Source organism: Cajanus cajan, chromosome 11, assembly GCF_000230855.2.
Source record: "Cajanus cajan strain Asha chromosome 11, NIPB_CcT2T_4, whole genome shotgun sequence".
Taxonomy (NCBI): Eukaryota; Viridiplantae; Streptophyta; class Magnoliopsida; order Fabales; family Fabaceae; genus Cajanus; species Cajanus cajan.
The window spans coordinates 7,989,894-8,060,068 of record NC_138527.1 but is presented as its reverse complement, the minus strand read 5'-3'; the positions used below and the strand labels follow the sequence as shown (position 1 = coordinate 8,060,068).

Below are 70,175 nucleotides of genomic sequence, written 5' to 3'. Positions count from 1 at the left end.
TCTGTGCCAACGCTTCACACGTCCAACACTGTGTCACGCACATGATTGTGCCAAGACATCACACAACATTACTAGAAATATGTCATTTACCTAAATATTTTCATGCGAAAAAATATTCATAGGAAATTATTGCAAAAATTCTTACAAATATTAATCTCTAAGAAGTTATTACAAATATTTTTGTAATTTTAAATTTGTATAAAATTCTTGCAAATTTTACTACAAAATATTAATTATATGAATTTTTTGTTGCAAATAAAAATTTCTAAAAAAATTTGTAGGAGTTTTTTTATTTTCCTTCAAATTTTGTTTCAAATATAAATTTGCAAGTAATTTTTTTTATAAGTGGTGTTTCCTGCAAATTTTCCTATTTATATTTTTTTTATTAATTTATAAATTAAAAGTATTTTTGAATCCTCCACACCGTAAAGCAATAAAAATATTCATTACCACACTATCCTTTCCTTGCCACCATCACGACACTACTGTTTCAACATCACTGCAACACTATATTGCATTCCGTTCATTACCATTATTTTTCCACAACATCACTGCACACTTTTTCTCAAGTAAGCTACCACAACACTTTTGTCAACCTTTATTCTATTTTTCCTCATCACCTCCACAACATCACTGCACAACATCTATTAGGGTTTTAGACAACTTTTCCTTTTTCTCTCCTTTTCCTAATTTTTTGCATTACGCAACACTTCATATTTTGTGTGTTTTTGAGTGTGGATTTGAAGTACCAACACATTGAGATAGAAGAGAATGCTTGTAATTTAAAAAATGTAGAAGCATATTGAATGTTTCTCATTGATATTGTGTAGAGAGAAGATATGTTGACCGATACTTTTCATCTTTCTGCTACGCCCCGTTCACTCACCATAACGCAATGTTGACCTAACTGCATTTTTTTTATTTTTCATTGTTATTGTTATTTTTTATTTAATTTGTGGGGATGTGTTCCAAGACAATAGTTGTGCTTTCATTCTAGGTTTTTCTCTCATGATTTTTGATAAGATATTGTTATGTGATCGCATCAGTTTTTCTTTATTTTACTCTTTTTTTTTCCTGTTTTTAAAAGATTGTATTTTGCCCAACCTCTCATGTCTTTGATATGCTCTCTCATATGGACTGAAGCGTGGACAACAAGCACATGGCACCAATACATTGTATTGATTTAAGTTTAATTTAGTTAAAATATGAACAAGGGGAACAAGGGTTAAACTCTTGCTTGGTTGTAGGGCCCTAGACCAACTATTTCAAAAGATTAGGTGTTAGCTGCAAACCAAGAATTAATTAGTATGCATATTTTTGAATTGTGCCTTTGGAGACCTTTACACAGAGTATTATATGTCTCAAGGATGTTCACAATTATTAGGTAATTGTAACCATGTGGATGGATCCTACTAAGTAGATAATTGTAGCTACTTTCACCACCAATTTTATGCTTATGAATATCTATAGTCAACTGGTTGTCCAAACACAAACATAGAGACATACTAATAGTTTGATCATTCCTTTAAGCTTTAGTAGGGTACAATTGTTCCCACTTGCCCAAATCCCATTGTAAAGAAAGCCCTTGCCTGCAATAATAGATAGATAAAAAATGATCTTGTCCAAATAACAGGTCATAGATTGCACAGTGCAACATATACATCCCCACTAAGATCTCCAATGGGTGGATCCTGATAATTGAAGTAAAAGGTTAAATTCTACTTTGAATGAATTAATATGGAATAACAGTGTAAAATGTTATCACATTATGATTAAATCTAAAATGTTATGAAATAATATATAAAATATTGTAATTGTGTTCCTATTCCTCTTGTTTTTTTTTTTTGGTTTCATGTAGGCTTAAGTTTATTTAAAATCTGATGGTGAGTAGTGAAAAAGGCACATTAATAACAATGCTAGAGTATTTTATATCATAACCATTTCCATTATCATTAATTTGTACTTATGGAATCTATTGGATTTCTTTTTCGTGTAGATAATAGGATTAGGCTTGGTGGTTCTTGTTTTGAAGAATTTTATAAGAAAAAGGCTTTAAATAAGTGATTAAGGTGTGTAATATCACTTTCTAGATTTTTATTTTTTTTGTAGGAAGTTGGAAATTGATAGTTTTCTACTTATTTTGTAATTTTATAAACAAAGAAGTATCTGCATGAAGTGAAGTGATAAGTCTAAGCCACATGTCTTACTTGTATGTGCAGAACAATAACTTCTCAATCACATGCATTTATAAAAGAACAATAAATCATTTAAATTTATAACAAATGTTTATGAATGTGATAATTGAATGAGGAAGAGTACTACTAAAAATGATAGTCATAAATCCTATTGAATTTTTTACTTTGTGATTTGACATTATATTACACCAAGATTTTTTTTATGTGTTTTGTTTTATTAGCAAAATAGCCCAGGGTGTTACTAAATAATGAAATAAAATAAATTATCTAAGGGTGGTAAACATGACTTATTTTGTAGGAGAAACAACACAAGTGGCTCAACTAAAATAAAATATAACTTCTTGGCTTCATACTTTGACAATTTTGCAGCGAAAGCATTGAAGTTCGTTGAGTAGCTATATACCATGGATTCTTTTGCTTCATGGTACCTAAGTAAGCACAAATCAAAATCCAAATGGCTTAGTCCAAAAGAATAAAAGAAAAATAAAGCAAAAAAAAATTGTTTCTCACATGGTTCAAGATGATGGTTTTAAGGATAAGAAAGGCTAATACAACTAGCTAGTTTGCTTCTAAATACAATTTTTTAAGGTTTAATTTGGTTGGGGAAGCTTGTAAGAAAGATTAGGAATTTCTAAGTTCTTCTTTGGATGAAATCAATGTCACATATGGAGCATGGGATTGCTTCCTCAAGTGAAACTTGTATTACCATTCTCATTTTTCTTTATGGTTTGTTGTTTATCCTTTGTATGGTAGAGATATTGCTTAAAAACAAAGAGCCCTACAAATTGTAACTGCGAAAAGTGGAAACAATTGTAAAAGCAACTCAATTCACATGCCCCATATAAGAGTAGTTGGTGTTGGATATTCGAAAATTTTATTTAGATGAATGGAGATTATCAAGAAAGAACTTATACATAAGAAGAAGACTGTTCGAGTTTAAGTAGAACTAGGGTCATCCCTTTGATTATCACATTTGATTTGGGGACTTTGAAATGCAGTGGAGTGCTTCTACCTGCTGGAAACATTTAGAGTATTTCGAAGCCTATGAGTGATATTATGTGTGGTTGTGTTTGTGTTTTTTACTTTGACTTTGAAAAGAAAAATTGGGTTGTGTGGCTGATGATTTTACTACCTGATTCATTTTATAAATGTTTCAGGCCAAGTATTTGTAGCCACTACAATATATATTTCTTGAAAATATTGAATTGTAAAATATATTAGTATAATAGCCATGTATTGGTCCATTCCAGGCTAATTAATAATGGGAAACGGAAACAGATCATCAAATTATTAGTGGAAGATGTTAGAATTTTCTAGTTTAGGGAAATTACATTTGATTTTAAAAAAATTTGTACACTCCTCAAAATGTTACATGTTCAAAACAAATTGAATTATAGTTAAACAAGTAGTTCAAAGTATCAATGACTTCCACCTTGAACCATTATTAGACCTGACTGTAGTTATTATTTGTCAAGTGTTTAATATGTTTATTACCTATAAACATTATCTTACTATAAATAGATAGTTAGTAATTGATGAAATTTCTAGGCTAGACTTTTGGAAAAATTTCCTATGCTCGTAAAGGATTTGATTTTTGTAATTAAACGTACATTTTAATGTTTTTAACTTGAATTTAGAGAAAAATGCCAAATGTAGATACAGATCTATACAAATACTTAAACTCTTTATAAAACACTATCACATACCTTTTATAAAAAACTAATGTGATGTGACATGAAAGTAGGTTGGTCAGGTGAAAGGAAAAGGGATAATATTTTCTATTTTTTATGTCATTAATCTTTTTACTAGGCCACTTTTATTTTGTTTATGTAGTACTCAAAGATAATGTTCTAATTCTTTGAGTTTATAATGCAGTACCAGGAAGTGCCTTGTGATAGTTCGGATGTTTAGATGCTTTTAATTATCTGTTAAAGGTATGTTTCCCTCCTTAACTTCCAAATTATAGTCTTGCTTCTAATTTATTTACTCTTGTTTTATTTTATTTTCTTTTAATTATTATCATTATTAGATATAAATATTCAACAATATATTTTAATTTTTCTAGTTTAATTTTATTTTTTTTTATTATTATGAGTTAACCTTTTGTGATTGAGAATTTATTGTTTGATTCTTGTCTCCTAGTCATTTTGGAGCCAATTTGAACATAGAAATGTCTACACATCAAGCATGGATGTATGATAGTCTTCTTCCTAGTCAAGAGAAAGTTTCAAAAAATAAACAGTTATGTTTATTGATTAAAATAATAATTACATGCACATGTATAATTAAATATGATTTTATTAAAATTTCAACCTTAAATTTTTAATTAATGCTAAGTATTTGTTTTAAAGAGGTAAATTTTAGATTTGATGCGTGGTTAATCATGTCTCAACTAAGATTATTTCTTACAAAAGAAAAATACATGTAAGTGTTAGATATCAGTAGCTTAGTTGCACAGTAGAATGTTTTTGTCGTTTAAGCTTTAACACTGTCAAGCCTAGCTAATAACAAAAAAAGAACAAAATGAGACTACTAAAAATGAGAAGTATAGCTGAAGTACATCATACATTATTTTATTATTTTTTATCTATTTGTTAAAAAACTGTTTATATGTAGGACAAGTTTCTACAAAGAAAAATTGAAATATCATCTCAAAATTCAAGAGATGATGGAATAGACAGTCAATCATCAATAGATCATGTGCCATCTGATTTAGACATTTGGGTAGATGTGGTTGGGGAAGAAAAGAGAAGGATCCCTGGCCTTGGGTCCATAGGAAGAAAATTGATTACAACATCAAGTTTTTCTAGTAATTTTGAGGATGGTGGTGCTTTAAGAAGTCAAATTCAAGCATTAAATGAATCACTACAAAGACAAATAAAAAAAATTAGAAATGAGGCAAAAGTTTTATAAACAACAAGAAGATAAAATAGAAATGAGACGAGAATTGACCGAGACTAGGAAATAATTAGCAGCTCTAATGCAACACTTAGGATTTGTCGGTTCTTGTTCACATTCACCATTGTCAACTCAACATAACAATGAAAGTGATGACAAAGATGATGAAGACAATGACATGAATATAGTGGTCATATTGAAGGTGATATTTGTTACCTTTACATTCTTTGAAAGAGGATTTTGCTTTAATATCTTCATTTTTTTAATGAAAGAGGATTTACTTTTATGCAGGGCATGGTTGATTATAGGTGCAAGTTATGATGGATTGTAGATACAAGTTGACTCTAGTTCATGGTATACCATGCATGTGCTATATCATTTATTTTTTAGTAAATGGATTTTGCCTTGACATCTTCATTTTTTCATTTATTTTTATGCAAGGCATGGTTAATTGTAGGTACAAGTTTTGGTTGATTGTAGATACAAGTTGATTTTACTACATGGTATTTAGAAGTTTATCAATGGCTCAAACTCTACCAAAGTTTCCTCACCTAGGCACAGTAACAATTTATACTCTGTTATTGTAGTTTATCATTTATTGTTAATGTAGACCTCATTCTTAGAAGAATTCATATTTAGCTTGCTATGAACTTGGGAAATGACTGCTATATTTGGGTTCAATAGGAATTGAAGGAGTGTTGGAAAAATATAATCATATATAATGTTGAACTGTGGGGCAGTGGTTGTGGCTCTGGTCTTATACATGCTCTTAATGTCTGACTTGCTTTTTTAGGAGCCTGGTCGCACAAGTAATGTTTTTGAATTACCTTTTTTCTATTACTTTTCAGTTGTTACTATGGTGGTATTGATTTCACGTTCCAGTTGTTATTTGTAAACCCTCTCCGTAAGTTCATGTATTTAGTTAAGGCACATAAGTGACCATAAATTGTTGTTGAGTCAATACACATTAGTTATTGAATGCAAGAATGCTTTTAATATAATTCAAAATATTTTGTTATTAAATTCAAGTATTAAATGTTAAAAAAAATCCTTAAATAATAAGGGTGAGATTCATAAATTTTAAGTTGTAGAAGTAATATTAAATGTTTATATATTGATATGAATTATAACTTCATATCACTTTATATGTTTATATCAAATTTTGTTAAAATCGAAAAAGAAGAGAGAAGAAACAAATTAGTTTTCATTGAATGATTTTGTGAGTGAATAGTAATTAAAATCAATTACAAAGATTGCCTTTTATACAAACTAAAATAAAAATAACTATAATGGTTAGTTAACTAAAGTAACTAACCAATGTTAATCAACTAAGATCCCCCCTCAAGTTAGGAATGGATATCATACATTCCAAGCTTGAAATACAAAAATTTGAAAACAGCTAGAGAAAGTGCTTTGGTGTAGATATCTGCTAATTGGTTTTTTGAGGTAGCAGGAAGAAGTTTCACCAAATCATTGTGAATCTTTTCTCTAATAATATGATAATCGATTTTAATGTATTTGGTACGTTCATGGAATACGAGGTTTGCTGCAATGTGTAAGGTTGATATGTTATCACAATATAAAACAACCAATTGAATGAATGAAATGCCAATGTCTTTTAAGAGGAAAGTGAGCCACTACAACTCACAAAAAACACTAGCCATTGCATGATATTCAACCTCTGAGGAACTTCGAGACATTGTAGCTTGTTTCTTGGATTTCCATGAAATCAAAGAAGAGCCAAGGTAAATAGAGAAACTGGCAATTAACTTTTGGGTATCTAAACATCTAGCTCGATTAGAATCATTGAATGCCTTAAGTTGTAAAATATTGGATGTTGAAAAGAAAATCCTAGCTCCAAGTGAGCCTTTAATGTACCATAGTATTATATTAGCAGCTTGTTGATGTGCTATGGTAGGATGTGAAACATACTGACTTAGATGTTGCACAGCATAGGAAATGTCAGGTTAAGTATTGGTAAGATAAGTGAGTATTCCAATTAACCTTCTAAAAGAGGAAGCATCAACATTAGAGAGTGGTGAACCAATTGTTTGGTGAAGTTTTGTAGTGTAATCTGTTGGTGTGGAGAAAAGTTTAGAGCCAAGCATTCCTGAATTAGTTAGTATGTCAAAGGCATATTTTCTTTGACAAAGATTGATGCTAGATGATGATCTTGCAACCTCAAACCCCAAGAAAAATCTCAAATCTCCCAGATCTTTAATTTTGAAAGCAAAATCAAGTAATTGATTAATGTTTGTAATTTCAACCAAGTCATTTCCTGTCAATACTATATCATCCACATATACTAGTAATGTAGTAAAAGAATTGAGATTACGCTTCAAAAATAGTGAATAATCAGTAGAACATTGTTTTTAACCATGAGAAGTAAGGAAAGTTGATAGCCTAGCATACCACTACCTACTAGCTTGTTTTAAGCCATAAAAAGGTTTATGCAATTGACAAACCTTATTTGATTGATTTTGATACATTCCAAGAGGAAGTGTCATGTAGACTTCTTCATGGAGGTCACCATGAAGAAAAAAATTGTTCACATCAAGTTGTTTCAAGTGTCATTTATGAGTGGCAGCCAAAGTAAGAAGTATTATTGTAGTGAGCTTAGCCACTAAGGAAAAAGTGTCTAGATAATCTTGACCTTCAATCTTTGTATATCCCTTAGCAACCAATCTAGCTTTATATCTTTCTATAGTTCCATCAGCTTTGTGTTTAATCTTATAAATCCATATGCATCCAATAGTTTTTTTAGTAGGTTGTAATTCAATGAGTCAAAGTATGGTTAGATTCAAGAGCTTGTATCTCATAATTCATGGTCTCAATCCAATGTTGATGTTTAGAGGCTTCATTATAAGATTTGGGTTCCTAAACTGCAAAGACAAATAAAATTGACTTTCTATAAGAGTGTGAAAGTTTTGTATAAGAAAGAACGACATTAATAGGATATTGTTTCCCCAAGAATTGTGAAGAACTTGAAGATAATAATTTCGTATGATAATCAACAAATTTGTTGGGATGTCATGACTATCTTGAGGACCTCCTTAATACCATGGGATTTTCATTGTTGACATGAGGATCAACAGGCCTTAAGTGGATCATTAGGAGATGGTTGAGGAGTGATAACATCATCAGGAACAAAAAAGAAAGCAATTTCTTGTGGTAAAGGTAAAACATAAATAGGGTCAGGTTTGCTATCAACAATATAAGGGAAACAATCTTCATAGAATACAACATCTCGAGAAACCTGGAATTAAGATTAAAAGTGATATACCCTTTTGTGTTTGGTTTAAAACCAAGAAATATAGAGTATACAACTCTAGGATCTAGCTTTTTTCTATTAGTTGTTATTGTACCTGTGTAATAGAGGCAACCAAAAACTTTCAGCATCGAGATATCATAAGGTTTCTGATATTGCTTCTCATAAGGATATGTGTTGCTAAGTAAAGGATCTGGCATGCAATTTATCAAAAAAGAAGCTTGAAGCAAGGTATACGACCAAAAAATTGAAGGTAAATGTGCTAGAAATAACAAAGATTTGGTTACATTTAAGAGATGTTGATGTTTTCGTTCCACAATACCATTTTGTTGTGGCATTTCTATACAAGTTTGGTGAACAATATCTGTTTCCTCATAAAAGCTCTACATTATGAATTCAGATCCATTGTCTAACTTGACCATTTTTACTTTAGTATTAAATTGTCTCTCTACATGTAGAATAAAGTTCATTAGAGTGGATTATGTCTCAGCTTTCAAACACATCAAAAAGACCCAAACAAAACGTGTGAAATCGTCCACTATGGTTAAGAAGTACTTATGACCTTGCATAGAGGAGATGTTGCAAGGACCCAAAATATCAACATAAACAAGATTAAAAGGGAAACTTGAATGTGAGTCAGTGTTGGGAAATGAAAGTTTTTTTTGCTTAGCTCTATGGCAGATCTCACAAACAAAGTTTTTATCAAAATAAATAGTAGGATATGTTTGTTTCAATACTAGCAATCTCTCAAAGAGAGATGCCCAAATCTAAAATGCCAAATGTCTATTAGCAACTTATTACATGTAAGAATGGATCTATTACAAATAGAATCAACTATATTTTGTAAATCAGAAACAAAGTGAAGAGTTGGAGAATTAAGGGGGAGCATATCCAACTTGTATAATCCTTCAATGACTTCAACTGTACCAATCATCTTCTGGTGTTGTAAATCCTGTATCAAACACTTGTTGGGTGTAAAAATCACTTGGCAAGGCAGAGAGGACATTAGCTTAGATGTGGAGATCAAATTGAATTTAAAACATGGCAGGTATAAAACATCTTCAAGGTACAAATTATCATAAAAACATATGCTTCCAACATGTGTTGCCTGTACTTGATGTCCATTAGGAAGTTTAACTAAAATTGGAGTGATTTTTTTTTATTTTTTGGATATAAATGTGGTGAGGAAACCACATGATCTGTCGCTCTTGAGTCCAAAATCCATGAGTTATTATTTTGTTTATTTACATTATAGGTAATCGTAAGTACATTGTTATTTGCTTGAGAAATTGAAAGACCAGAGGTGGTGCCAACTTGATTAACATGGGAAGCATTGGAAGCTAGATTTCCTCCTTGTTGTTGTAGTAAAGCCATTAAAGCTTGGTACTGTTGGTTGGTCAGCTTAATTTCCCTTATCTGTTTTTCTTGTTTTTGATCATTAGAACTTATTATTGCTGAATCATTTTTCATTATATTGTTAATAAAGGAGCTAGATTGCTTGTGAAATTTATGGCTTAGGGGATAACCGTGCTTCTTGTAACCATCATCTATAGTATGTCCAATATTACCACAATGGGTGCATAGTCTTCCTCTACTCAAACCACTTCTACCACCTCCTTTAGAGGGTCCAGATTCTTGAGAATAGCCATGTTTCTTATATCATTTATCCTCTATATGATAATCCTTTCCATAATAAGTACAACACATTGGATTTGTTAGAGGTTGCAACATTTATATAACTTGAATGTATATCACTACCAATAATCTTTCTCTCTTGTTAAACATCATAAGAAAACACCTTACTAATGGCATGCATAGGGTCCATCATCAGTATGTTGGACTTCACATTGCTAAAAGGTTCATTCAAGCCTCCAAGAAACTGCATCACTTGATCTTGTTCATTCCTTCCCATAACAACTTTTAGAGCATCACAGGCACATTTTTGCTTACAAGTAAACTTAGCATCGAGCCTATAACTCTCAAGTTCATCCCATATCACTCTCAATTTTGTGAAATACTCGGAGACAGATATATCACCTTGTCTCATGGAAGCCATTTTTTGTTGCAACTTAAAAATTCGCAACAAATCAACTTGTGAATATCTAGATTTCAAGTCTTTCCAAATAGCTCTCACATCATCCATCCAAAGAACACTCAGACAATTGATGGAGACACAGAATGCACTAGCCAAGAAACGACCATGTTATTACATCGTTTCCATGTTGTATGTAATGGGTTATCAACCACATATCATTGAATAGAACCATCCATGAATTCTTCCTTGTTCTTCGTGCTTAACACCGTAATCATTGATCTACTCCAAGAATTGTAATTGCTCGAATCCAACACTAGTGAGACCAATGAAATAGCAAGGTTCTCTCTTGGATGCTAGTATGGGCTATGCACATTCAAAGATTGATCTATTGGAGTTTGTCAATCTTCCTTTGCACTCATGGTGTAAAATAGAAGGTATACGAACCAAGAAAAGAATGAGATCGAAAAGAAGAAAGAACATGAATCAAGAAAGGAATGAATTAAAACAATGAACGATTGAAGAACAACGAATCAAGAAAGAAACAAATCAGAATGAATCAGGAAAGGATAAGAGTAGCGCAACAGAGCTCTTCAATTGAAGAGCTTTGATACCATATCAAATATGGTGACAGCCATTGAAACAAGGGGATTGTGTTTGAGAAAGAAAACTTGGAGAAGAGAGAAGAAACAATATGATTTTCATTGAATGATTTTGTGAGTGAATAATAATTAAAATCAATTATAGAAATTGTCTTTTATACATACTAAAATAAAACTAATTATAATGGTTACTTAACCATAATAACTAACAGAAGTTAATCAACTAAGAGGAAGTGATTCTTTTTGGGGATGTCTATATGCGTGTTTGGTTATATTTCTTAATCAATTCCAACATTATAATAAAGGTTGCCGAAAGTGATGATGTTTGGGATCTCCTTAAATGCATGTTTGCAAAAATTATTAACTACATACAGTATTATCCTTATAATTATTTTTTATGTATAATTAATTTCATCTGAATTCTTTGTGTATCACACCTTGTTTTTCATAAATAAAATAATATAATTATTTCATATATAATTTTTTATTTACTTAATTAATTTGATTAATTGAAATTTTAAAATAAATAAAAATTATTTTTACAATAATAAATGGGTTGTGGAGTTAATATGTGCTGCTGGGTTAAATTGGGTTTTGGAATCTAAAAATCCAAACTAATTGTTAACTATAGTAAGTGAGAGATTAGAGAGTTAAGCATCAGTTACACTTTTGACGCTTGAGAGAGTTATTAAGAGTTTGCAGAAGAGGTTCAACCGGATAACTTTTGAGAAGATCATTCAACAATCCAAAAAAAATCAACAGAAATAAAACTATAGGATGAAATCCTAGAAACAAGCTATAGGCACTAAAAACCAAACTTAGAATAGGGACGAAACCCATTATTGAGGAAAATTACGAGGACAAAAAAATATAATAGAATCAAATACAAATATGACTATAAGACAGTCCAAATTCCCTAATTTCTGAAATGGTTAATAGTAATAATACATTACCCTTTAACTCTCAAATGATAATCAGGAAAATATCTTCACTGGCAATGTTAGTCGTATCATTTTGTGAATGGTTCCAAGTCTACCAAATCAAACAAAATTGTTTCCCATGAGGGATAGACAAAATGTTAATCAGGAAACAACTCTTCCTCTTGAAATAGAGTGACCATTGACAGACGTAAATGAACTGCACCCAATGTTGAGAATTTTATCTCGTCTAAGTGAAAATGGATCTATCCCTGCCTTGTGAGCTGCAATAACTCCAATGGCCTCCCAATAATTTGACACATGCAGCTGCCGAATAGGTAATTTTATCAACCAAAATGCTCTCATGTTGCAATAGAAGTAAAATAAACTGTTTAGATGTACCCACACTTTAATTTAATTTTTGTCTTTTAAGCATCAGCATTAAAAAACTCGCTCTTGAATGGCCTGAAACGGACATATAACTATTTTACTTGTTTGTCTGTCTATGTATCTATTTTAACTTTAGTCTAAATCCATTATTCCATTATAATCCTTACTGAGCAAGTTCTAAATGAAATAACTAGAATTTTTTCCAATTCATTTCTCCAGAAATTTTATTCAAATAGATAAAGATCCTATCTTTTCTTCTTGTCTTCTAAGATGACAAATTTACAAAATGAAAAATCACGTACCACTTCAAGACCAAGTTTATCTGCAGTATCATCAAGAACAGTTTCATTTTCTTCCACAGTAATTATAAGTGGCTGCAAGAAAATCTTATACTGTCATTATACAATGAAACAACGTGTCATAAAAATATCTGGTTGGAAAGTTGGATTTGCTGACCCGATCAAAAGCTTAAAATACCATATGGAAATAATTGTTCTTATTGATCAAACCAGAAAACCAAAATAAGGAAAAAAAAATATGTTTGTATTTATACCTTTTTATTTTTATTTCTAGCAAAAGCAAGAGATGCATCCCCTCCACAAGCATCTTTGGGAAGAATTACAGAATCCACATCAGTTGCCAATATGCAACCTTTTTCTAAGGATTTGGAGTCCATGACCAAGTATTGTGGAGCATTACTTAGGCCAGCAAGCACACATGGTAGGAAGGTGTACCCAATCTATTTGACAAGAATAAGTTATCCACAAGTACTATTCCCCATTAAAATACAGAGAATGAGAAATATCCAATTTATAATGAGAATAAAATCTTGTTAATGAATTTAAAACAAGAAACATTAAAAAGCACATTGTACACTAGAAGTGTTGATTTTCATTCATTTAATGGACATGTCAATATTTGAAATGAATAACATGGAAAAAAAAAGTCCAGTATAAAGGGGCAGGAGAAGAATGGGGAACAGTTTAATCTGAACAGTTCAAACTTCAAAGCAACCTTGTTCTAAATGGCTGTATCTAACTAAAAATTGGTTTTTGATCATGTCTAATCCATTTAGACAAGCTTGCACAGTACTGATAATTAGAGACAGATTAGTCAATGATTATGTCAATATTTGAAAATAGGCAAGGGGATTTTCTTTTTTGTTATAATTTATAACAGTATACTTTCCTTTACTTAGAATCAGAATTTCTAATTCTTTTACGTTCAGAAAGTGTAATAAACCAAACCTATATTCATCTTTACTGAAATTTTATAAAATGCTACTTTGCGACAGCTAGATCTGAAACAAATTTGCTAAGGCAGGTAAGTAGTAAAAGGTGATTTCTTCTGACACCTCGAAGTCAACCAGCATATGAAAAACTCTGAACTAGGTAAACTACCCGCTATTTCTTATTAGTTTTACACGGCCTCAAGTTTTTGTTGGTATTCACAGTTTTAAGTAACAGTTTTCAGTAATATGTGTACATATAGGCACTCATACAAGACGTGCTATTGCATACTTTCACCAATATGTATCTGTCAAGGTATGCACGAATCATTGAAACAGGTGGAAAATATATTCATCATAAAATGCTAGAAACATTTATCAGAATGTACAAACTAAGTATGTGTTAGTACACAGAGGATCAGTGAGGTGAGTTCAATATAACAGACTTCTAATCTTAGTTGTCGTCTCATCAGCACAGTGCAGGCACACGTGACAGACAAAGTTGTTGACATTTCAATACGCGAGTGTGAAAGACTTGTATTGACAATCTAGTCAGACTAATGCTGGAAAAGGTTAATGCTCAACTAAGAACCTAATTCACTTGAAGGTTTAAATAGCTATTTGATTTGGCATAAATTATCAACTCCATAATTACCAAATCTACACCACATCAAATCTTGAGTTAAAATTATATACAAAACTATATGATTTCTCATTCTCTTGATTGATGAAAAAATGGATAAAAACACCAGGTTCAGAAACTTTAATTTTGGTATATCAATAGAAAATTTAACAAGCGGGGGATTCTTGCTAAGTCACCAAAAAAAATCAAAATCACACTCATTTTAAAAGTTGCAAGTGGATATGTACTAGGAGGCACCCCTTCGGTTAGGTAATAGGCCGAAAGGGGTGCCCGAGCCGACGAAAACACACCAATCGGCACCCCTTCGGTCAGGCAATAGGCCGAAAAGGGTGCCCAAGCCGACGAAAACACACCACCCCTTCGGCTGGAGGACGGGCCGAACACACCCTCTCGGCCAAAGGGGGTACCCCATGACTCCCTTACCACTAGAAGAGAACACCCATCAAAACCTCTCGGTATTAAGCTGGGCCGAACACCTCCTCGGCCTTGACCTGAGCCGAACACCTCCTCGGCCTTGACCTGAGCCGAACACCTCTTCGGCCTTGGAGGAGGCCGAACACCCTTTCGGCCTCATGCCTAGCCGAAGACTTCAACAAAGAGTAGATCACAAGCAACACTGCCATCAAGGACGAGTCAAACACCTCCTCGGCCTTGACCTGGGCCGAACACCTCCTCGGCATTGACCTAGGCCGAACACCTTTTCGGCCTCGGGGGAGGCCGAACACCCTTTCGGCCTTACGCCTAGCCGAGGACTTCAACAAAGAGCAGATCACAAGCAACACTGCCATCAAGGACGAGTCAAACACCTCCTCGGCCTTGACCTGGGCCGAACACCTCCTCGGCATTGACCTAGGCCGAACACCTTTTCAGCCTCGGGGGAGGCCGAACACCCTTTCGGCCTTACGCCTAGCCGAGGACTTCAACAAAGAGCAGATCACAAACAACACGTGGCAAGTTAGATACTTATTATGCGCTAATTACCATGCCAGATTAAGAGGAGATTAAGGCTAACTCAAGTGTTACCCATCTCCCAAGACTGAAGGCCCACCAGGCCCAATTGTGTCACTATAAATACACAGGTGATGTGACATAAAAAGGTACGTTATTGTCCAATATAAAAGTACTTATTGCTCTATACCGAATACTCACTTGATCGTTGGAGTGCCTTTGCAGGTACCCTCCCCACCCCGTGGAGATAGTATTCGGTCGGCACCGAAGACTTAGAAGATCAAGAAGGAAGAACGACAAGAGGAGTGTTTCTACGCAGGAACATTTTGGCACCCACCGTGGGACCGAAACCAAAACGGTTCTCGACCCTGAAGCAAGATGGTAGCAACAAGGAGCCAACAGGAGAACGCAGCAACTCACCCTTTCGGGATGCCCCGAGATACTACTGGACAACAGACTAATCGCAATGAGGAAGGAATGGAGGAATCCTACGTAGAGCGATCCCAACAACCCAATCCGTCATCGGCCATCGAGCAATTGAAGGCCGAAATGATGGAACTAAGGAGGCTCCGAGAAAAGGACGCTCACGAATTATCAGTTCTAAGGAAGGAAAACGCAGAACTCCGAAGTGACAATCGATCTTGGCACCCATCCCACGATATCCCAAATACTCTGTCAACTAAGGACCAAGGGGAGTCTTCGGGGTGGTACAAAGAAACAAGAGATCTTAGACCCCCACCAGGAGTGACAACTACTACTCCCGACCAGCAACGAAGACAAGGAAGGACGCCGTTCACACCAGATATTGTCGGGGCCCGTTTGCCCGACAATTGGAAAAACTTGACCCTGGAGAAGTATGACGGGACTGCCGACCCGGAGGAACACCTTGATGCATTTGTCACCCAGGTCGGTCTATACACGGACGATGATGCTATCCTCTGCAAAGTCTTTCCCACTTCGCTAAAGGGACCGGCACTCAACTGGTTCACGAGGCTCCCACCCGGATCGGTGGACTCGTTCACGTCCCTATCATCCCGGTTCGTGATACAGTTTTCCACGAGCCGTCCTCATCAGCTCACATCAATCGCGTTGGTCAATATACGCCAAGAAAAGAAAGAACCTCTGAGAACTTTTATGGAAAGGTTCGAAAAGATGACGTTATCCATCCGCAACCTGGACCCGGCCGTAGCAATGCATCACCTGACCACGGCGTTACGACCCGGACCCTTTGTCAACAGCTTATGTAAGAAGCCACCCCGAGACCTAGACGACCTGAGGCAGAGAGCCACAAAATACATGCAGATGGAGGAACTGGCCGAGTTTCGGAGTCAAAACCGACCCGACCTATTTTTCGCGAAAAAAGAAAGTGACAAGGAACCGCCCAGATCACGCCCCAGAGACGTGTCGGATCGTGACAAGGGTAATAGGGGGCCGAGATATATGCAGTACACGCCGCTCAACACCAGCAGGGCTAAGGTGTTGGAACAGGCCCTAGCCACTGAAGTCCTGGCCGTCCCCCGAAGAGCCATGACCCCACCGCGCGCCGATAAAACAAAAGCATGCCAGTTCCACCGGAATAGAGGGCACACTACTGAGGAGTGTTCCGCCCTTCGGGATCGAATTGAAGACCTTATTAAGGCCGGACATCTTCAACGCTTTGTTCGATCATCAGACAACCGCAGGAACGATAATCGTCCTGGTAGGGGGGAGTACAGAAGGGAGAATCGGGATCAGGCACCTCCGCGGAACCAATCCCGCGAGCGTAGCAGGTCCCAAGACAGGAACAATCAACGGGACCGCAATCAACCTAGACGAGTGATAAACACCATTGCCGGAGGCTTCGCAAGAGGAGGAAGCTCATCCTCAGCCCGGAAGAGACACTTGAGGGCCATCACGTCGGTCAACGCTATAGGACGGGCATCCCCCATTCGTATGCCCCCCATAACATTCACCGACCGAGACTTTCAAGGCATTGACCCAATACAAGGCGATCCCATGGTCATCAATGTAGAGATCAATAACTGTATCGTGAAGAAGACTCTGGTCAATCAGGGTAGTTCGGCGGACATCTTGTACTGGAAGACGTTTGAGCAACTGGGCATTCCGGAACAGGAATTGACACCTTTACGATGAACCTTTGGTAGGATTTTCGGGTGAACGGGTGGACACTCGGGGAACGATAGACCTGTACACCTACTTCGGGGATGACCAGCGTAGGCGGATCAAGGTGCGCTACGTGGTTGTGCATGCCAACACTTCGTACAACATTCTGTTGGGCCGACCCTCTCTGAACAGACTCCGAGCCATTGTATCCACCCCACATTTGGCTATGAAGTTTCCGTCAGAGGAAGGGGCCGTCATCACCGTGCATGCCGATCAGAAAACAGCACGCGAGTGTTACTTCGCCAGTCTAAAAGTACAGCCAACTCTAAAACCAAGACGAGACGTCAATGTTATCGGAGATGTTGGCCAACAGGAACCAGGTGAAGGCCTAGAACTTGACCCGAGAATGGAGGATGAAGATAGGGTCGAACCCATCGAAACAACGGTTCCGTTCCAACTTGGAAAGAATGAAGATCAAGTCACTTTTTTGAGTTCTCAACTATCTGAAACAGAGGCTAAGGATATTAAGCAAGTCCTACAAGAATATTCGGATTTATTCGCTTGGACTGCAGCTGATATGCCGGGCATCGATCCTAGTTTTCATTGCCACCGACTCTCAATATGTCGAGACGCCATGCCTATCGCTCAAAAGAAAAGAAAAATGGGTGGGGAAAGGGCCCAGGCAATAAAAGAGGAGACCACCAAGCTACTACAAGCGAGATTCATAAGGGAAGTCAAGTACTCCACTTGGTTGGCCAACGTGGTGATGGTGAAAAAGTCAAATGGGAAGTGGCGGATGTGCACGGATTACACGGATCTGAACAAAGCGTGCCCAAAAGACGCTTACCCCTTGCCCCACATCGATGCATTGGTCGACGGACCGGCCGGCCATCAGAGACTGAGTTTCCTGGACGCTTATTCGGGGTATAATCAAATACCTATGTATCCCCCGGACGAAGCAAAGACCGCGTTCATCACAGATTCGGCCAACTATTGTTACAGAGTAATGTCATTCGGCTTGAAGAATGCTGGGGCGACTTACCAGCGCCTCATGGACAAGATCTTCCGTCGGCAGATTGGAGCGTGCTTGGAAGTGTATGTGGACGATATGGTGATCAAGTCCAACTCCGCCACCGACCATCTGAATGACCTCCACACGATTTTTGACGAGGTAAGGCGGCACCACATGCGATTGAACCCGGCCAAGTGCACGTTCGGGGTAGCCGGTGGAAAATTTCTGGGATTCATGTTGTCAAAAGGAGGCATAGAAGCCAACCCCGACAAATGCCAGGCCATCATCAATATGAGAAGCCCTATGAATGTAAAGGAAGTGCAGCGTTTGGCCGGACGCATCGCCTCCCTAGCTTGGTTCCTGCCTTGCATGGCGGACAAATCTAGACCCATTATGTCCCTACTGAAGAAAGCCACCAAATTTAAGTGGATTGACGAATGTGAATCAGCTTTCCAAAGCTTCAAAACAATATTAGCAGCTCCACCATTGCTAGCCAAACCGGACCCCCAGTTGGACATGATAATATACCTCTCGGCTTCCGACAAAACCGTCAGCACTGTATTAGTGCAAGAAAAAACAGAGCAGATGTCGGTATACTTCATCAGCCGAGTCTTACAAGAGGCCGAGACAAGATACCAGCATCTCGAAAAGACCGTTCTTGCTCTTGTACATACAGCCAGATGCCTCCGACATTATTTCCAAAGCCACAGAATACTTGTCTGGACGGATAGCCCCATTGTCAAAGTCTTGCGGAAACCCGAATTGGCCGGAAGGATGGTCGCTTGGTCCATCGAATTGTCACAATTTGATATTCGTTTTGAGCCAAGGGGACCCATCAAGGCGCAAAGCATGGCCGACTTCATCAATGAATTCACACCGCCAATAACTCCCGAGCCACACATTTGGACGCTGCACGTGGACGGATCATCAAACCAACAGGGTAGCGGCGTCGGCATCATCTTGGAAGGACCCGGCAACATGGTAATCGTACAATCATTGCGGTTCGGATTCAAAACTTCTAATAACCAAGCAGAGTACGAGGCCCTTCTCGCAGGACTTAGATTGGCTGCCGACCTCGGCATCACGAAGATCCAGTGCTTCAGTGATTCGCAAGTGGTAACAGGGCAAGTCAACGACACTTTTCAGATCAAAGAACCAACATTGCTATTGTACTTTCATGCTTTCCAAAAGCTAAAAAGCAACTTTGAAGTTGTCCGGATCACACACACACTCAGGGAACACAATACCAGAGCCGATCAGCTAGCCAAACTAGCTAGTAGCAAGAAAACCAGCCATTTGCGTAGCATGATACAGCAAGAGCTGCTAAGCCCGAGTATCAACGAGGCTGAATGTTTGCAGATGGATCAGGGAGGCCCCTGTTGGATGGATGCCATAATAAACCACCTTCGGACCGGACAACTGCCCGAGGATCCCCTTAAAGCTAAGAAAATGAGAACCACGGCTGCACGATATACGCTGATTGCCGGAGAATTATATAAGCGGGGCATTTCTTCCCCCCTGTTGAAATGTCTCGATCCCGAACAGGCGCACTATGTTCTCCGAGAAATTCATGAAGGTGTGTGCGGAACTCACTCGGGAAGCCGAACTCTCGCAGCCAAAGTTATCCGTGCAGGGTACTATTGGCCAACCTTAGTCGCAGATTGTGCCGAGTTTGTTCAACATTGCAAACCGTGCCAACAATTCGGACCATTAACACATCAGCCTCCAGAGGAATTGCACTCCATCACAGTCCCATGGCCGTTCTCCATTTGGGGCATGGACATACTGGGACCTTTTCCACCAGCCAAAGGGCAAGTGAAGTTCCTAATCGTGGCAGTGGACCACTTCACTAAGTGGATTGAAGCAGAAGCAGTAGCCACCATCACGGCCAGCAATATTCAGAAGTTCTTCTGGAAGAACGTGATCACACGCTTCGGGATCCCATACGCATTAATCACTGACAACGGTTTACAGTTCACCGATCGGCGTTTCAATGACTTCCTTTCAGAATTGGGCATCAAGCACAAAATGACTTCAGTCGAACATACCCAATCTAATGGACAGGCCGAAGCTGCAAATAAGGTCATCCTCAAAGAATTAAAGCGACGGCTCGGCAGGCCAAGGGCTCATGGCCGGATCACCTACCAGAGATTTTGTGGGCGTATCGTTGTACTCCACAAAGTTCTACCAAGGAAACCCCATTTCGGCTAACTTACGGTACCGACGCCATGATTCCGGTGGAAGTTGGGGAACCTACACTTCGGCGACAACAATTCAATGAGGATACCAACAGGGAAGCTCTCAACATAGACCTAGACCTTGTTGATGAAACACGCGAGTCGGCTCTCATCAATATGGAAGCTTGCCGAACCAGGGCAGCTAGGAAAGTCAGAACGAAAGTAAAGCCTCGTCAATTTCGGGCAGGGGACCTAGTATGGCGAGTCACGGGTGAAGCTCGCAAGGACAAGACTCAGGGGAAGTTAGCGCCCAATTGGGATGGACCTTATCGGATAAGGCACGACCTGCAAAATGGAGCCTACAAACTAGAAGAGCTCAGCGGGAAGGTTATACCCCGCACTTGGAATGCGACGCACCTGAAGCATTACTTTAGCTAGTCCCTCTTATGTAACTTGTTTCGGAGCACTCTTTTCCTTTCTCAGGTTTTTCCCTCTTGTAAAAATGTAAGAGGTTTTACTGACGAAAGGTTTTTAATGAGGCTCCACATCAATGAAACAAACCCTTGTGATGACATCTTTTCTGCTCAAATTTATTCGAATCAAACTCAATTCCTTCCGAACACTCTAGTTCGGCAAAGAACGAGTACTTGAATCCCTCCCGAGACGTCCTCTCGGCCAAGGTTGAGCGAAATAATCCCTCCCGAGACATCCTCTCGGCCAAGGTTGAACATAATAATCCCTCCCGAGACATCCTCTCGGCCAAGGTTGAACATAATAATCCCTCCCGAGACATCCTCTCGGCCAAGGTTGAATGTAATAATCCCTCCCGAGACATCCTCTCGGCCAAGGTTGAGCGAAATAATCCCTCCCGAGACATCCTCTCGGCCAAGGTTGAACGTAATAATCCCTCCCGAGACATCCTCTCGGCCAAGGTTGAACGTAATAATCCCTCCCGAGACATCCTCTCGGCCAAGGTTGAACGTAATAATCCCTCCCGAGACATCCTCTCGGCCAAGGTCGAGCATAATAATCCCTCCCGAGATGTCCTTTCGGCCAAGGTTGAACGTAATAATCCCTCCCGAGATGTCCTCTCGACCAAGGTTGAACGAACTATTCCCTCCCGAGCACATTAGCTCGGCCAAGGACGAATAAGTCAATCCCTCTCGAGCATTCTTCACCTGCCAAAGTCGAACAAAATTACAAGACTACCTCGGCTAGGGAAGAAAACTTGGCCTTTTTCCAAGTACCTACTATTTGGTTAACGGCGAACAAAGTTTACTTCCCGAGAAACCCCCTCAACCGAAGTCAAACTACGGTATCTCACCCGAGTACCCCTTCACTCGGTCAAGGTCGAACAAAGATGCTTTTCCCACCAAAAAGGAAATTCCAGCCCTATCGGCCAAAAGGAAACAAGTCATTCTCCAACATAAGTCCGAACCAATTCGCGCGATAAACATAGATCGTCCACTTAAAGAGCAAAAACATAAGAGTCCAAATAGGAAAGAAGTAGATTCATTGAAGTCAAAACAGCACTATCGGCCGGAGGATACAAACAAGTATGGCTCATTCAGCCCAAAAGAATCAAAAAGAAAGCAAAAAATACCCTATTCCTATACATCATCAACAAAACAGATGTATCACTCAAAAAACACTTCAGTCAGCATGAGTGGTCTCCTCGGTCTCCTCGTCGTCATTCACAGTCGCACCAGGATCTTCCATGGGAGCCGACCGAGGTGGGGCCGCCTCATCCGGCTCAATGTTGTCGGGGGCATCATTAAAATCTAGATACGCCCCTTGGAAGAAGTCCTTGCTGAGTTCGAAGGAAAAGTCTGGGGGAAAAGTGCCGAAGTGGGTCGCTTGCCGAGCACAATGCCAAAACCCTTCCTCGTGCTCCTTGATAATTTTGCCCTCAACTTCGGCCCGGAAAGTAGCCATGGCAGCCTCGGCCTCGGCCTTTACTTGCTTTTCCCGAGCCGCAAGTTCCTGCACCTCTTGGACCCTCATCCGTTCGGCGTCTTCCGCCGCAAGAGCCCGACCCTCCATCTCAGCATAAGCCTCCCTTAACCGAGCCACCTCGGCCTCCAACATCAACTTCTCACCAGAGGTTGCCTCATGCGCCTCGACGGACTGTTGAAGGGCCGATTTAGTCTCGTCCAGACTCTTCTTCAAATTATGCACATCGGCCATAGGCTCTAAAGCCATCTTCCGAAATATGGTCGTGGCCCTCAAGTGCAATTCACAAGCCATAGCCCATTGAGTCGAGGGGGTAGCTGAATCAAGCATCCGATGCCCCTGAGCTGACAACAAGTCGGATGACATTACTCGTGCCGGACGAATCTCTTCCGACAAAAAATCCTTGGCGACAATGGCCGAAGGAACGGCCAAATCGGTCGAGCTACTATCAACCTGGCGTTGCTTAGGCCGAGTGGTCTCACCAGCAGCAGCATCAGCTTTCCTCTTCCCTTTGTCCTTCTTCTTCTTTGTCGAAGGATCCGGAAGAGCAACAACCACGGGCGGCGGCCGGGGGGCATCCATGGGAGTCGGTTGTTGGTCGATTGCCACGCTCCGATGGTCCTCGACAGGGGTCCCGGCAGGGGCCCGACTCCTCACTAGTTGCCGGTACGAAAGTCCCTGACCTTGTTGCGCCATCCAGCCTGCAAAAATCAAACAGTCACACATCAACCTAACAAGAACGACCAATCAGAAATATAAAAACATACCCTCTAAATCAAAACGAGGCCGAGACGACTTGGGCAGCAGCACTAGAAACCGAGAGGGGATACACCTCGGCAATCCTTTCAGGATATCTAAAGCCGACAACTCGGTTTCGGTCATCATGTCCTCCGGAAAATATCGTATTTCCGAGGCTGCCGAGTCCAATAAAAAGGGAAAAGGGGTTTCTGCTCGGCATCATAAAAGTAATTTCGGCCGGCGACAGGGTCAATGATCACCTTCACAAACCCCGACTTGAACCCCTTGAAAGACGACGTGAAGGGTGTCAGCAACGGTCGGTCGACGTTCCGAACCAAAGAAAGCCACTTGACAGTCTTATTAGAAGGACGAGTACAGAAAAAATGTAAAAATAAACCTACGGACGGCTCTATGTAGTGGTATTTACAAAGCACCCGGAACGCTTGCATATAAGCCCATGCGTTCGGGTGCAACTGCGTCGGGGCCACATTCAACACACGAAGGACCCCCATCTGAAAATCGTCGAAGGGGAGCGACATCCCGAGCTCTCGGAAGAAACACTCGTACATGTAGAAAAAATCTCCGGTTCCTTCCCGCTTCGCAAGAAAAACCAGATCAAGCTCCCCGGGGCCTTCGGCCCGGCATCGACGCAGCAAAATAGGATAAGGATCCCAACCTTCCCATCGGCCTAACGTGCAAAGACCGAGAAGACGTATCACGGCAACCCTCTCATGAAAACGAGAGAAGTACGCCGCCACCTCACCATCGACCCAATCATACCCAGGAATTTCACACTGAGGGTACTTCTGCCTATAATCCCCGGGGCTCATCTCGGCGTCAGGCAAATCCGACCCGGATGAAGAACTAGACTCCCCACTACGCTCAGGGCCCGACCTGGCATGACCCCCAATCATTTCCACCTCGGCGTTGAAGGCCAACATCTCGGCCTCGACATCTTGTGCCGACACCCTATCACTAGCCGACGACCCTGACGACAATGTTACACCTTCGGTGGCCATTATCAACAAAAAAATCTAAAAACACAAAAAACGAACCTTTAGGAGTACTCGGCTCACACGAAAGGATATTGAGGCAGTATAACTACAAAGAAGGCATGAGGAATGAAGTCCCATCCCCACACCTTATATAGACCACGCAAAGCAACCCAAGAGGCTCGTAATAAATGCGCCTGAACGCGAAGAGACATAACCCTAGGGCGCGAAACCCAAAGGCGGCCATGGCATGCAACGGTCACTATCCACACGACACACCTCCCGAAGAACACGTCTCCCCAAAATCAAAACCCTAAAATAACCCCGAACCATTTCAGCACATCAAACCCCTTCGTCTTTTATCCTGGGGCTTGGGGGGTAGTGTACTAGGAGGCACCCCTTCGGTTAGGCAATAGGCCGAAAGGGGTGCCTGAGCCGACGAAAACACACCACCCCTTCGGCTGGAGGACGGGCCGAACACACCCTCTCGGCCAAAGGGGGTACCCCATGACTCCCTTACCACTAGAAGAGAACACCCATCAAAACCTCTCGGTATTAAGCTGGGCCGAACACCTCCTCGGCCTTGACCTGAGCCGAACACCTCCTCGGCCTTGACCTGAGCCGAACACCTCTTCGGCCTTGGAGGAGGCCGAACACCCTTTCGGCCTCATGCCTAGCCGAAGACTTCAACAAAGAGCAGATCACAAGCAACACTGCCATCAAGGACGAGTCAAACACCTCCTCGGCCTTGACCTGGGCCGAACACCTCCTCGGCATTGACCTAGGCCGAACACCTTTTCGGCCTCGGGGGAGGCCGAACACCCTTTCGGCCTTACGCCTAGCCGAGGACTTCAACAAAGAGCAGATCACAAGCAACACTGCCATCAAGGACGAGTCAAACACCTCCTCGGCCTTGACCTGGGCCGAACACCTCCTCGGCATTGACCTAGGCCGAACACCTTTTCGGCCTCGGGGGAGGCCGAACACCCTTTCGGCCTTACGCCTAGCCGAGGACTTCAACAAAGAGCAGATCACAAACAACACGTGGCAAGTTAGATACTTATTATGCGCTAATTACCATGCCAGATTAAGAGGAGATTAAGGCTAACTCAAGTGTTACCCATCTGCCAAGACTAAAGGCCCACCAGGCCCAATTGTGTCACTATAAATACACAGGTGATGTGATATAAAAAGGTACGTTATTGTCCAATATAAAAGCACTTATTGCTCTATACCGAATACTCACTTGATCGTTGGAGTGCCTTTGCAGGTACCCTCCCCACCCCGTGGAGATAGTATTCGGTCGGCACCGAAGACTTAGAAGATCAAGAAGAAAGAACGACAAGAGGAGTGTTTCTACGCAGGAACAGGATAAAAGAGAAAAACAGCTAAAAGTAATAAACTAAAATATAATTGATAGATGTTATTGTGACATAATAGTTACTTTAACCTAACATTTAGTTCAAAAAATGTTGGCTACTCCATTCTAATTTAGTTAAATCAAATGTCCAAATGATTTGTTATTTAGAGTTTACCAACCTCCTCAGCTGCTGATTTTGGACTAAGAGATAGACTCATGGGAAGTGGAGACATTGCAGGAGCATGTGCACAAGGAATTTGGAACTCTTTCACCACTAGATGACTTATAACTGCCTCAACTCCTGCCAATAGGTCTATTCCCTGAATAATGTAAAAAGTGGGAAGCAAATGTCAGTAATCAAATAATACGAGACTCGCTCCTGAATTGCTGACCATGCAATGTTATTATGACAAAGGAAAGTTCAAATGAAAAATTAAAGAAAAAAGAACCAAAGTTGTTAGCCTTGTTGGAATTCAGAGGATAGTCATAAGAAGCAAACGGAATCTCTTAACATCAGGTTATATTTCAAGAACAAATATCATATATTTGATGAATATGAAAGAACCAAGAAAGAGAAAGAACAACATCCATGATTTCTTTTAATCTAATAGAACTTGCAATTAATCAAATTATATTTTTCTAGATTTATCGCCATACCATTCCCTGCCGATACTCATCTACATCGTCAGTGTCATCATCTGGGAAACGTCCAATGACAGCAATGGCATTCACTTTTGACCTGTTCACTAATGTATGCACAGCTCTAAGTAAAGAATCAGGGTGCTTAATCCTCCCAGTTGATTGGCCAGTTTCTGGATCAACCCACTTCTCTACCTGTAAAATTTGGTGCAAGTCAAACTCTGGCATCACATTGGATGGTCAGCTCACTCCAACTTGACTAGGCATTTTAAATTGCTTCAGACCATGATAATAGATGCCTGAAATTATAGACTTAGACATGCATAAAGACTTCCTATATCCAGTTTCAATAATAACCAAGTCTGAGCAGCAAGAATAAATTACATATAACTTTCAACACATTCTGAGATGTGAAATGAGTAAAACGTAGTTTCAATTTTAATTGACAAAAAGACAAATTAGAGAAATAGAAAGAAAACACATACAACAATAAGATAACCTGGCATGGTTCCATCCAGTTAAAATTCTATTTTATTCTTTCTAGTGCACAATAACAATATAGAATATCTTGTTAAGTGTTTATAAGACTATAACTAGTTAACTACAAATCCTATAAATACAATTTGCATATGGTTTATTCAACTAACAAGAACACATGTAAATTTTCAACCTTGGAAGATGCAAAATAAGCGGTCATAATACCAACATGTTTAAATTAAAATAAAATAAAAGAATCTAGCAAAATGGCAGTATTTTTTTTTTGTGGGACAGCACATGCTTTATATAACTTCAAGATGCTCCCTAAGGTGAGATCAACAGCACTCACATCTCAAATTGTAAAACTTCTGATTGGCCTTTTGCTGAAGAACCAAATTATGTCACTAGGTCCAAACTGTGAGACTTTATGAGCAAAGGTACGTCAAGTGAAAGGAAAATTGGCAGAAAATATAGGATGGTTAACATTTCATCACAAGAATAGCCTTGTCCCACCAGGTGAGGCCAGCTATATCGATGATACAATGCCATTCGGCTAAGTTAATGGACTGTTTACATTTCATTATGTTCATTAAAATAAGAACATGCTGGATACCTTCAGTGGAGTGTCTGTGACAATGTATTCCACAACAGGCAATCCAAGAGATGCCCTTGCAGCATCAGCTACTTGTAACTGGCGAACCCGGAGTTCCTCCTCTATTCCTGCATCAAGAACTAATCCCACCTGCTTTACACAATAAAACTCGATACATAATTTGAGATGGAAAGAGAAAGCATGACTAATAAACCAAAATGTAAGTTGCAACACTCACTGCATGACATAAACCAGTCAAGGATGCAGCACATTCAGAATATAAAATTTGAGTCATACCCTGTTTTGGTGAACGGGCTGTAAGGCCCATAACCCTTCTGCAAAACGATCAAGAGCATAACCTTCAACATATAATGCATTAGGCATTGGCCAGTGTAGCATTGCTGCATTAAGCACCTGCAAAATTTGAATGCAAATTTCTTCAACCATAGCAATGAAACTAAGTAGCATGTGAAAATTATTTAAAACGAGATGAAATCTAACTTATTGATTGGTGGGTGATCAAACTTCAAATGCTTTAAGGATTAAAAGGTAAAATTTATAAAATTATGAGAAAAAAAAATACTATGCTTAGAAACTAAACTGAAATATTTTTAATTATAAGGACTAAAAAGTAAATTTCATATGATTATAGAAACTCAAAAGATTATTAAATCACAATTTTTTAATAAAATAAATACTCAAATTAATTGAATTTGGAAGATACCATCAAATTAGTCCTTAGAACTAAAATATTGTAAAATATATCCCAGAAAGTACAAATTCATAATTATATTAGTCTAAAACTCAAAAAAAATGTTAGACTATAATGATAATATCGAGATATATATATATATATATATATATATATTCATTTAGTGACTAAAATAACACTAAGTAGTTAAATTTAAAATTTTACTTGACATTGTTGGAATTTATTCGATAATTTAATTTCTTAATTTCATAGAACAACATAACAGTATTTTACAAATTCAGGGGCATAATTGAGTATTCACTTCTTCTTTTTTTTTTTTTTTGAATATATTAGAGTAGAAAGAAATAAGATAAAAGTGGTACATAAGATAAAGGAATTAGGGTAGGAAAGTAATTGCATTGGGGTGAGAGATAAGGCAATCGACAAGAGAGGAGAGTGCGCGAGCCACAGGCAAAGCGTCACCAGCGTAACCTCCGATAGCCGCTCCAACCCCTGTTGGCACTATCATGACGCTCGTGTACTCTCTCTTACACTGCATTCTCAAACATCACACAACACCGATTACCTATTTGATTTTGAAGCAGAAACTAAAGACAAGAGAAATGGGGACTCACCTTCATAGAGTGGCAAGAGAAGGAGAGTGAGGGCGTTGGAAGGCTCAGAGTGAAACCCATTTTTGTTACTTTCTTTCTTCTGCCAACTTCTCTTTATGTGTAATTCGATTATTCAAACAAATAGTAGCGCCATACACTCTCTGCTTTCTCTTTTCCCAACTGTCGCTCCCTCACTCTTGTTCACATTTCAAGAGTTTATCCTCAAGTGTTCTTAGGTTGTTTTTGGAAATTCAAGTTGTAAGAAAATGGAATTTTGTAATTTGATTAAAAGTGTCATTGCATTCACGTCTCCACCTGATTTTTCACGTCTAATTTGAAATAATAAATATCAACTTTCACTTAAATCAAATATTTAAACATAAAGGAAAGAAAAAATTGTGTTAAAAAATGGATACCATAGGTATAACAAATTATATAATATCATTTTTTATTTATTTCTCTATCATTAATAATAAGTCCTAAATTCTAAATTTTATAATAATAAATCTTAAATTCTAAATTTTATAATAAATGAAGTGATGAAAAGAAATAAACACATAAATAATATTTTATAATTTTTGTTGTATATTTAGCATTATTTGATAAAATTAATTAATAAATATAAAATAATTTTTATAATGAGTGAGTAACTCACATATAGATAAAAGAGTTTTTAAATTAAAAATAATAATTTCAAGTAAATTAACCAAAATAAAATTCAAAAAATAAATTATAAACTATGAACAATTTTGATTAGTTTATAAAAACAAATTCTAAAGTTTTAAAATATACTTTCTTGAAAAACAAATAGTAAGGTAAATGACTTTATAAGTCTTTCAGTTTGTCAGATACTCTTAATTAATATCCACCTATTCACTTCATTCTTTAACATTTTTTTTTTCATTTCTCTGTTTACTAATATGTCCTCCAATTATGTATAAAAGTAACAAAAAAAAATTTATGCTAATTATAAAAGTTAATTAATATTATTTAATGACACTTTTCTATTTAAAAATAATAATTTTTAAAAATTTTCATTTTTTGAAACTTAATATTACGAATAAAAATGATCAATGAAAATATAATCTCAAATAAATAAAGTGATATTCCAAACATGATAACATTAAATAGACTAAATTTAATTAAGATTTACTTATATTTAAAATTAATAAATTTGATTTTTTATTTATACTTATATTTAAAATAGGCTTCCCTTTTGGTGTGATTTAGTGTTGTTAAGGAGTGATGTCCCTTGATAATCTATAATATAAAGGTTGAAAGTAACATATTATTGAATAGTTTGTGCATAATTATTATAGATATAGATAAAAGTTCATGCACATAAATTCAATTGCGCTTTGTGTTCTTGAACATATTTTTTTTTTACAAATTTTGTCTTAAATTTTTTCTCATGAATTATGCCTACCAAATTTTAGATTTTGAAGATTTGTGTCCTCCTATCAATTAATCATCAAAATACTGAAGGAGTGTTGACCTGATATCTATGACATAGATAAATTTAATGAGTGACATGTTTGACAAAGATTTGATTGCTCTGTGTTCCCAAACTTCTATTTTTTAGCGAATTTGCACCCAAGTCACAAACTTTCAAATTTTGGTGAAATGTGTCCTTCTGTCAATTGTCCATAAAAATACTAACGAAATGTTCGTCATTTGTGCTCTCTAATGTTATGCAAAATAATAATTTAACTTAATATAATTGAGATATTTTTTTATATATCCTGACCATACTTCCATATGCACACATTGATATGGGTGTTGTTATCATCCTTGTTAACTTTTCAATTTGGACCTTTATTATAATAGTGTGTCATTGTAAGGTCAAATAAATTTTTGCTAAGTTTTTTACTTATTCTATTAGTCATGACTTTATATTAGAATGTAGTTTGATTAATCAAACTAAAGTTTAGTTGAAGCTATTGATCCTAGTAGATCCCTATTATATGTTAGAACAAAGGACGATCTAGGATCCCTCAGAATAGTAGTTTTAATGCTAACGTACTCGAACATTTTTGTTAAGGAACATTTTTCAAATCACACAGTAAGACGACTCAAATAGACAATTGATTATGATGATGTGTAGTTTCTCAAACGAGTCACTTCATCTGTATAATGCGAATTCATTTAATATATATTATTTATGATGTCTGATCACTAAATCATTTTTGTCTATGTTATTCCTTAATAGATCAGAGGAATAAAAGTTTCTTTGGTACATGTACTTCAAAAAGGAATGGAGACATGCCTTCCATTAAAAAAAAGGACAAGAAAATCTCTCGAAATGTGCAAAGTCTCAAATAACGACATTTTCAATTGACAGACGCAATAGTTCCTTCATTTTGCTTCAAGGTGATAAGTAACCTTTTTGATCAGACAAGAAGTGATAATTAGGTGAAATGCATTTAAATGCTCCCAATTAATGCATCAATGGACACTTCTCTCTATAAGGAAGGAAGACAAAGATAGACAAAGCAACGTTGTGAGAGAATCTCAAAGGTTTGTAACAATCATCTTCATGAAACACCTATATAAAGAAGCTTGAAGATTCAAAAAGAAAGAGAGAACAATAATTGTGAAAAAAATCATTCAGTCTTTTTGTAAAAACTTTGTACTTACTTTGGTTGTATCACATCTTGAAGGCAAGAAGGAAACAACAAGTGATTTTCTAGCTTTTACTTTGTGTTATTTTTTAAAGCCTCAAAAGGCTTTATTATAAAGAATACTTAATTGTTGAAGCTTGGAGATGCTTCATTGTTTAAAAAAATACTTAGATAGTTATTTGAAAAGGAAAGTCAAACAATACTAAGGTTAAGCTAGAAGTAACTTATAAAAGAATACTTATATCTTTATGAAAGATAGTGAAACTTGATCAAGTTGATCAAGAACTGGATGTAATCTCCTTGGTTAAGATGAACCAGTATAAAAATACTTTGTGTTCTTTGTTCTCTTTCTTCGTCTACACTCTTATAGTCACATTATTACTTCATTGTTTCAAAAAGTGTTGAATTTTTTATTGACACTATTCAACTCCACATTTCTAGTGTCTTTATTTTCTCCATAGTTTGGTATTAGATAGGGTTGAGAATCTAACCAAACTAAAAGAAAAGATCCCAAGATGGGAAGTAGTGAAGGTCAATACTTGCTTGAATGAGCTTCTCTTACAAGGCCATAACCTTTAATGAAGAAGACTATCCATATTGGAAGGATAGGATGGAGATGTTCATCAAGTGATGAAGTATTTCCTTCCAAATGTCCTATTACAAGGGCAATGTTAAGGAGGATGCAAGAGAAATGAGTTCGTCATGAAGGTAGAAGCCCTAAGCTTCTTTTAAGCTATAATTTAATTACTTAATTTATTTCTTCTTTGTGTATATTTTTCCATGTAAATATTTTCTTAATTTTTATCTTATATTTTTGGGTCAATTAGAGTATGAATTTGTTTCCTTCAAATTTTTATTTTTAGGGGTGTATATAGTATTTTAGGGGGTATAACTAGAAAATGATATATGAGCTTGTTGCAGTTAAATTGGCCTATGGGAGCTGTCGAAACCATGAAAATTCTAACTAGGCCAATAGATGATTTTGACCTCCATTTGAAAATCTCATCAGCTTCAAATTGCCCGAAGATCGAACTTACCCGCCATTTGATGGTTTTGAAAATGGTTCGAAAGAGTCGCCATTGATATTTTACATAAAACATCGAAAAAAGAAAATAGATTTTTGGAAAAGTTGACTTTGTCCTTCACAGCCAGAGCAGGTTCGAGGGTCGGTTACATGTGAGGAAGGTGTTAAGCACCCCACAAAGCCCGAACTTGATACCTTATGACAATTTTAACATAACGACGACATAATTAGATTTTTACCCCTTATTTTATTAAACATACAACGATTTATCTCTACATTATTCTTAATCTAATACATACATGTTGCTTTATTAACTACATAAAGCTTATTCTATTGCATACAAGAAAAGTGATAAGTAAAGCAATAAATAAGAAAGAAGAATTTGGAACCTCCGAAGCAAGCTTTTATAAATCCTTTCGTGAATTTAAACGGGCACTTTTTTGCCAACCTCTTCACTCTACAAGAACCACACTATTGCTCAAAATTCTAGACTAGGAAAACTTTGAAACTATAATGAGCTTATTTTACTCAGAGTGACCTGAAGAAAGTCAAAGAGGGGAAAATAATGAAGTGTGTTTGTAGAAGTGAGGTCATGGCATGTATTTATAGGTGCCTGGGTAGGGGAACGGTTGTTCCCAATCCTGGAACAGTCATTTCGCGCCTAAAGATTACACTAAAAAGTGTCATCTAGAACGACCGTTCCCAATCTGGAAATTACACTAAGAAGTGCCATGGGGGATGTCGCAACCTAAAAGTTTCCGATCTCGCGACCTATGGTTTAGACATCCTTTTAAAGATCTCATCAATTAAAGAATGCCCGGACACCAGACTAATCCTTAATCAATGATTTTGAAAATAGGTTCATGGAGTCGCCACCAATATTTTACTCAAAACATTGGAAAAAGAAAAGGTTTTTTTTAGGTCCAGTAATGGCCTTGATAACCACAATTGGATTCGGGGGTCGATTACGAGTAGAGAAGGTATTAAGCACCCCTACAACGCCCTAAATCGGTACCCTATGATGAAATTAACACGATAAGAATTAATAAATTAAATATTGAATCCCCTTTATTAATGTTTATTTACATGCTTAAAATATAAATTAAGCGATTAACCCTAAAATATCTACATTATGACGTTTATTATAAAAAAAAAGAGATAAAAATGAGAAATAAAAGGAAGAGAAGAAGATTGACTGAAATACCTCTTGAACGAGCTTTATTGAATCTTCAAATATGGAGAAGGTGCTTTGTGGCGACTTTTCACACTACAGTATGTCTCACAGATCTCAAGAAATACAATAGGAGGGAGAGAGAAGATAGAGATGCGACACAAATCTCAAGAAATACAATAGAAGGGAGAGAGATAGAGAATTTTCGTGCTCGAAGGAGTCTTATTCAAAATTTCTCTGACTGCCTAGAGAACTGTGCCCGAGTCTTCTATTTATAGATATTATAAGAGGGCCAGAACGGCCCGTTCTGGATTTGGAACAGCCCGTTCTGAGCTAGTCTGTTATGGGTAAAATAAGAATCTGGAACGGCCCGTTTCAAAAGTGGAACAGCCCGTTCTGGGTTCAAATTTTACTTACAACAAGCTGTTCCGAAACGGCCCGTTCCAAACTAGGGTTTTAAGCCCATTTGATGATTTGAAACGGCACGTTCCAATATTAGAATGGCCCGTTCTGGGCAAGTCTGTTATGGGCAAAATAAGAATCTGGAACGGCCCGTTCCCAAAGTGGAACGGCCCGTTCTGGGTTCAAATCTTGCTTATAAAAAACTGTTTTGGAATGGGACGTTTTATTTTGAGAACAGCCCATTCTGGTCTTGGGAACGGCCCGTTCTGGTCTTGGAACAGCCTGTTCTAGGCTACTAAAATTAGCTTATTTAGGCTTTAGGTCTTCTGATGTCATGGCCTGTTATTTCCATGCTTCGGGAGCTCCTTTCCTTAATAATAGACGTCTATTTCATTGCTTTTGTGAGCCTGGACGAAATAAGGTGTCTACAGGGGAATGGCCGTTCTAAAGGTGGGAACGACCGTTCTTGGCCTAGGTTAGGGTTTCGACCCATTTTTGTGCAGAAGTGCCTCCCAGATGCCCTGTGTTTCGTCTTGGCTTGTTTCTGTACCTTCATTTGGCTCTCGGGTTTACTTCTCTTGTCTCATAAGTTTCCCGACCTTTATAGAAAAAAGCCTAAACAAAACCTAGTTTCCACAGGAGCATCATGGCGATGAGGTCTATAGTGTAGGACATCCACTTCTAGTGGACAAGGTGTGCTTATGACCAATTCAAGACTCCAACATAGCACATGGTTTTGTCTAATCACACTTTTGACATCTTACCATCTGGCAAGTTCGCATTAACTCTTTTAGATCTAAGATGTTGATATGAATCACACTTATTGTGCCTTGCCATGTAGCAAGCTTTTATTTGCTCTTTTAGATCTAGGATAATGGAAATTTTAGGAGGGAATTTGATATTCAAATTGTAACTAAGGTTAGTTTTTTTTAGTACAAGTTAACCAAACCAAGGTTACATGTAACCTAGGTTAACTTAACTTGCACCAAAAACTACCAAACCTTATATATAAATGTTCCTTCCATATGGCCAAACACTTTTGAGCATTTTGAGAAATAAAATTTAGATTTCTCTTTCAAAACTTCTAGTTCTCTCTTTGGAGAAAATTTCTCCTTATGAACTTTTATCAAGGAATTCCTCCTTGTGCCAAGTTCTTCACCTTTTTTCTTATCTTCACTAGAAGTGGTGCACACCATTCCTTTCCTTTCCATGATTTTTGAATCTTTTTTGAGCTATGGAGTTAGTTAAAGAGAAATATCAACCATCTCCTCACTATATCATGAGCTTTGGTTCATTCATGAAGGTTTCTTCTTAACATTTACATATTTTTTAGTACTTCTTACATGTCTTGTGTAGTGTTTATTTCTTAGATCTAAACTTTGTATGCTTTATGATAGGTCTAAAAAATGTCTTGAGAAATTTGGTTCAAACAAATTTTAGTTCTAGTTTCTATGAATCAAATCTATTGTATGGCCTTAGGGTTATTGTTCTATGAGTTTTTCTTTATTTTTTATGTATGAAAATAGTTCATGTAGTGTTATATGTCTTTTTATTTTGAAATCTATGCAAATAATTATATCTTAGAATTCTTGAGTAGTCTTTGTTTTGTCATGGCTTCTAGTAGTCCTTTTCTCTGAATCTTGCAAAATACATGATATATGTGCTTGAACTGAATTGATTCTTATCCATTTTTCTTATAATCTCAAGTTCATGCATGTTTTTAGATCATCAACATGTTTATAGTAGAGTTAGGTTTCCATATTTCTTGTAGTTTTCACTATTTCTTCTTTCCTTGAATTTTTTGTGATTCAATTTGATTTCAAGTTTCGATGAATCATTTAAATTCTTGAGGCAATAATAAAATCATATTTGAACTCTCTCTTTGAAGTTCAAAACAATTGAAAACCAAAGGCCTAAGAAAAACAAGAGTAGTAACAATATTATTCACCAATTTTTGAGTCATTTTGAGATTGTCTACTTTTAAACATTTTGCAATTTTGAGTTTCTTGTCTTGGAACTTTTTGTGACAAAAATACAAATATATATATATATATATAACATTCTATGAAAAGCATTTCAAAAATATTTGTCACATTTCATTTCTTGTTTTTGTAATCCAATTCTAGAATCAATCCTAGAACTAATCCTTTGATGTTTTAACTTCAAAATTGTACCTTAGTTTTTGCTTATCTATTTTATTGTAACTCTTTGAATTTTGTCACATCTAATCGCTCTTGAGTTTAACATATTTTTAATTGTGATTTTATTGTTTATCTTCTAAAATTTTCTCTAGTGTTAGTTCTGGTGTGTAAGTTTCTTTATAAAGGTAATCAAGACACTTGTCACTAGGTAGCATCTAGGAATGTTGATAAAGACCTAGGAGGATTTGCTCCTTGGTCGAGGATATCTTTTGGAAGATCTTGAATACCCAACACCTTAGTGAGGAGTGAAACACTAGAAGCATCTCTTACACTAATAAGTTTGTTCCTTGTGAAGGATGAGACTTGAAGACTTGTTTACCTTTGTTTTGTTCTTGGTTTTAGTCTTTTAGTTCTTGTCTTGTAGGGTATTTTTCTTGGAAGTGGTTTTGATAGGTCTTAAGTGCCTACTCAAAACCTTCAAATTGTCTACAAGTTGTTTAGTAATTTTCATTAGTGTTTGTGAAAGTGTTGGGAGACTCACAAGTGTACACCCATACTTTCACATATGAACACATTTAGTTGCATTCTTTTACTTTCTATTTTACTTCCTTTATTTGTTTTCCAAACGTTAAAGTGTTTAAAAGGTTCCAATAAAGACTCCTTCAAACATATTAGGCTTCATATTTCGTTTACTTTAGGAAAAATATTTTTCTAACAAGTGCATCATGTCTAAGAACACATCACACACTTCTCAAAGTGGTAGTAACTCTAGTTCACCTCCAAACCTTGAAAAACTACCGAGTGAACTAAAATCACTTAAGCTTTGGAGAAAGAAAGGGATTTAACTAGCTGTGTCACCCCTACAGAGCATATAATATATATATATATATGTGTGTGTGTGTGTGTGTGTGTGTGTATACTTAATATTATGTATATACACACGCATATGTATATATATGTACATATAAACATATGCATGTGTATATACATAATATTATGTATACACACACACACATATATATATACACACATACACAAATTAAAAATTATTAAACTTCACATAGTGAAAAAAATGGTTTTACATTAATTACTAATATACCTATATATAAATTAAAAATTATTAAACTTCAGATAATGGAAACAATTGTTTGCCTTAATTACTGCAACTCTTCATCTTTTATATATATAAAGAAAAGATAAAGATATACTCTCTGATAAAAGAGAATAGTAATGCTTGACATGTTACTCCATCAATTACTAGCATATGTTTTGAAACATCTTGAATTTTGATCATTCATCTTAAAATTAAAATTGACTACATTTGATGTGCTTAAAAACTTTATCCTTTCAAAAAAAAAATTTGCCACCATCAAAACGAGGGAGATTGTTAGATCAAAAGATAATCTTAGATCCCACATAATATTAGTTTTAATGCTAACAAACTCAAATGCTTTTTTTTTATCAAGGGAACATTTTTCAAATCACATTGTAGGATGAACTAAAATAAACGATTGGTTATGATGATGTGCAATCTCTTAGGCAAATCACTTTATTTTTATAAGATGAATGCATTTAATACATATTATTTATGATGTTTGATAACTAAATCATCTTTGACTATGTTATTCTTCAACGAATTGAAGGAATAAAAGCTTATTTTGGTACTTGTACTTCAAAAAGGAATGAAGACATGCCTTTCATTAGAGAAAGGACAAACAAATCCCTCAAATTATGTGAAGTCTCAAATAAAGTCATTTTCGACTGACACATAATCGTTTCTTTTGTTTTATACCTTGAAGATGATAACTAGTTTCCTTTATCAAATAAAAAGTGACAATTTTGTGAAATATATTTAATGCTCGCAATTAATGCACCAATAGACACTTCTCTTTATAAGGAAGAAAGATGAATCAGCCTTGTGAGAGAAACTCAACGATTTGCAACAGTAATCTTTATAAAACATTTATATAAAGAAGCTTGAAAATTCAAAATTAAAGAGGGAGCAATAATTGTAAAAAAAATTCATTCATTCTTTCTACAGTAACTTTATACCTAATTTGGTTGTATCTTGTCTTGAAAGTAAGATGAATAACAAGTGATTTCTTAGTTTTAACTTTGTGTTATTGCTTGAAGCCTAAAGAGGCTTTATTGTAAAAGAATAATTGGTTGTTGAAGCCTAGAGAGGCTTTATTTTTCAAAGAATACCTAGGTAGTTGCTTGAAGAGACAAGTCAAAGAATACTAAGGTTAAACCACAAGTGGCTTATGAAAAAATGTCTATACCTTTGTGAAAAAATAGTGGAACTTGATTATGTTGATCAAGAACTGCATGTAGTTTCCATGATTGAAACGAACTAGTACAAAAACACTTTGTGTTGTATATTCTTTTTCTCTTCATTTCAACTTTTACAATCACATTGCTACTTTATTGTTTTAAAAAGTGTTGAGTTATTTTATTGTTGTTATTCAACTCCCCTTTTAGTGTTTTTCTATTCTCCACATTATAAAAATAAGATATCTCTAAATATAGGATTGCATCTAAAATGGATGGATTATCCAAAAAAAACACAAGATCATATGGTTTTATTTTGTGATTGAATTGTAACAATTCAATGCTTGGACTTTTAAACAAATAGTGTAATAATTTGTTACCATTTTTTAATGTATAGATCTTGCATATCTCACATGAATCCAAGAGTAAAAGTTACATGCTTAACATATACCCAAGTACATAATCATTAGTTCCCACGTATATGAAAACAGATATTATTTAAGTTAACATGCATGTATATCTACACTTAAAAAACGTGTTGGATCATATGTATGTGACCCATAATTTAGTAGTGATTAGATTCCGTAGTTGGAACTTGCAATGAAGTCAATGTGTACATATAAGAGTATAAACAAGGTATATACAAAATTGCAAGGTATATAAAAAAGGTCACAATTATATTAAGTCAAAACACCATTTTATATAACATTAGAAGACACAAATGACAAACATTTTGTTAGTATTTTGATGGACAATTTAGGAAGGGTACATATTGCTAAAATGTAAAAGATCATGGCATAAATTGTGAGAAAAATTACTTAGGTAAAATTCGTCAAAAAGTAAAATTTTGAGCACAAAGTGCAATTAATCCTATGTTAGACGTGTCATGTCATTAAGTTATTCATGTTAGACATGTCATGTGAACGGTTGTCGAATAATTAATGAAGACAAAAATAGCTAAAATTTGAATGTTAGGGAATATAATTCATGAAAAGGAAAAAAAATTGAGAACAAAATTCATCAAAAAATTAAATTTTTGGCGACACAAAGTATTATCAAGCCAATTTTCTAGACTCAAATTTTAATCAAATTATCAAAGCTTTTGGATTAATTTTTTTTAACCAAAAACAAAATAGTTAATTGAGTATAACTATCAACAAAAGGTCAAATCCAAATGAACAACAAAAAATAGGTTTCTTCTTAGCCCAAGTCTAAATTAGGAAAGAAGTAAAAAATAAAGGCTTATGATGTATACATATACATATACATATATATATATAACCTATTTCCCTTTTTTAAAAAAGTAAAATTCTAAAATATCCTCAATTTTTTTATTTTCTAATTTTTTAACTTTTCACTTTTATAATTTAGCATTTCTTCCTTATTTTTCACACACCCCATTTTCCTGCCTTCCATTCAATTTTCACATGCACCTCCTCACCTCTTATCCCACCCTCACCCCCATCCTCACCTATTTCAATATGTATCTTTTCCACACACTTCATTCCTTTCTTCTTTTAGTTTTCACATGCACCTCCTCCGCTCCCACCCCAAACCCCACCCCCACTCCTACCTATTTTAGTAAGTAGTTTTAGTTCTTTAGGTTTTCACATTACCTTCTCCTCCTTTCAATTTTCACATGTGCATGAGCCACAAAACTGGTGTATGATGATGTTATATGCTCGTGTGGCTTCCTCAACAATGTCGAAAGTGTCGAGCTTGATGTCCATTTTTTTCTCTAAGTACCTCCTTCCCTTTTACACACACCTCCCTTTAGAATAGTGAAGTTAGTGTTTTGAAAATAACTTTCCAAAATTATGTAAAGAAACACACTTCCAAAAAATAATTTCTGAAACACTAATTTTACTATTTCAAAAAGTGTTTTTTGAAATATTGAAATTAATGTTCTAGAAAATATTTTTCAGAAGTTTATTTTTTACATATTTCCATAAAGTAATTCAGAATACTAAATTATTGTTTTAGAAAGAACTTTATGAAATTATGTAAAAAACACACTTTTAGAAAGTACTTTCAAAACACTAAAAATAAATCTTGGAAAGGTTTTTTCTGAATGTGTTAAAAAAATTCAAATTAGACATAATACTTTTGTCCTTCCTTGTCCATTGTATATCTATGAACATAATACCAAAAAATTCAATAGCTATTTATTCTTGTTGTTCATAAGCGATATTAAATAAAGCACAAAAAATATAAAATATAAAATATAATTTATCATATTAATTCATACTTTGTATTGAATGTAGGTAACAATGAAGATTGAGTGAAAAATTAGAGATTTGAAGAACTATAAGGTTGAAAATGAAAAATAAAATTTTAAAAATACAAAAATAAGGTATGAGTTTCAGGGGAAAATCCAAAACAAAAAATAAAAAATAAAATAAAATAAAAAAGAGTGGCTAGTGAGAAGAAAGAGAAGAAGAATGGAGGGAATGAATGAGAAAGATAATTTTAAAAATAAAACTTAAAATAAAAATTTAATTAAAAAACATTTTAAAAGTTTTCTTAAAAAGAATAAAAGAAAGATAGAAAGTGTATTTATAAAAGATAGGAGGTGTGTATATCATGAACCATAACAACATACAGTGTGGGCTAAGCTTAGCATAAAGGAAATTCAAAAAAACAAAATATTGTAATAATGGACCGGGTTAAGTCGAATAAATGATTAATAATGAAATAAAAAAAAAAAAAACTTATGGGCTTCTGAGCCCACTTTTAAATAACAACCAGCAAAACTAAAAGGCACGGTGTTATTTCAAAATTAGAGATAGATAAGTTTTGACTAGAAGTGGCAAAAAAGTTAGAGTTGTTGAACTAACCTATTTAACTTGTTTATTTTATGTGGAACTCATTTTAATTATCTCACGTAACCTACTAATAATAAAGTAAGATAGGTGAATTAACTTCCAACTCTATCTATTAATCATCTTAATGTGTTTCATGGAGACTTGTGCTGTGATTTGTGAAGCTTGGTATTCCCATCACATATTCCTATCATGCACGTGGCTTCATTATTTCTTCATATATCTAAGAAAAAAAAATGAAGCCATGCAATGCGAAGAGAAAAAGAATGCTTTCTCCAGGTTCTTTCTAATCCCGAGGGGGTGGAATCCTGTGCCAAAATTAATATCCCAACTTCTTTTTTTCTTTTTTCATGTTCGACCTATGGAATAAAGATGCATGGACCCTCCTCGTGAAAAAGAAAACAAGCCTATGGAATAAACATGCAATTGATTATCAAAAGTTTAGGGTTACATGCATAAAAGCACTAGTTATTAATTTCACTCGTAAGAAAATATGCATAATATATGGCTATAATATGCCTTGGATTGAAAGCAGAATCCAAAAAGATAAAGTTCTAAAACTTGTATGAATCCTTATCTGATGAATTGGATCCAAAACTCCTGCTTGTGGTTGAATGCTTCTGGCTTTATCCTCGCAGGATGGTCAGAACCCATTAATGATTAAGAATTTGGCAAACAAAAATTCAATCCGGTTATAAAGATGGATTATTTAATTCTTATTGAAATGTTAAGTTAAGATATAATTATTGATTAAAGAAAAAGTTAACATTATAATTAAGTACACGTATATATAATAAATTATTCAATGGTTTAATTTTTTTTAATTTCGCGTCAGCATTCTAAAATTTCATCTTTAACTAATTTAGTTCAGTTAAAGATAAATAAAATCTAGTTAAAAATTATTTTATCAATAATCAAACTCAAACACTATATCTAAATGATTTAATTTTGGATTCAGCACATTAATCACTATTAAATTAATGATTTAATGGTTTAAATATAACTATTAATGTTTAATTGTTGTAAAAAAATATTATTGATATTTTAATAATAGTTTTAACTCTTCATTTTGTTTATCAAGAATATATGTCTGTCAATAATTAGAAACTAATTTCTTTTGTGAAATAGTTGTCGAAGTAAATTTTATTTTTTTAGCAAAAATTTTTCTATACAAAACCATTACTAATTTTTTTATTTATTTTATAGTTCAAATTTAGGGTATATACATACTACTAATGTTGTGGCATTAGAACAAATCCCAGTGAATCACGAATGTAACATGTTTAAAGAATCTAACTATATCTATTAACTTTATTGAGCCTTATTATTTTAAATTTTAAATTTTATTTTCAAAATGTCTTTTACTTTAAAATTTTCAAATGTTAATATTTTAAGCAATAATTATAAGTTTCATTCTACTTTAAAATATTCAAATCATATTCTCCGAGTCTTATTATAGTTTTGCACTTTCATTTAATCCATATTCTGTGGAAATTCCCTGAGTTCATAATGATGATTATGTAATGTGAAAAGGTCTTGATCACAGCCCATACTCTGTGTCTTTGGGGCCAATCGCACGTGGCAAACTTTTATTGAGACATGACTTATTCTTCATCGTTGTGTCTCAATCCAAATATGAACCGAGATTGAAGCTTTCAGAAAAGAATAATAGAACTCGAGCAACTTTTGGTGAATTTTTGAGGTCCTTTTGCAAAGATCTTATATATAGGTGGTCCCTATTAGAGCCCCCGAGATGGAATGCTGATAGAAGGGAAAACATAATGGAATATATTTGCAATAATCCGCTACTCTTTTTAAAAAAAAGATAATTTAATTTTTTAAATTCAAATATTTGAGGTATTATTTAGATTTTAAAAGAAATTATTTTTTTTAGAATATTATTTAAAATTAAAATATATTATATTTATTTTAAAGATTTATTTTCTCTTTTAAGATTAGGGTGTAAGGCTAATAAATAGAAACTCTTAAAATAAGAAGAATCACTCTACCTGTAGAGGGGGTCACCACATTAAATAAGAGAGGAGATTATATGAAGAAAGATTTCTAAGTTTCGCTAAAAAAACTTGTAAAAGAGGGTTTTTAAGTTTTGTCAAAAAACTTGTGAAGGAGAAGTTTTCAAGTTTCACCCATAAAACTTGTGAAGAAAAGGTTTTCAAGTTTCGCCTATAAAACTTCAGGATATGTATGTAATATATTGTGAGATAGATAATGAACATCCTTATGGATGTAGATATATATGAGGGGTTAAATCATGATAAATAAATTTACGTGATATTTTTTTTATTTCGTTTATGTTGCTATTTTAATATATTTCTCAACATTATTGTGCATAAAAGAAAAGAAGACTTTTTGTTCCCAACATGTTTCACGTAAAAAAAATTAACTATAAATCAATAGAAAATTTGTTTTTTTTAACAAAATACTTTTATTCATGTACTAACTTGTTGACCGATCTAGGTTAGAAAAAAAAATTTTAACTAGCATCTCTCATATAAATAAGGTCTCACATCGTTAAAATAAGAAGAAAAATAAAAATTTATAAAACACACACATACTTATTGGTCGGAAGTCTTTGGATGATTACTAAAAGCAAAATTGTAAGAGAGCATTTGGTAGGGGAGAAGTTTTTTCATACTCAGGAATCATGATTCATGGGAATTACAAAATTTTCTTTGAATAGTCATACAAAATTCTAAAATATTAAAGATTTTTATGTTTGGTTACAATAATATATTCCTAGGCATATAAATATGTTTTTTAAAAGTATCTTTTATTAAAATAAACTCTTTAGATATATTTATTTACTTAAATCTTATTAAAAATATGACATTAAACTATTTTAAAAAGTTGAAAAATTATAGTTAAAATTATTTAAATATAAAATTTAACAAAAGAAAAATGGTACATAATAAATAAGAATAATAAAAATATGACAAAAATATATTTTTTGTTCCTTATATTATTTATTAGATTCAATTTAGTCTCACTTTTTAAAAATTTATCTTAATGTTTGATTTTCCATTCTCTGTTTAAATACTTAACAGATTGATATGTGTCATGACACATATGATGCTGTCATGCCACGTGACATGACATGTGGCATGATAGCATGACAATGGCATGACTGCATGACACATGTCACATCTGCTAAGTACTTAAATGGAGGGAATAGAAAATCGAACATTGAGATATATTTTAAAAATGTGGGACTAAATTGACACTAATAAATAATATTATGGACAAAAAATCTATTTTTGCCTTAAAATATATTATTTTATTTCATTCAAATAAAAATAAATAAATAAGTGTTACCAAATATCATTAAACTATAGAAACAAAATAAACTTTAATAATATTATTAAAATTGATAAGGTCAAAAAATAATGAGATATAAGAAAAAGACGGAGAGAGATAGAGATATAGGGGAAAGGGAAAGAGGAAGAGAAGGGGAGTAAGAGTGAGAGTGATAGAGAGAGAGAAGGAGATGAAGACAGAGGAAGAGAAAGGGAGTGAGAGAGAAAGATGGAGAGGGAGAGAAGGGGCAGTTAGAGAAAGAGAGGGAGAAAGAGAAATAGAAATAGAGATAGAGATAAAGAGATAGAGAGAGAGAGAGAAAGAAAGAAAGAAAGAGAAAGGGAGAGAGATTTTATATTTTAAAAAGAGATATTGTGGTCTTTTTATATATATAAATTTTTCCCTTTAACTTGGGAAAGTTGGATTCTCATCTCATGGGAATGTCTTTGTGGGAAAGTGAGATAATAATGGTTCTCAAGAAACTATATTCTTGGGAATCTTTTTCTTCTTTTTTTAAAATAGTTACCATACATGGGAAACCAAGATTCCCAATTTAAGATTCTTAGGAAAGTAAAAACATTTCATGTATCAAACACCCCTTAAGGGTTTAACCTCAAAGTGGATAATATCTTACCATTATAGAATTATATGTGCAATTATCACAAATATCTCGATAAAAATAACAAAATATAACCTTCCTCTTGATAAAAATATATCCTCTTAAACAAATACTATAACATAACCCTAACAACATCATCAATACCAAAAGGTAATGTTCCTTTATAGGTTGTCAATTAACTTGTGTTAAAGAAATAATTTTAGTATAATTTCTTCAAATTTTTTACTTGAGGTTAGAAGCTTATCTACTATTTTAGGTCTTATAGTGAATTGTGGTTAAACAATTAGGAAGTTGTGCTGGGTTACTTGACAAATTAGGTTATAAACAACCATAAAAATATCACATTTTACCTATATTCTTTATTTGCTCTAATTTTAGTTACAAGATAATTGTACCTGTCTTAGTCACACTAGTAAATCTATAGCATTGAAGTCTTCACTTCCTGTTAGTCGAAAACTCCAAAGGGGGGTGGATCTGCAAAAGGCTTTCCAATTCTCAAGTCAAAACGAGCTTAAATATCTAGAAGAGTAATAAATGAACAGTGACTTTACCTTGATTTGTGTAATTATTTATATTGACTATAATGGGCTTAAATTTGTTATACTTTATTCATTGGTTACCAATTAGGCAATACGACCACTAATGATGAGTTAACCCCCTAACATCGTTTACCTTTCTTGTTAGTCACATAATCCTTATTAAGCATTCCAATGTTTTTCCTTGAGCTACTAAAAGGCATGTCCACACTCTTCTAACCAGTTGAAGTTCTTCACTTTCTTCAAGAGGTTTATGATGAGTTGAGCTTTATCCATCAACTAAGGAAGAAATTGTGATAGGGAGGTTAGACACCCAATAACCTTTGAACTTATTTTAGGTTTTGTTAGCTCTTTATATCTATAATTGTTTGGAATTTGTTAAGATTTTCCTCGATCCCTCTTATTGAAAGTATCAATCCAAGGAAATTCCCTCCCTCTACTTATAATACACACTTCTTCGAGTTCAAACACATGTTATAATGTCATACTTTGACAAAAATCCTTGTCAAATCCTAGGTATGAGCCACTACAAAACAAAGTCAATCTAGCCACCGAAATTAGCGACCGATTATTTTTCGTCGCTAATAGCGACATAATTAGCGATCGAATCTAATTTGGTTGCAAATTCTATTTAGCGACCAAATTAGCGGCTGAATTTTTTAGTGGCAAATAATCGGTCGCTAAAATAATAATTGTTGATTAAAATAGCGACGGAACGGTTTCGGTCGCTAAAAAAATAAAAAATATGATTATTTATAATAATTTTAGGGACCAAATTAAAATCGGTCGCTAAAAAAATAAAAATATTATTATTTATAATAATTTTAGCGACCAAATTAAAATCAATCGCTAAAAAATAAAAAAAATATATTATTATTTATAATAATTTTAGCGACTAAATTAACATCAGTCGCTAAAAAAATAAAAATATTATTATTTATAATAATTTTAGCGATCAAATTAAAATTGGTTGCTACAAAAATAAATAAAAATATTATTATTTATAATAATTTTAGCGACTAAATTAAAATCGGTCACCAAAAAAATAAAAGTATTATTATTTATAATAATTTTAGCGAAAAAATTAAAATCGATCGTTAAAAAAATAAAAAAATATTATTATTTATAATAATTTTAGCGACCAAATTAAAATCGGTCACTAAAAAAATAAAAATAGTACTATTTATAATAATTTTAGCGACCAAATTAAAATCGGTCGCTAAAAAAATAAAAATATTATTATTTATAATAATTTTAGCGACCAAATTAAAATTGGTCGCTAAATGTAAATTTTTTAAAAAATTTAGAAATATATTTCTTTTAAATGAAAGCAAATATAAAAATATATAATGTAATTTTGATAATGATAAAAATATTAATGATAAGAAATAAAAATCAGTACCTTCTCATTAAAATTAATTTGTTTTTTTTTTAAATAATACAAATTATATAATTTAAAATAAATAATTAATATATCATGATGTATTAAAAAAAATGAGAAACATAATGCTATAAAATAAAATTAAATAATAATCTTTTTAATTGAATCTTTTTTTAAAAAAATTAGACTAATTTAAATAACAATTTATCTAGAAAATTTATTTATTTTTCTCTTTGAGAAATTTATTTCTCTTTTACCATGCTTAATATTTTATTACATTATTAGATAATATGACAATACATAATTTATTGTGTTTTCCAATTTTGTTAAGATAAATAAACTTCTTTTCATAAATTTTATTTTATTTTCATTATTATTTTCAAAATTGACTTAAACATCTAGTTCAATTGATATAAACACGTTAGTTCCATTAAATTAAAAATAATTGGCTTATATAAGGATTAATAAAAATTTATCAAACAAATCTAAAATTGATAAAATATAATTAATGTTCCATTAGTTTAATAAATAAAAATTATAAAATAAATTATATATATAAATATATACACCAATAACACATGAGATCAATTACTTAAAATATATTATACCATCTATCTTCGATTATGCTCATACTACTTTGAGGTAGATATCGCTTCTTTGAGGAGACATGATTCTATTATTATATATGAATATGATCCCAGCATGGGAAACTGATTCAACAACAACCATATTTTGAAATATTTTTATTTTATTTAATGATAAATTAATTTTTAATATAAAAATATTTGTTTAAAATATATCTAAGTATACATATGTATTTTAAAATTATATTAAAATATGTATATAATAGTTTATCTTAAAAATCAATTCAATTGATATTATAAAATATTTTATTTTAAACATCAATTAAATAATACCTTGCTACTTTTAATTTATTTAAATATTTATAAATGAATATTACATTAACTCCATTAATTATTTTAATCCTTGTCTTTAATTTTATATATATATAAATTATTTACCTAATATATTTTGAAATTATTTTCATGAATCTTATTTTATTTCAATTGTTATTTTAAAAGTTAGGCTTAATCATTCAATTCAATTGATATAATCGTGCTAGTTTCATTGTTTAAAAGCAATTGACTTATACAAAAATTAGTAAGAGTTTGTAAAACAATTATAAAATGAAATATTTTTTAGTAATTTAAAAAAATTATTATCCTTTGATTTTAATTTACTCATAGATGTTCATAGTATTTAATTTATGATATATACACCTCCTTTTTATTACAATTACACCTCCTTTGTTTAAAAAGGCTAAAATTGCTGTAGTAGAGCTCGAATCCACACACATACTTACGTGAAGAAAATCTTAAGTCTTCTCCCTTAACTAATTGGGCAAACCACCAGCTGGTTTTTTTTTATCAGTTTTTAATACATCACAATGCGTTTCCTTGTTTTTTTCTCTATCAAATAGAATACGTAACTGTTTTAACGGAGTTTTTTTTATTCACACATTTATTTTAAAGTTTCATGCTGAAATAAAATTCCAACACAAATTAACATATTTTATAACTAATATCTGGTTTTAAACTTGATATGAAAATATTATGATATAACTTGATAAGATTTTAAATTAGTATTTTATTAATGGTTGATAATTAGAAAATAAAATAAGGATAAATACATTTTTTTAATTTTATATCTTAGATTTAAGATGAATAAATATATTAAGTTAATTAATAATTTATTTAAAATGTTAAAATTTAATTTATAAAATTAATATTTTAAAAGAGAAGTGTTATAATAACACAGATGTAACTTTTACTAAGTATTACATCGCTCAATAACTTTATATTAAATGTGAATTTTATAAATTCAACCGTTAGATTGAAAGTTTTTTTACTCTTAGATCATATATACAAAATTTTATATGAATTCAAGATAATTTGATACTTCATTCTTGTAAAATAAAATTGACGTAACATATACATTTCAAAATATATTAAAATATGAGCACTTTGATTACCTTCAAATTGTTGTTCAATTTTAACAAAACTTGTTATAAACATATAAAGTGATATGAACTTTCAATTTAACAGTTGAATTTACAAAATTCACATTTAATATAAAGTTATTGAACAATGTAATACTTAGTAAAAGTTATACCAGTGTTATTATAATCTTTCTCATTTTAAAATATAAAAATTATTATTTAAACTTTTAAATTTATAATAGATAATTTAAATTGTATCATAATTTTAATTTTAAATAGAAATAAGTAGATTGTTAATTATAAAAGTAAGTATATATAAATAAAGATTAATTAAATATAATATAATAATTATTATTGGTAATATAATTATTAAATATATTATTATATTTTTATAACGGTTCGGTTACACCGAAATGAGAGGGATCCAAAGACAGTATAGTATGAGATTGTATATTTGAGGATGACTTAAATGAATTAATTTGTACTACCTATACTGACAATATGCATATGTCTTTCTGTAGCTTATCTCATCAGAACTCCACAGTTAAGCGTGTTTGACTTGGAGTAATATAGGGATGGGTGACCTTCTGGGAAGTTTCCCAAAAATTGTGTAATTAAGGACAAAACATGCTGAAAAGTGAAGTATTGTGAAATAGAATCCTTGAGAGGCCAAATATGAGTATTTAGTAGCGACCGAATTTGCAACGTCTATAAAATTTAATAAAATAAAAAAATAAATCTTTAGCGACCGATTTATTCGGTCACTAATTTGGTCTCCATACACATCAGCAACCAAAATCATTGCAACCATTTTGCGACCGAAATTTTCGGTCGCTAACAGCGACCAAAATTTTCAGTCGCTAAACCAAAATTTAGTGACCGAAATTTTTTTGGTCGCTATATAGCTTTGCGACTAGGGTTTTTGCGATTACTTAAATTCGGTCGCTAAGGCAAATAACGACCGATTTTAGCAATTTAGAGACCGATTTTGGTGGTCGCTAAATGCAATTTTGTTTTTGTAGTGAGCTATGATGTCGTCTAACTTAACAACTATGTCATCTACATATACTTCCATATTTTGGTCTATTTGGCTTTTGAACAATTTATCCATCAACCTCTAATAGGTGGCTCCTACATTTTTTTAGGCCAAAGGGTATAACTCGATAACAAAAATTTGTGGACTCGGTTATGAAAGCTATTTTTTATTTGTTTTATGGGTTCATTATGATATGATTATACCTAGAGTAGGCATGTAGGAAAGCTAAGCACTGATGGCAAGTTGCACCTTCAATCAATCAATCAATGTTTAACAGGGGATATGCATCTTTCGGACAAGCTTTATTTAAATTTATATAGTTTGTACACATTCTCCATTTCTCATTTAGTTTTCTTACCATGACTATATATGTTTGTTAACCATGTGGTATAGTGTACTTCTCTTATGAAGTTTGCCTCTAGAAGTTTGGATACCTCGACTTTTGTTACTACCTTTCGTTCATTTCCCATTTTCTTTTTCCTTTGAGCTATTAGCGTAGCTTCTTGGCAAGTGGATAGCTGATGGTAGAGGAATTCAAGATCAATTCCAAGTATATATGATGGTAACCAATCAAACAAGTCTTTATTCTTAGTAATGGTTGTCTCTAACGTTTAGTGATCTGAGATAGAGAGGCTTGTGCCAACATACGTAACTTATGCTTTGGTTAATCTAATATGAAATGAATGAGTCTCTTCAATGGGCTCGACTCGGTCATCTTGATTGAGACATGGGTTAAGTTCTAGTGTTTCCTTGTCAGAACCAAAGGGAGTTATCATATGGACATGATTTGACTCTTCTTCCCTAGCTACTTTTTGCTCAACATGAACCATTATTATTTGACCTGATTTAGACAGAAATTTCATTGTCAAGTGCGATGTTGACACAATTTCTCCAAAAGCATTAATAGAAAGTCATCCGAGGAGTATATTATACAATGTGTGTGCATGTACTACCATGTACTTCATCTTTACGTCTCTGAGTTCCCTTTCGTCAAAATAGAAGTGAGTGAACAAGGTAATGCACCCACAGGTGTTTACTCTTTCACCAGAGAAATCAACTAAGGGTTCATTATAAGACATTAAACCTCAGTTGAACTCCTGTGGTCAACCAATGTCCTCCTAACAATGCAATTATGGATTTCAACACTAATGATCATAAGGTCATCTTGTACATGGACTATTTCCTTGAAGTTGTTGTCTGTGGATGTTATCGATGTCATTCTTTGAGCAATTTGGGTTTCAATGACATGCACTGCACAAGCAACAACAACGTTAGTAGTGGTGACAATAATTTCAATGACGATAGTGGTAATAATAATGATAAAGACATCTACAGTAGTAATAGTTATGGATGAAAAATAAACTTGTACCCAAAATAATGCTTGAACTCATCTTGACTTTGTAAAAAAATACTTGATTTGACCGGACACAAATATACATAATAACTTATTTATTAATTTGGATATGGTGGCAAGGACGAGGATGTGTATATACTTACTCGCCTCCATCTTCATTACCACTTTAAATTTCTAGAAACTTAACTTACCTTTTTTAGAATTTATTTGAGATTTATGCAATTCTTATTATATTTTAAATTTATGTCATATGAAACTTAATTAATATGATTTTGTAATTGCAATTCTATGCATAAATTTATATATATATATATATATATATATATATATATATTAATAAAAGTTTATAGTAATAAAACCTACACATGATTTTTTATGTGTACGCTTTGTGTTGGATAAACGGGAATGAGGAGGTGGAGGATCGGTGTCCCTTAGCATGAACTTTTATTGAGCTAGTTATGGAGGCTGATCCTTAGGAGGTCCAGGGAATATTATTTTGGAATCGTCTTCTAGTCCAGCTGTCAATAATTGAAATGAAGTGAAGGTGAGCCTCTGTTCACTGTTCATCAGGTATTGTTGATTATGGAAGAAAATACCCTCTACCGAGTGGCAGGAGAATATGAAAGTATCACCAGAAAAAGAAATAAAAACGGAAAAAAGAAAAGTTATGGAAATACTGTTTTGGACAAAATCCAATAATTTCCTTACGCACGAAGTCACCTTTTAATTTGTTTTAAAGGTTATCCATCATATGGATTTACAAATTAATAAAATATGAAATTATTATCGGATTGATTTATTTATGTAATTCATTCTGGCTAATGAAAAAATATTTGGTTACGTTTAAAGAAAGAGTTAATCATTCATACACTTCCAGTATAAAGGCTTTTTTATACTGGTAACCAATCATATCTTTTAAATTATTTTATTTTATTTTTATTTTATTAAATAAGCAACTGACATGATACTATTAAAAAATATGATTGGTTGTCAGTATAAAAAAATTTTACACAGACAATATATAGGTGATTAACTCTTAAAAAAATATGAAATGTTGGGTTAGAATTAAAGTGGACATGGACTTACATAAGCATAGTCTTTGTTAGATATAGTTTTATCTTATGGGCCTAGGCTCACTACTTTGTATATAAACACATTTTTTGCTTTGCAATACACAAGGGATATGTTCTCTCCATTTACCATTACTCTCAACATGGTATAAGAGCCTATCCTTGACTTTCCGGTGGACCCATTGTTCATCGGTGTCTGGAAAACGTGTCTCATTCTGTTTTCCGGCTACCCACCTTGTCGTGTCTCTTTCCGGTTATTTTTTCCTCTTTTTTTCGACGTTTTTCTTCGCTGACGCCACTGTCCGCTGCCTCCGTCGTCAGCTTTCCGGCCAGCAACCCCTCACCCAGCTCGCCTTCCTTCGACGAACCCAACACCACCGATCTTTATCGGTAAGAAACTTTTTATGAAATGATCAAAAGTAAGAACATAAGAGTTTAGGTTTAAAGTAGACAATATTTTACTGTTGTGGAAACAAGTGTGTGATAATCCTTAGGTATACAATAAATGGTATTATAATTAATGTTTGACTTGGTGATTTGCTCGAGTATGATAGTGGACATGTAAATTTAAGAATAAGATTCTTCATATCGAAAATCTTTCTAATAAAATGTGTTCATAAATGGAAGAGAGTTTTTCTAGTAATATGGAGAGCTAGGTGTGTCTTGCTATCATGAATTATCAGTGGAGTAACGGTGCAACTACTTAAAACATGATTATACTCTATGGATCACCATTGGATATATTTGTTGATTAGATTTTACTATAAAGGAGGTAAACCACAGTCCTTTATTTAAAAGGAGGATTGTGAGGATATAATTAAAATTCCACATCATTCGAATCTAAGACTGGATATGGATTTACATACACAGAGACAATCTTTATTGATATATAAGAAACCTTTTGAGAGATAATTAAAAATAAAATGATAAGAGTTTAAACTCAAAATAAACAATATCTTATCATTATAATGACAAGTATATAATAATCTTGGATGGACAATATGAAATCTTTTTATTATAAATATATAAAAAAAAACATATTCTTATCACATAAAATATTATGTTTGGTAATAAAGAACACTACTTACATTTAGAAGGAAAAAAAAAATAGTCTTTTATCTTCGATGATAAGTTTTTATTTAGTAACTTGAGAAATTTAAATGTTGGCGTTATTCTTGTTCACGTCACTAAAATCATATTTAGTGGACAATCATTTTTAAGAAAATTTATTGACATTGAGTAGTTAGTTGGGTAGCTATTATTAGAGAAAAGGTTATAATATATTTTAGTCTTCTATTTTATAATATAAAATATATTAGTTTTCTTTTAATCATGGTATAGATTTAAATTTATATAAGTTCTTTATTTTTTAAATATTTATTTTGATACTTTAACTTTTAAATTTATCTTATCGTTAGTTCGTTACTCTTTTAATACGGCGATCATTTTCCATTTTGCATAATTGAAGCACGAATATAAATTATTTTTTAATTAACTCAAAATATGAAATTAATTTCATTAAATTTTATATAAAAACTTTAAGACTCCATTAATATCTGAATAAAGAAAAGGTCAGTAAAAATCATGTAAAATATAAGTTTCATAATCAATAAAAAAGAATTTGACATTAATTTTCAGTTTTCCGATATTATTCACCAAACTCACTTTACACCTAATATTCACCATGTTTACAACTTTTTTCGGTTAAAAAAATGATTTTCAATCGTATTCCAAAATCAAAACAATCCCTATCTTGAAAGAATAATGTTATGTTAAATTTAAAATTTAAATGGAAAACACAAATATTTTAAAAGATAAAGAATAGAAACAAAATTTAATAAAAAAAATAAAATACTAAATATATATTATAGTCTAAATAAAATGGGGGAGAGATTCACTTATTCTAATACTCAATAACTCATATTATATATTAAATTTTAACGATCTAACTATTAAAGTAAAATTCTTAATATATAGATAAAATTTACAAATTTGTAAAATTTGAAAATCATATGATATTTCATAATATATATTTAAACTAATATATAAAATATTTTTATACATATATCCATCAATTTAAATTTATGAAACGAAGTATTAAATAATTTTTAATTTTTTAAAAAATTTATATACTTAATATATACATTAAAAAATTTTAATTTAATAATTAATTATTGATATTTAATATAAAATATAAACTATTAAGTAAAATAAATTTGACCTAATAGTGCTGGACGTGAGGGGGTGTATTAGGAAAAACCCAAGTCCTACATCGAAATGTTGGGGAGTTTTTAACACCGGGGGAGCACTCTACAATGGGTAGTGAGTAAGTCACACAAGTGAGCTTGACACCACAACATAACCTAAAACCTTAAGACAATAGGTAGGTAGGTCTTTCTCACTTATATATTACTCAACATGCCAAACTCTAACCAATGTGGGACTTTACTTCACACTTGAACTCCAACACTCCCCCTCAAGTGTGAATCCCTTCCACATTGTCACGCTCCCCCTCAAGCGGAAGCCTTTTTTTTCGTCCACGAGTATTCGATGGTGGCCTTACTTGCACTGTCGTTGCACTTCAACGATACATGTAGAGGTAGGCAAAATGAACTGAACTGAATTGAACTTATAAAAACTATACTGAACTTAAAAATAGTTCTCATGAACTGAACTGAACTTAAAAATGGTTCTCATAAACTGAACTGAACTTAAATATTAGTTCAGATGAACTGAACTGAACTATTTTTTTGTGTTATTGAACTAAACTTAACTATACTATAAAAACTTGAACTGAACTGTAATTTAGACTGTATTGAACTGTTATGATATTTTGAATTGAACAATTTTGACTCATTGATCTATCAAAATAGGACACATTTGCCAACTTTACTTTATTTTCCATTTTATTTAAATTTTTAAAGAAAAAAAAAATAAAATTAAGTCAAACAAACTCAGTGAATTTTAAGCCTAAAAATAAGTAGTCCAACATAACTCAATTGATCCGTTAGGTTCGATAAAATTGATACAATTTTTTTTTATCACTTTTTTTTCTTCTAAAGTTTTGGTTATTAGACTATCGAGTTATTCCATTAAGACATAACATATTTTTATAATTCAATTTAGTTTTATAGTTCAGTACAGTTAACTTTCCAACAATTCAGTTCAGTTCAGTTTTTTTTTTAGCACAGTTCAATTCACCACCAGTTCAGTTCAAATTTTTTTGCCCACCCCTAGATACACGTCCTCCACACCTCTAGGGAGACTTTCAGTACAAGGGATGATCCTATTCTTGGATCTCTTGGCAATTCCATTCAGGATCTCACTCTTGGATCCAACCAATACTCGTGTGAGCCGATCACCAGTCATTTGGTTGAACCATCGACTCTGATACCAACTTAGAATAATGGATTTAAGTCTAACTCAACCCTACAAAACTGGCTTATAAGGTGAGGGTTGTTTTCTACTTATATACTATTTAATTGCCTAATCTCTAGTCGATGTGGAACTTGGGTTTTTTCCAATACACCCCCTCACGTCCAGCACTATTGGGCTTGGTACGTAGATAAATGGTGGGTGACCCTTTTTAATGATCTAAGATTGGCGAGACTTGAGTTTTTTCCAATAAAATAAGTAAATTCTTCGTGAAATAAAATTACTTGTGATTTAACTTTGCAGTGATGTACCGATGAGCCTATGCTAACTATGTCAATGGTCTACCACTATATGAAAAGAAAAAGATGTTTTGTTTACATTGACGCTTCAATTGTGTTCCATCGAACATTAAACCAATATATAAGCTTGGTTTGCTTAAAGATCTTACCTGTCGAAAAATAAAGAGCCTGTATAATGCTTAATAATAAGTTATAACGATGAAGAAATAAATAAAATCCTCTCACATTCTTTTATCTCGACATCAAAACTTGGTGCCTAGTCGTTTAAACACACAGAAAACGGTTTCAAAATTAAATGTTGTTATGACAACATTAGTCCCCAAAATTGATTCATGTGCAAAGACAAAGATTATTAAACCATGTGGTACATTACATATCATTACATGATGGAACATGCATTGGGGTTTTCATCACTGAAGAGAGAGGTGAGTTTATCATCGAGTGAGTTTGGAGCAGGTAGTGCTTGAGGTGTGTTTTTGACATAACCTGATGGTGCCTTCTTGTCATATGCCTGTGCCACATAAGGATAAGCCACCAAGTTGTAAGGAATATATGGCCAAAAATCTGCTCTCTTTCCTGTGCTCTGCACTCTCTTCAACACCCTATTTCTCTCCACGTAACCTGTCACAGTTACTTTGCTTTGCTTTCTATTCACCTCTACTTGCTTCACACCTGCATTCTTCTCACTGCTTTAGCTCAACTCTTATAACAACATTCATAAGCTACACACATTAATAGCATCAAGTGTATAAATTAAAATAAAATATATGTAGTTTGTGATAGTTAAAACACAAATTTATTTTAGTAAAACATGAAAGATAAAGTTTAGAAGGGTTTTTTGAGAGAATTTTTACTAAAAAAATACTTCATATTTTCGGTAGAGGACATTTCAAAAGTGCTTCTAAATTATATATAAAAAAGCTTTGATTATAAGAATATAATTATAAGAGTAGTATATGAAATGTATATTCAAAGTGTCTAATTGAAAATATAAGGTAAGGGATAGTCTAAAATTTTAAATTATGTATTATAATGTATATAATATTAGATGAAAAAAATACCCAAAAGTAAAAAACATAAGAAGAGAAGTTAATAGAAAACTGTGGTTGATAAACAAAAAGATACTGTAAGGTTTCTAGTGGATCACAACTCCATGTCAGGGAAACCACAGTTAGGTTGCATTATTATGCCACCTTTGGATGGTTGAGAAACAAGAAAAAAAAAATGGAAATGAAAAAGAAATTAAAAAAAAAAGTTTTGTTTTTATTGTTCTTTTCTTACGAGGAGTAAGTAGTTGCCATCCAAGAAACAGAGTCATAAATGAATTTTCCATATTTAGCACAACCTACTTCAACTTCTCACAATCTCTAACACAAGGTTGTGGAACTATATATATGACTCTGCTATCTCTCAAAATTAGCTCCTGATCAAAAGATGACAAAACCTTGGTGTATGGAAATGCTGTTTACAAGGTGAACACAAAACTCAAAGTTGTTTATGTGTATTTGGTTTCACGTTATAAATCTCTTATAATCACGTCGAAATACAAGTTAATTTCGTTTTAATTAGATTTTTAAATGTTTATCAGAGCATCTCTAATGAAATTGTTTATAAGCAACTCCCTATGTTACATCACTGCCAAATCAACTTTGACCCATGCCACTTTATGAGTTGCTTAAATTTTAGCAGAGTTGCTTGTAGAAACAACTCTGCTAAAATTTAAACAACCCATAAAGTGAGTCAAAGCTAATATAGTAGTGATGTGGTACAGGAAGTTGTTTATAAACATCTCCTATTGCATATGCTCTTAGTTTCGTGTTAAGTGATTGATTGCGGGTGTGAGTTGATTCTGAGTTGAAGTAACTTTAGATAATTTTGGCGTTGGATCAAAATTTTTGTCCTAAGTTTTACTTTGTAGGCCAAAAAGAAGAGCAAGTATGAAATATGGGAGAAAACAAAAGGACATAGATTTTAACCTTTCATGTGAATAACGGAATTCCTAACTCTTCTTTCACAGCCATCACAGTCCATTTTCACTTTGATTTCCACGGTCTGTAAGAGAAAGTATAAGCATGAAAATCAGAATTTGCTTCATAGAGAACATCATGTAACACAAACAAAAAAAAATCTGAGAAAACTAAACCTGCATTGGTTTGCGTTTCTTTCCGGTGGTTGGGGACACTGAGAAAAATTCTGAAATGTAATCAAGAACACCCATTATTGCTTTGGTTTGGTTCTTCCAACTAAGAAAAAGAAGAGAACTTAGAGAGAGAAAGAGAAACAAGAAATTCTATGTTGTCTAGGACCAGATTTTGGGGTGCCAATTTATACTTGTATAAAGGAAGAGGTTCCCTTATATAGAGAACAAAGTTGTGTGCGCAAATATGCTAAAATTTAATGCATTAAATAATGCATAATGTATAGGACTAATGTTGTCCCACAAATACAAATCATGATTCTCTGGCTATCTGCTTGTCAATAAAGGTGAATAACAAATGGCATATTACTTGAGGTTTAAATATGAGAATTCTTATGCTGTAGAAAAAGAAATACAAGAATTCTATATGTTATTTTCTAATTTTGCTTCTTTAATAAAATACTTTTTCATATGTATAACTAAGAACAGAACCATAATCAATATGTAAAAGAAATTAAAATACATATTAATTGTGCAAAATATTATTGGTTAGCAGAAATTTCTCTTGAACTGTCAAATTCATGCAAAAGAAAGCAGACAAAAATCAAACAAATTATTGACCAAAAGAATGGAAATCTAAAAATTACATTCTTTTTATGCAATTTATATTGATTTTCGATTCGTATCTTTATTATGAAATCAAATCACCACAATAACATATATTAATCTCTATGAAATTATTATAACTTAATTAGCTGTCTCAAATTTAGATATTAAGTATATATGTAATTATATTAAATATTTAAAATAAATATTTTTATCATTTATAATAATTCTACTCAATTTAAATAATATTTTTTAATATATAAAAATACTATGTTAACTATTTAAAAATAATTATTTTATCGTTTATAATAATTCTACTTAATTTAAACAAGATTATATATATATATATCATTAAATAAAACTAAACTGAAGCACATATGTTAAATTTATATTAATTTTATTAAACTTAAATATATTTTTAATTTATAATTTATTTAATTAAAAATTAATTAGAATAAATAAAATAAATTTAAATAAAAAATTTAAAACTCTAAAAAAATTCTGAATATATTATGACGTAAAATAAAGGTGGATATTTAATATATTGGAGTGGACATTTTTTTTTTGTTCGTCCCTGGAGTATCCACCGCCGACAGCAGTGACTAATCTCCTCGCTACGTTGGAGGCACCTCAAAAGGTGGGATAGCTGGTCCCAAGATTTAACGCGGCTGCATACACAAGGCAAGATTCGAACCCCTGACCTTGCTTAAGCGTGGATCAACCCCTACCACTTAACCACACGCTTGGGGTTTGGAGTGGACATTTAAATCTAGATTGGACAATCCCAAGCGTGTGATTCAGCGGTAGGGGTTGATCCACGCTTAAGCAAGATTAGGGGTTCAAATCCTATCTTGTGTATGCAGCTGCATTAAATCTTGGGGTCAACTATCCTATCCTTTGAGATGATTCTCTCGTAGCGAGGAGATTAGTCACTGCTATCGGCGGTGGATACTTCATGGACAAAAAAAAAAAATCATTGGACACCCTACTGTACACTTTAAGCTAATAAAAACACGGAAGAGAAGCGTTGTTTTTTCTTTTCGTGTTTATACAACAGAAGAAACCCTAATAACATAATCATTAGTTTATGTCTATTATTTGAGATGCGTAAAACAGTGGAAGCCGCGGCTTACCTCTTTTCTTTTGGCTTAAGAAAAGGAAACTGTTGTGTTGTAAGGTTTGTGAATTCATTTCCTTTTCCTTTTTTTGAAAAAATAAAATTAAGGTATATGTTTTAGTCGAAGTTAAAATTAAAAACTAATTTTTTAAAGTATCAAATCTATAATTTATTTAAAGGATTAGTCTCAACAAATATTCTTTTCTATATTCTTAAAAAAAAAATGAATTCTTGATCATATATTTAAAAAATAAATTTATTTATCAATTACGTTGTAGGGGTTTGTGAAATCATTCTGATATCATACCTTTGTTTTGGTTTATTATTGTTATTATTATGCCTATGGCCTACATAGTCATGTTATCACGGGGATTTGAGTCATTTGACTTCAACCCGCGGTTTGTGTTGCAACATTTATGAAAATATCCACCATTGATATAGCTGGCTATAGTGCGACGGAGATATATTCATTGATTTAAAATAGTTACCATATTAAGATTTTTTTTTTGAATTTTATTCTTATTTGATATCTTCGTTAAATTGAATAGATATATATAGGAACCACACTTAACATAATCAAATAAGCTTATGTTATCAAAATAACAAATAGTTCGAAATTTGTATTTGTTAAATAAGAATTGGGGCTTAATCTCTCTTTGGTTATATATAGTTTGAATTAAAAGTACCGATTAATTTTTAAAATGGATCAATGTAGTCTTAATTAACAGTACCAATTAATTCTAAAAATGGTTCAATATAGTGAAAGAAAGTCATACATCTTAAATATATCAAGGGATAGTTTTGATAAATAACTTATTTAAAATTTTATTTAATAAGTTTTAATATGATGAAAACTTATATTATAAATGGTTAATGTAACACTATGTTGTAGATTATAGTTTTTTTTATTTCATCAATTAAATGATTCATGTGATATGTTGTTTTAATGTTTTAAAACTTTAAGAATTAAGAAATTTTTATAAGTTTATGTTGTTTGAGAGTTGTTTTAAGTTGAGATTAATGTTGACCAAATTTAAGGAAAAATATATAATGTTTTCTTAAAACTTGAACTTCATAAATTCATTTTCTTAAGAATTTTAGAGAGATTTTATAGATATAGGCTTTGGAGCCAAAAAGGATTATTTTCTTCTTTCGACTATGTAGAAGCATCCAAATCATTCCCTATAGCTGAGTGATGGTGTTTGATTGTAGATTCAAATCTTGGGAGTTGAGGATTAAGGTCAAGATTGTTGTACAACGAACTCCCTAAGAACCTTTATTCTTTGCCTTTAAAGATTCGAGATAAGGAAAACTTGTAGATTGACTATTGTTGTATTGTATGTGTTGATTGTGGTTTGAATTCATCCATATTTGATTGTTTTTTGTTGAATTGAGAGGTGAAGAAACTTGTTACTTGATTTTTTTTGTTCTTGATAGAAGGAGAAGAAAATTGATGATTGTGAATTCTTGTTTGTTGCATGTAGTAATTTTTGTGACATTCAAGTTGCTTATAATTTATATGTGTTTTTTTGTGAGTTGCACATTGGATTGAAGGAGATTTCAGGTGATTTGGGCCGAATCACAATTCTGCGAATTGTAGAAATTGCCTTCATGTTAGGTGTAACTTCACGGTGTCGAGTGTGATCAAGTTAGTGGATCTCTATCTCATTGACATCGAGCGCAAATTAAGTGACACCGACCTTGAGTAAGTTAAGAGCTCTCTAACTTGGTTAAGCAAGACATGTGTTAAGGGATGTCGAGTGTGATTGAATCATGAGCTCTCTAACTTGGTGATGCCAAGTGTAGGATGAGAAGTGTTGAGCATGAGCAAGTTAGAGGTTTTTTTGCCTTGGTGACATTGGAAACATGATTAGCAGTGTCATGCATGGATTAGACAAAGACTCTTTATCTCATTTTTATTAGGTGCAAAAGGATTGGCATTGGGCGTGAGTGAGCTAGAGGCCTTCTACCTCAGTAGCGTCTGTTGAGCTTAGGAGAGCTTGAAGCTTAAGGAATTTTGATGATCACAACATGCAACAACTTGGAGAACACAAAAACAAAGTTAAAGAAGAGTCAAGAGAATGCTATGATCTAAGACTATGTAATAGAACTTAGGAGATGAATTTTTATATTTGTGTATACTTGTGTGTGTGCTTTGTGCATTGAGCAAAACTTGTCTAAAATCAAGTAGGGAGTAGATGATGATGAGTTGAGAACATTGGAAAATTATTTTGAGACTTAAAATGAAGTTTTAAGAACTGACTCAAAATAATCGATTATTGTTAAATATAATCGATTATTTCAGCAAATGGGCTAAGTGGAATGCCTTGCTGTAATAATCGATTATTTGTCAAAATAATCGATTATTTCAGAAACAACTCTCTGGAATAATCGATTATCCAGCTAAATAATCGATTAAATTGTTCTTGGTTGATTTCCAGAAATCTGAAGAACAAAATAATCGATTATTCTTTAAAATAATCGATTATCTGGGTTTGAACTTTTATAAATAGACTTGAACTATTTTGAAACATAAGATAATTGAGTAAGAACTGATAATCAACTTCTAAAAGCACTTTAGAGAGTCTGTGTGACATCTTGGAAAGGTTTCTTTGTGAAATTCCAAGAAGAAAAACATTTGTGAAAGAACTTGTGAAAATCATCATCATCATCATACTCTTGAAAGAGAAGGACAAAGAATTGTTCAAGAATTCCAGGTGAATTCGTTTCATTTTTGTTTCTTTGTGAATCTTTGTGGAAAATCTTGAGAAGGGTTTCTCAAGTGATTAAGGTTCTTGTAGTGGGATCTACAAGGGGTACTTTCTTGGGGTCAAGAAAGTGATTATCTTTTAGTAGTGAAGTATATGCATGTGTGTTTGCTTGTAAACCTTCTTGCTTAAAGATAGTGGAAAAATCTTAATCAGGTGGTGATTAAGGACTGGATGTAGGTCACATGTGGAGTGGCTGAACCAGTATAAAAGACTTGTGCAATCTTCTTCAACCTTATCTCTTGTTTTGTAATTTTTTGATTGAGTTTTAAGGAAGATAAAATTTGATTAACAAGTGAATGTAATTCTTGATGTTTTAAATCTGTAAATTGAACATTGTTGATGAACCTCATGATGTTGTAATCAAGTTAGCATATTGCATTCATATTATCATAACAAGTCTTGAGAAGTGCTTCAAGTGAGAATTCTGTCATAGAAAAGTTTGTAATTGAAAGTGAAGATCCAAAAACTCTGATAAATTTTTAAAGGGTCATTGAATCCAATTCACCCCCCCTCTTGGATTTGGCCATTCTTTTCTAACAGCGTCGAGTGTAGAGAGAGTGGTGTCAAGCGTGGACACTAGGTGTGACTCGACCACTCCAAGCGTGAGTATGCTAAATGAATATGAGATATATGTTGATGTATGTTGTGTCATGAATATATGAGTTATATGTTGTTGTGTAGTATTGTGTTGTGAGATGCATGAGGCATGTTGTAGTGTTGAATTATGTTGATTTGATGCATGTAGTTGTGTTGTGTCGTAAACTTAGGACTAGAGGAGAAGTGTTGTTTTAAAAGTTGAAATATATAATTGTGTGGATATGTGTTGTGATGTTTTAAGAGTCCAAGTATTGAAAACCCTTTTTGAGTATAGTTGTATGTTGAAGTGGAGTGTTGAGTCTCCTTTAAGTTCTTAGTTGATATCGTATGGAGGTCATGTCGAGTCATACTAGTTTAGAAGCGACCAATTGAGTAAGGTATGAAGTTGAGAGGTAAAATCTTTAATTGATTACTAAAAAGGTTTAGTATATGGAGGATAGTTAGTGGGTTAATTCCATAAATGCTTAGTTGATGTATACTAATATTGTGGTAGATCCATACCTAAGTTGTTATGAAATAATATTGTGTTGTGTGCCATAATTGTTATTGTGAAGGTTGATAATGTTGTTAAGTTTGTGATACTCCTAAAGGTTTAATAGAAGATGATTTTTTTAAGGGCTGGTACATATTTTCTGAAGACATGATTGAAGGAAAATGAGGAAGATGATGATCCATGTATTGTTTTGGAGCAAATGTTTGAACAAGAATTGGAAAGTATAGTTAATGAAAGAGGAGTTGAGTTTTTTGATAGCAAAAAAAGGGTCGTAGTTTTTACTTTGGATGATATTTTTACTTTGAATTTACATTTAAGTCCACATGAGCTTAGGAATGTTCAATTTGTAAGTCTTGAGATGACTTATTTATTTTATTATTGGTTTGCAAAGATGAACGGATTTGTTACAAGAAAAAGCAAAGTTTTGAGAAATAGTAAATGAGAAAAATTACAACAAATATTTGTTTGATTCAAGGAGAGATTTAGAGATAATCATTGATTGGGCATAAAGAATCGGAAGCGTGAGGAAAAATATGAGATATGGTGTGGATGTGAAGCAAAACTAAGAATGCACATTGATATTAATTGTGGACTATGGTACATTACATATTTTTTGGATGATTACAACCATAGTTTTTTTGGAAGTATTGTAGAATGTTAGCTTTTCATATAAACTTGAGTGAGTTAGATGTAATATAGTTGAATAAAATGAAAAAAAATTGGCATAAGTACTCTTCAAATTAATGGGTCATTTGTAGATCATCCTAAAGGTTATGAAAGACTTTCTTTTTGTAAAAAGGACATATACAATTAGTTTGGAAGACAAAGAAGACTGCAAGGTTTGGATGCTAAATCCACTTTAGAATATTTGAATGGTTTAAGGTGAAATGATTTTTTAATGTCTGCTCGTCACATTATTGATGAGGGAAACATATTACAACATTTGTTTTGGTGTGATGACATGATGCAGATGGACTATGAAATATTTGGTGATGTGTTAGTGTTTGATGCAATGTGTGAAAAAAAATAAGTATTTATGTCCTGTAGTTGAATTTTTTAAGGTTAATCATCACAATCATACCACGTTATTAGGGAATGTTGTTGTTTCAAATGAAACTAAAGAAACATATATTTGAGTACTTGGGCAATTTATAAAAGTCATGAAAGGAAAGTCACCAATGTTTGTTATCACTAATGATGATGTTGCAATGAAGAATGCCATAAGAAAGGTTTTCCTAAATTCACACCATAGATTGTGTGTATGACACTTGTTAAAGAATGCAACAACTAACATCAAGAAGCTTATATTTACAAAGGATTGAAGAAAATGCATGTTGGGTGACTATGAAGTTGGTGGATTTCATAAGAAATGGACTAAAATATTGAACTAGTTTGACTTGCATGATCATCCTTGGGTTATAATAATTTGAAAAGAGGAAAATGTGGTGTACAACTTATATTAGTGGGGCATTCTTTACTGGTTTTAGGACAACTTCTCAATATGAAGGATTGCACTCTTAGTTGAAAAAATTTATTCATCCGAGAATTAGTTTGACAAAGTTTATTTAACACTTTAATCGTCTTCTGAGTTATATGCATTTAAGAGAAGTTGAGGTTGACTTTGCATCAATTCATGATGATCCTGTGCAACAAACAAATTTTCATAACCTAGAATTGTTAGGTGTAAAGTTTTATCCAAAAGAAAATTTCAAATTATTTCGTGGTCAGCTTGATAGTTCATATGTGATAAGGGTGATTGATTGCAAACAAACATTCAATTGTTGTATCTACTTAGTGACAAAATATGAAATGAAGCATAAACAATGGCACATGTCATTTCAATCAAAACCATGTGATTTGAAGTGTTTGTGCTTAATAATGGAATTATTCGACATTCCTTGTGATCATATACTTGCAATGTTAGTGCATTTTCATTTTTTTGAGTTATCAAAATGTCTAATATTAAATAGGCGGATTAAGGTTGCTAAGGATGAAGTTAAGGGCAACATTAGTACCCATTTTTGGGACTTACACAAAGATGCTAGATACTTGTCATTAATGGAGTATTGTAAAGATCTTAGTACTTAGGAATGTGAAACATATGATGATGTTGATAAAAAAGATAAAGTTATAAATGAATTAGTTTTTGACGAAGTCAATAAATACTCCTATCAATACCATAATATATATAAAAAAAATCATTACCACTACATCGAAACTTAGGAAATGTTAGAATAATGATTTTTATTTTTGGCATTATTATATATAAATCTTTTCTATTCATTTAAAAACACAAGAGAGATATAAGATAGAAAGAGAACACATTTTTTTAGAATTTACGAATTTTTTTGTCAAGATTGTATATGCTCATTGAGTTTTTCTCTCGTAGTCAAAGAAAAGTTCAAGAAAACAAAGGATTTGAAGTTGAGTATCTATTCACAAAGTGAATTCATTTCTTTCTTCAAGGATTGTATTGTATGCTCTTAGAGTAGAAATCTTCTAGAAGAATTTTATAATGGTTTTTTTTTTCTTGAAGGTTTTCCAAGAAAATTTTAAGATGGTCAAGAAGTATCTTGTTGATTACTTGTTTGTAAAAGAATTTTATAAATTAGTGGAAATCTCCGCAAAATTTGTTAAGAACTAGATGTTGGTTGACATGATTAATTCAATATAAGATTCTTTATCTATTCTCTCTCATTCTTAATTCGTTACATTTTGTAATATTTTTGCTTGTTAAAATTTTACAAGTATTTATCATAATAAAAACTTAATCTTATCCACTGTGTTGAGTCAAATTGATCTTATTGTTTTTTCCCTAAATTTCAAGAGCCTAATTAATCTTATTTATGATTATTTTAGTTTACTTGATTTTTCACTTTTACTCGTGAAATTTAGAAGATATTTTTTTTAGTGAATTAAAAATATCTCTTAACTAAGAATCAAAGACTAATTTCTCAATATACTAAAATCTATTTAAAAGAAAATTAACATCTTCTAACACAATTTTTTTTTATACACACGAAGGTAAAAATCTTATATTAAATTTAGTTTATATATATATATATATATATATATACATATGTTAAAAAGACATTTAAAGGTAAAATTTAAGTATTCTAAATACCACAGTTATTCTTAAAGAAAAAAAAAATACTTGCACACTTATAGATTGAAAACACAAAATGTTAAAAATATAAGAATTAACAGTCTAATTAAAGCTTAAATACATTCAAGAAAACCGTTAATGAGCAAGAAGTTAAGATTGTTTAAACTTGAAACTTGAAAGTTTAAACATGGGTAGATTCATTCTGTAATGAATGAGTCAGATTGAGGCCGTAGAAAGAGAAAGCACGGAAAGAATCCCCGATCTCCCCCATTTTTGACCTCATCATCAAATAAAACTCGAGAAAAAAAAAACCCTAGTCCTCACGGCTCTTTCCCCACGTAGAAATCGTGAGAAAATAGTGGCAATTTTTCTCATTTTCTTTTTACATGTGCCTTACCTTGTCACATTGATGGCTCCGCTGTCCTCCACAACCACACTCCCAAACCAAAAGAGAACCTCAAGATCTTCAATGACCCATTAACCCCAACAATCTCAAACCCCAGACCCAGAGTTTAGCCACACCCTCTTCCCAAAATCCTTCCTTTTTGCTATGCCCCAACACCACCTCACACTTGCCATTTTCATCCCCATTGCTACCACCTCCACTATTAATTACTACTGCCACTGTTACAATTAATGGGTGTTGAGAAAAAATGGCTCTTCACCCTCTTCACTGCAGCATTCCTCTCCCTCATCATTCTCATGCTCTCTTCCTTCTCTTGCTTCACCTCCCCTATGCCCTTTCCCTCTGTCGTCCACCATGGTCCTCACTACCCTCCTGCTTTTGCCTACTTCATATCCGGTGGCAGCAGGGACAGTGACCGGATCTTCCGGTTGCTGCTGGCGACCTACCACCCCAGGAACCGCTACCTGCTCCACCTTGGAAAGGATGCCAGGGACGAGGAGAGGCAGAGGCTGGCTGCATCCGTCATGTCGGTGCCGGCGATTCGCGCCTTCCGGAACGTGGATGTGGTGGGGAAGGCTGACTATGTCACCTACTTGGGCTCATCCAATGTGGCTGTCACTCTCAGGGCTGCTTCTGTTATGATGAAGCTGGATGGGGGGTGGGACTGGTTTCTCACTTTGAGTGCAAGTGATTACCCCCTTCTCACCCAGGATGGTAATGCCAATACGGTAATTTCTGTTTTGGATCATGGGTTTGTTTGCATTGTGGATTAGATTTTTTTGGGAGGTGTATGGGGCTATGGAGTCTCACGTTGAGTAGAATATGAAGCTGCCTTGAGGGTTTCTCACGGTAGTCAAAGTGTTGGGACTGTTCTTGTATATGTAGAGGCTTGATGATCATTGGGAGGTGTCTTGGGACTCTGGTTTCACGTTGAGTAGAATATGAAGTTCGGTGTCATACTTAAAAGCCTTGAGGCTTTCTCACCTAATGGACTAGTCTTTTGGGTTGGGTTGGACCCTCCTTGTGTGCCTAAGTCCTAATAGACGGCTTATGTGAATTGTTGGTCTTCAATTGTTTTTGTTTTGGTCTATGTTTTTGGACTCAAAGGTGAAAAGAGAAAAGTGGTTGGTTGTAATTGCATAAAATAAATTTGTTGTTATAGCTGGGTTGGAACCAAGACAAAAGTTGAGAGGACCAAGTTGAGAACGATGGAGGGGTTCATTGGAGAATTAGTAGTGAGAGAGGAGTGTGTGTGGAGTAGATGTGTTCAAGTGGGGTTGGGGAGGTGGGGGTGGGGTGGTGTTTGGACTTTGGAGTGGTGGATATGGATGAGCCTCTTGTTGTAGCCTAAAGTAAGAAGTTGGTGTTTTTAAAGCTATAATAGATTTTGAGGTAGTTAGAGATTCATAAAACACTCCCCTCCACCACAAATGAAATTCTTCTTGTTATCTTGTGATTTGTTTCATTTTACATGTGGATGATTTTAGGTTATTTTTGTGTGAAGTCAATCTTTTACATATACCTTTGTGTTGTTTAATCTTGTCTGATATTGCATTTCACACTCATGAAAATCGATTTTAGTTGGCATGTTTGACAAAATGCTTTGCTATTTTATGTTTATTGCTAGATGGAAGAGATCAGTTAAAAACCTGGTATGTTATCAAGAAATGCTAGCAATTACGTCTAACACATCTTTATCATTGGTTGAAATTTATTAGAAAAAAAATGCTGGGTCCCACTTCTTACTTAACGAGCTCCACTCATGATATTGTAGTTTCCAATAAATTTTAATCAATAATAGATGTTGTGTTATAAGGAGTGTGTTTGAGGCTATATTGCTGGCACTCTCCTATGCTATTTGTTCCTTAAGACACTTAATATCTTGAATATTTATGATTGCCATAATCTCACAAGGGAGAAAGTCATATGGTCCAATTGCATTGTATTTTATGTTATTCTTAATTGGTCATGATTGGATACATTGAAACATTAATCTTGTTTTTCTGATTTAATTAGCAGTAGGGGGGAACTTCTAATTTGAGTGATATATTTAAGAATCCCTAAGTGGAACCTACACTAAAACTAATGTTTACGCAAATCATGAATGTGGGTCACAAAAGACTCAGAAAACTCAGCAGTATGCATCGCAATCACATATCACCAGCAAGACACCTAAGTGAATCATCTAGATCACAGTTAACCTCAGTTTGACTATCAATTTGATGGTGCTAAACAAAAGAGAATTTTAACTGGGTGCCACGCAACTTCCATTTGATTTTCAAAAATAACTCAAACTTCATTCCTCTTACATCATAGAATAAGGCAATCCAAGGAGACACAAACTTCTTTGAAGAACCACTTATCAATATAAGATGTATCACCACTTCACCAGTCTTGCTACAATGTAAATGGAAAGAGCTATCTTAGAAAACCTATCAACAACCACCATGTCTGAGTCATGGGTTCTAGCAGTATGTGCAGTGGAAAACTAAATACATTTTTCAACCTCTCCAAGGCTAATGAGGAATTGAAGGGTAGTGTACAGAGTACAAACTAGTGTTTCATGGTGAACAACATTACCTTCTAAACTTACAAAGGGTCATTACTTGGTTTAATCCACACTTTTCTACTAACTCCCCATGGAATTCATTGAGAACATATCCCAATGCTCGTTCTTCAGTTTCTATGAGATTTGAACTGTCACCAACCAACTCAAATTTATTACTACAAGTGCAAGGTTCTACCCATGATTTTAAAATATTTCAGCGTACACCAACAGCCCTACGTGGTCTTGGTCGTTACCATCAAAATTCGGTAATTCGACTTTCTTGGCAGCAATCTGACTTAAGTCAGCATCTCAGTTCGCATATCACTGTTGAGTTTCCTCTAGAGAAGCATGGACCTCTTTCTCCTCCCTCTCCCTCAACAAAGTTAGCTATCATCTCTTTCTTCTCATCCAAATCCAACTTCTTTCCTTCTTCCTTGCAACTATCACAAACCTCATCCGTAATCCTCAACAATACAAAAAAAGAATACC

General features: G+C 33.6%; 3 protein-coding genes across 6 annotated transcripts in view; 1 reads left to right on the top strand and 2 right to left on the bottom strand.

Annotated features, from left to right (window-relative positions):
* Positions 1 to 11,813: 11,813 nt before the first annotated feature.
* LOC109815226 (uncharacterized) lies at positions 11,814 to 28,807 on the bottom strand. Of its 4 annotated transcripts, XM_020379877.3 has the most exons (10): positions 28,491 to 28,807; positions 28,274 to 28,408; positions 27,462 to 27,578; positions 27,186 to 27,314; positions 26,114 to 26,290; positions 25,636 to 25,776; positions 12,856 to 13,041; positions 12,605 to 12,676; positions 12,319 to 12,377; positions 12,098 to 12,239 (listed from the first exon to the last, which is right to left on the bottom strand). In XM_020379877.3, the coding sequence occupies exons 1-9, from the start codon at positions 28,548 to 28,550 to the stop codon at positions 12,354 to 12,356; spliced, it is 1,041 nt and encodes a 346-aa protein (XP_020235466.1). In that variant the 5' UTR covers positions 28,551 to 28,807; the 3' UTR covers positions 12,098 to 12,239; positions 12,319 to 12,353. The 4 variants fall into 4 exon arrangements, with proteins under 4 accessions (XP_020235464.1, XP_020235465.1, XP_082922211.1 ...); XM_020379875.3 differs by lacking the exon at positions 12,319 to 12,377 and having other exon boundaries at positions 11,814 to 12,239; positions 28,491 to 28,801; XM_020379876.3 differs by lacking the exons at positions 12,319 to 12,377; positions 28,274 to 28,408 and having other exon boundaries at positions 11,814 to 12,239; positions 28,491 to 28,803.
* A 27,297-nt stretch (positions 28,808 to 56,104) lies between these two features.
* Positions 56,105 to 58,244, bottom strand: LOC109815224 (heavy metal-associated isoprenylated plant protein 22). The gene is made up of 3 exons (XM_020379872.3): positions 58,049 to 58,244; positions 57,882 to 57,957; positions 56,105 to 56,577 (listed from the first exon to the last, which is right to left on the bottom strand). Exons 1-3 carry the CDS (start codon positions 58,121 to 58,123, stop codon positions 56,285 to 56,287), a joined length of 444 nt encoding a protein of 147 aa, XP_020235461.1. The 5' UTR covers positions 58,124 to 58,244; the 3' UTR covers positions 56,105 to 56,284.
* An 8,710-nt stretch (positions 58,245 to 66,954) lies between these two features.
* The window catches only part of LOC109815220 (beta-glucuronosyltransferase GlcAT14A), a 5,133-nt gene continuing 1,912 nt past the window's right edge, over positions 66,955 to 70,175 (top strand). Inside the window, exon 1 of the mRNA XM_020379869.3 lies at positions 66,955 to 67,852. Coding sequence (XP_020235458.2) covers positions 67,369 to 67,852 — 484 coding nt within the window. The 5' untranslated portion in view covers positions 66,955 to 67,368. The remainder of the gene's footprint in view (positions 67,853 to 70,175) is intronic.

Bases quoted from the DNA above. Each gene is read 5' to 3' on its own strand.
- LOC109815226 (XM_020379875.3), bottom strand. From the start codon at position 28,550: ATGGGTTTCACTCTGAGCCTTCCAACGCCCTCACTCTCCTTCTCTTGC. The intron at 28,409-28,490 runs GTGAGTCCCCAT...TTGAGAATGCAG, and splicing joins TCTCTTGCCACTCTATGAAG to TGTAAGAGAGAGTACACGAG. The intron at 12,240-12,604 runs GTACGTGATTTT...CCTATTCGGCAG, and splicing joins ATAAACTTGGTCTTGAAGTG to CTGCATGTGTCAAATTATTG.
- LOC109815224 (XM_020379872.3), bottom strand. From the start codon at position 58,123: ATGGGTGTTCTTGATTACATTTCAGAATTTTTCTCAGTGTCCCCAACC. The intron at 57,958-58,048 runs GTTTAGTTTTCT...TTTCTCTTACAG, and splicing joins AGAAACGCAAACCAATGCAG to ACCGTGGAAATCAAAGTGAA. The intron at 56,578-57,881 runs GTTAAAATCTAT...AGAAGAATGCAG, and splicing joins TTCCGTTATTCACATGAAAG to GTGTGAAGCAAGTAGAGGTG.